Consider the following 72,089-nt stretch of genomic DNA (forward strand, 5'->3'; position numbering starts at 1 on the left):
TTACCAAGTCCAAGCTCGTACTGCTCGCCACACGACAGACCAATGAATCGGAGACAAGGTGTTGAGGCAAGGAAGAGTACTTTATTCAGAAAGCCGGCAGACCAAGAAGGTGGAGACTAGCGTCTCTGAAAAACCATCTTATCGGGCTCTGGATGCCAGTTTCCTTTATAGAATCAGAGAGGGAGAGGCGGTGAGGAAGTAAAAGGGCCATCATTCTTGCAAAACATCTGGAATGAGCAGTCTCTGTGAGGGGATGTGTTAGTTTCTTCTTTCTTGCAGCCATTCGCAGGTGTACGGGGTCAGATTGTCTCCCAGTGAGCTGAACATCAGATGCGCAGGGTTCCCTGAGGCAGGCCATTATGTACGATTAGAATAACAAAAGCAACGAAAAGCAAAGGTTAAAGTCAAAGAAACAGATCCAACGTGGAGTCCCATTTACTTCTTCCCTGTTACAGTTTCCCAGGAACACAATGGCCATGGCATTGGGGAAAGACAAGGCTATTTATAATCTGATAAACAAGCACTGATTTATGTTTCTATCTACTGTGTGGTCATTATATTTGTATCTTTGAATCCTTTATCTCTCTGTGTGCCTCTCTTTTCTTTCCTTTTCTTTTTCCAAGAAGTGATCAGTTTGCCCATTCTCCAAAGTCCATATTGGAGCCAGGGAACACATCTGCAGAAGTCAAAAGTTTGCTAGCCATAAGCCGCCTCCAAGATTACTGATATAATTACAACCTTTGTCAAAACAAAGGGATTTCTATGAACTCCATAGGATGAAATCTTTTCAGATTCAAAGCTTATTCAGCTGGCACTGGTTAAAATTCAGAATTACAGTAAGTATGTAAAGGTATTGTGATAGTTCATTACGTGTCAACTTGACTAGATCATGGGATGCCCAGATATCTGGTTAAACATTATTTCTGGATGTGTCTGAGAAGGTGTTTCTGGAAGAGATTAGCATTTGAATCCATAGACTGAGTAAAGCAGATGGTCCTTCCCAATGTGGGTGGGCCTCATCCAATTCACTGAGGGCCTGAATAGAACTAAAAGGCAGAGGAAGGATTCAACCTTTGAGCTGGGACATCAATAATCTTCTGCCCTTGGCACTGCTGGTTCTCAGGGCCTCAGACTCAGACTGGAATCTATACCATCAGCAATCTGGCTTTCAGGACTTTGAACTACACCACTGGCTTTCCTGGATCTCTAGCTTGCAGATGGCAAATGTGGTACTTCTCAGCCTCCATAATTGTGTGAGCCAGTACCTTATAATAAATCTATCTATCTATACATATATACTCTATTGGTTCTGTTTCTCTGGAGAACCCTAACTAATACATACTTCTTGATAGAACACCTAAATTCATCAGTCCTGTCACCAATATATGTCTTAACAGACTCATTTTTAAATTTGCATATAAACATTCCCTTTCCAATAGTGAGGCTCTGTTCCTAAAAACCTAGGTTTTGAAACTTTTAAAATTGAGGCTCTCAAGACCTTAAAGACTTTAGGATTAAAAACAAACTTACCTGTAATTATACTTTAAAAGAAATGTATTGGTCCAGCCAAATTTCTTAGACTAGTCCTTATGGTCTCTTTACCATCTATTGTCAGCCTCGGTTTCTAACCTTGTCCCTGGCTATTGCTCATTACAGACGTTATTCTGTTAAACAGAGTCCCTCAGTCTCCCATCTTCCCCAAGCATGCTGACACTTCCTGTCTCTGAGCCTTAGTTTAAGGGCAAATTGATCACCAAGGAACTTTTACAACAGATGCTAGAATGCATCCTGGCAATGTCTTCAGCAATAAAAATATATAGCTCCATCTGCCTGGAACAGGACCACCCTTCTTTTGAGAAATGCCATTGTTATGGGCTGAATGCTTGTGTTCTCCTATCAAAATTCATATGTTGAAGCCCTAACCCCTAATGTGATGGTATTTGGATATGAGGCCTTTGGGTGGTAATTAGGTCATGAGTGTGGGCCCTTATGAATGGGATTACTGTCCTTAAAAGAAGAGGCCAGGGCTTCCCTGGTGGTGCAGTGGTTGAGAGTCCGCCTGCCGATGCAGGGGACATGGGTTCGTGCCCCGGTCCGGGAAGATCCCACATGCCGCGGAGCAGCTAGGCCCGTGAGCCATGGCCGCTGAGCCTGTGTGTCCAGAGCCTGTACTCCGAAACAGGAGAGGCCACAACAGTGAGAGGTCTGCGTACTGCAAAAAAAAAAAAAAAAAAAAAGAAGAGGCCAGAGAGCTAGTTCACTCTCTCTCCGCTGTGTGAGGATACAAGATGTTGGCAGTCCGCAACCTGGAACAGGGCTGTCACCAGAACGTCGACCATGCTGGCACCCTGGTATGGGACTTGCAGCCTCCAGGACTGTGAGGAACAAATATCTGTTGTTTATAAGCCATCTAGTCTATGGGACTTTGTTATGTACTATAGCAGCCATTTCCCCAACTCCAACCCCATGGAACTGGGGAGGTATAGGGGATGCCAATCACAAGACCTCACACATCTGGCCATGGTGACTGGTCCCTGATCCAGCCAGGCCAATCAGAATCCTTCTCTAGAACTTTCCTAACTGGAGATTGCAGGGAAAAGACTTTCCTCTCTTGTCAGGAAGCCGTGATAATGTATGCATGGAGCTGCATGAGGCCATGGCAGGGAAGTGCAAGGCGAAACAGAAGTGGAGACAGAATCAGCCATTCTTGGCCACATCTAACTAAGTTCTCTCGGGCCAGATCAGACCACGCTTCCTGTTCTTCGGTGATGTGTGCCAGTACATTTCCTTCTTGCTTGGTTACTTCAGGCTGGGTTGCTGGATTGCTGGTGTGGACTGACACAGGCAGTTTTACAGAAGATGCAAATTCTTCACATGATCATTTTTTTGTATCATTCCTCAATAAAAGTCGAGGGCACACTAAACTTAAAAGTGCTTGTGGCAATAAAATTTATCTTTATCAGTTTTCTGGTTGCGAAAGTTAAACATACACATTTTAAATATGTTTATGAAAACTAGGACAGTGTAGAAAGTGAATATTTCAGAATTTTGTCTGTATGTATATAAATACATATAATGGTATTTTTGTAAAAAATTGGATCAGACTATGCATTTAATCAATCCTATAGCTTACATCTTTCACTTAAGAATGTATTTTGGATATCATGATATATCAATTCATATAGATCTGCTTGGTGCTCGGTGGTGTTTTAAATGTTTATGGTCAAAGTGTGTCCTCCTAAATGACTACCACTTGTAATAGTGGTCAGTAAGAGTGTGTGTTATCTCAATGATGGAATTCTAGCTTAGAGCCAGGAGACTTGTGCAATTGACTTTTTGTGTGCAGACAGGTTTTGCAAAAAGTTGAATGGCTCATTTCTTTCTTTTCTTTTTATTTTTTGGCTGCGTTGGGTCATCGTTGCTGCGCACGGGCTTTCTCTAGCTGTGGCAAGTGGGGGCTACTCTTCGTTGCAGTGCACGGGCTTCTCATTGCAGTGGCTTCTCTTGTTGCGGAGCACGGGTTCTATGTGCGTGGGCTTTAGTAGTGGTGGCACGCAGGCTCAGTAGTTGTGGCTCGTGGCCTCTAGAGCACAGGCTCAGTAGTTGTGGCGCACAGGCTTAGCTGCTTCGTGGCACGTGGGATCTTCCCAAACCAGGGCACAAACCTGTGTCCCCTGCATTGGCAGCTGGATTCTTAACTACTGTGCCACCAAGGAAGTCCCTGAATGGCTCATTTCTTACCTCCATGTCAGGCTATTGGCAGTATTTCAAGTACTCTTTGAATCAGGGTTGAACCATGGGAGAGAGGTATCAGGTATTTGCCGGGCAATATGCAAGGTGACCTTATAATGTGGACAGTACAGGGAAAACAGCAAAACCTTCTCACTCTGGACTCAGCTTCATAATCAAGAGTCATGGAAATAATAACAAGAACTAACACAACAGCAACTTTTACTGAGTACTTAATAGGTACCAGGGACATTGGCTAAGCATTTGACAACAGATGCATTATTTAATGCTCACAGTAACTCTAAAATTATCACTATTTTCAGTAACTAAATTGAAGCTCTTGCCTATGGTCAGACAGGTAGAAAGTGGCAGTGCTGGTATTTGAACTCAAGCTAAATAACTCTAAAGCCTGTGTTCCTCACCACCATTTATCCTGTTCTGTTCTCCAGTTCCCCAGCCCCTTCCCCTGCCACCACTGACTTGGGACATTTATCTATCCTTACCTCAAAACTCAGATTTTGAGATGTAAACATTTTTATTGTTGGGAAAGTTTGTGGAAATTTTACTAATGCTTTTGTTGTTGGTTTTAAAATAAATTTAGAGGAGGATATTACAGTATCCTTTTGGTTGACACAACCTGATGCAAGTAAGGGTTGGAGGTTTATTGACTGAGGTTCTGCTCCCTGACCACTTCAACATTTGTTAGGTCAGACTTATGGAAATAATATACATTAGAAGAAATATAGTTATGTGCAGTAACAAAATTAAAACTAATTATAAATAGCACCAAGTAATTCATAAGGAAACTCAGTATAAAATACGACTTTAGGAAACAGGTGAAGTATTAGTTTCCTATTGCTAATGTAACAAATTATCACAAACCTAGTGGCTTAAAACAACACAAATGTATCATCTTATATTTTGAAAGACACAAGTCCAAAATGGGTCTTATGCGGCTAAAATCAAGGTATCAGTAGAGTGGTGGTCCTTTGGGAGGCTCTAGGGGAGAATCTGTTTCCTTGCCTTTGCTTGTTTCTAGAGGCTGCCTGCATTCCTGGCTCGTGGCCCAACATCACTCCCATCTCTGCTTCCATCTTTACATCTACTTCTCTGACTCTGACTCTCCTACCTCCCTTTCCTTTCTTTCCTTTGTTTTCTTTCTTTTCTTTCCCTTCCTTCCTTCCTTCCTTCCCTTCTTCCTTTCTTTCTTTCTTTGTTGTTAGAAAACCTAGTTTATTTTTTTAATGGTGGTAAAATGCACATAACATTTATCGTCTTAACCATTTTTAAAGGTAAAGTTCAGTATTATTAAATACATTCATATTGTTGTGCAACCAATTTCCAGAACTTTTTCAACCTGCAAAACTGAAACTGTACACTCCTTAAACAACAACTTCTCATATCCTCTTCCCCCTAACCTCTGGCAACCACAATGCTACATTCTGTTTCTATGAATCGACTACACTAGATACCTCATATAAATGGAATCATACAATGTTTGTCCTTCTGTGTTTGGTTTATTTCACTTAGCTTAATGTCTTGAAGGTTCATCCATGTCATAGCATGTGTCAGAATTTCTTTTCTTTTTAAAACTGAATTATTTCCACTGTATGGGGAGACACATTTTGTTTAAACATTAAATTGTTGGACACTCACGTTACTTCCGCCTTTTGGCTATTGTGAATAATGCTGCTATGAACGTGGGTATACAAACATCTCTTCAAGACCATACTTTCAGTTCTTTGGGGTATATACCCAGAAGTGGAATTGTTCTATTTTTTGCTTTTTGAGGAAACTCCATACTGTTTTCCATAGAAGCTGTACCATTTTATATTCCCCGAAACAGAGCACCAGGCTTCCAATTTCTCCACATTCTTGCCAACACTTTTTGTTTTCTGTTTTGTTTGGTTTTTGTTTTTTTAGGAGTAGCAATCCTGATGGGTATGAAGTGATATCTCATTGTGGTTTTGATTTACATTTATCTAATGATTAGTGATATTGAGCATCTTTTCATATGATTGTTGGCCATCCTATCTCCCTTTTATAAAGACCCTTGTCATTATATTGGGCCCACCTGAAAAATCCAGAATAATCTCCCCATTTTAAGATCTTAACTTAATCCCATCTGCAACGTCCCTTTTGCTATGTAAGGTAACGTACACAGGTTCCACACATTAGAACACAGATAACTCCGTGGGACAAAAGGTGTCATTATTCTGTCTACCACAGGTGACTACTTTACTGCCAAAGCCAAAAGAATAAAAATTCTGAAGAATGGATGTTTGGCTGATGATTTCAAATACAAAAAAGAAGAATTTTATGATCAGTGACATTTGAGACAGCTTTTAGTAAAGTGGCAGGACTGTAACTCAGAATAAGTTATATTTTTTATGTTAACTACTAATCTGAAATTGTATTTACATATATCTGTTTCTTCCCAAAGGAGCTATTTTGTTTAAATTACCCAGAGTTCTCATAAGTTTAGGTTAAAGTGAAAACCATACAGTCCTAGGCTAGTATGTCAGCTCTACGCTACACAGCATTCAGGATCCAGGTTCCTTTCCCTAGGATGGAATCCTGGTCCTTGTGGTCCACGCAACTTTGCAGGAAGCAGGATGGCGAGGGCGGGGTGGGCGGCAAATCCATGTCATGTCAATATAAAGCAAGGGAAAAGATAAAGGGGTTATTGTAAGAAGTTACATGGGTCTAAACTATAGTGTTAGGTGTGAGGACAGGTCACTTGTATGTAGAGTCCAAAGAATACTTGCAGCAATTGACGAAGTCGTGAGGGATTGGGGGATTGTGGTCCATTAACAGACACGAGAAGGGAGTGACAATCCTAGGCCTAAGGAAATTGTTGTTTGTCTCTGCTGTTGAGAGAGGAAATGTGGGTTCTGGTTAGAACAAACTGAGCTTCAAGATTCAGAGTTTTATCCAGGTATAGGTGTCCATCAGACCCTGGAAAAGAAGAAAGATTGTTTTTCATCCAACACAGGAGAAAGTGCCAAGAAAATAGGTGATGTAGGAAAAAACATCAAGTAGAGAAACTTTGAAGTAGCTCATTTCCAACAGTCTTCATCTGACTTTAAATTATGAGACATGAGTATCTGCAGAGTGAGACAGGTGGGTGGAGGCCCACATGTTTCAAGCTTGGGAAGCAAGGAGGTTTCATAGGCCATGGGAAGTGTGGGGAGGCTCATAGCTGATTGCGCATGAAGCACACACTTGAAAGGTGGTCTTACCTCTAAAGCAGCAGTGCCAGTGTGAGTCCTTTAAAGCAAGAGAAGGCACACAGAGGAGGGGTCCAAGGAAACAGCAACAGAAGGGCATTCTGAAAGCCTGACCCGGGGTTTGTAGTTATATCGAATCACCCATCTGCGGGGATATCAGACAGTTTAGGCCAGAAAGTATAATCAGCAACCAGTATAAAACACCATGGTATGTTGGTGTATGTTGGTATATTCCTGTTTCTTATTTTATGGACTTGAAGAATGTCAGAGTTAGCATATGTCAAGTGATGAAGGAACTTTTATTCAAGAAATGTAAATATGGTTTAATGTTGGAGATGGGTTATTGTAATACATCACATAAAGGAATAAGGGGGGAAATGTTTATCTCAAAAGACACTAAAAAGGTATTTGATACCCATTTTAAAAAATTGCATACCCATTTTAAAAAAAGAAACTTTGCAAACTATCGATAACTTCTAGGAATTTGTTTGACAGAAATATTCACACATGTACTCAAAGATATATGTACAAGGATATTTAAACAGAAATAAGAGGCAAAATGACTAGAAAGACGTAGGCAAAATTATGATCATTTGCAGGCAGAGGAATTTTCTATCCAGAAAATTCAGGAAAGTTATCTTTCCTACAAAATAACAAACAACCAGTTAGAGTTACATGATAGGAGAAGTTTCTATTCACAGTAACCCCCTGTATTAGTTTGCTAGGGCTGCCACAATGAAATACCACAGACTGTGTGGCTTAAGTAACAGAAATTGATTTCTCACAGTTCTGGAGGCTGGAATTCCAAGATCAAGGAGTCAGCAGGTTTGGTTTCTAGCGAGGCCTCTCTCCTTGGTTTGCAGGTGGCCATCTTCTCTCTGTGCACACACATCCCTTGTATATCCCAGTCTCCTCTTTTTACAAAGATGCCAGTCAGATTGTTCTAGGGCCCAACCCTAAGAACCTCATTTCAATTTAATCACCTCTTTAAAATCCTTATCTCAATATACAGCCACATTCTGAGATACTGGGACTTAGGACTGCAACATACGAATCAGGGGGGCATAATTCAGTCCATAATATCCCCAGAAAATATACAATCCCTAAATATAACTCTAAGAAGATAGAAACAACCTAAAGGAAGACAGATATATCATGACATTTCACTGGAAGACATAAAAGAACACTTGAATAAATGGAGAAACATACCATCTTCTTGGTGGGAAAGTCTCAATATTATAAAGTGCAAATTTATTCCAAATTAAATTAATAGGTATAACACAAATCAAACAAGATAAAATATCAAATCTCTCAAACTTTCTTTTTATTTCTCTTCCATATTTGTTGTATTATCTTCAACAGTAAATTCTTTATTTCTAATGGGCATGCCACCATCATCCCAGACCCATCAGCTTTCACCCCAAATCAACTTTCTCAACCACCCTATACCTAGCAATAGGAAGTCATCACCCTACCAGTCACCTAGGATAAAACCTCTGGTTTATCTTTGAAAATTCTCTCTTCTTAGTCCACCTACATACAATCAGTCAGTTCTGTATAGCCATTCTTGTTAATGTTAAACCTACCCCTTCCATTCCATTCCTATCTGCCCACCTTTCCTCATATGTGGATCCTAGCTCTGCACAACACCAACACCTAGATTTATCTTTCTAAAATATGGTTTTAATCATTCTTTTACAAGTTTACAAATGTTGTATTCAATACCTCTATTGGGTGATCTTGGACAAGTTAGTTAATCAATATGCCTCTGTTTATTTAGCTGTAAAATGGGAATTATAGCAGTACTTACCTCATTGGGTTATTATGAAAAGTGAGTTAATAATTTTAAAGCACTTGGAACAGTAAGTGCTTTATATGTATGAATATAATGAATAAATTATAAATGAATAAATCTCTTTTCCATTGTTTTTTGCTGGTACTTAAAGTGTTCACTTTGAGAAAAACTCATTCCTTGGGGTTTAGGCATTGTATACCCTTTTCAAACGATTATATTCAGAAATATTTGACCAATATTTTATCAACGAATACAAGTTTCTAAAAAATATATTTTTAATAGCAAAACATTGAAGGCAACCTCATGTCTGTTAGTAGAAAAAGTAATGTTTAATAAAAAATGAAGTCCTATTATAAAAAACTGTGGAGACAAAGGTAAATTTGTAGATAAAAGATATATTTGACATGGAAGGATGGCCATAACATATTGAGTGAAAAAAGCAAATTGAGGAATAAGAGATGCACATTCCTTTCAGGAAGAATAGGAAAAAACACATGAAGCTGTTAAGCAGAGGACAGTCTCTGTTATGAAATGAGACTGTATGACCTTCCTACAATGAACATGTGTTGATTTTGTAATTAAAACTAAGTAAAAACAAATGAATAATGAGAAAAAAAACTTTTAAAAAGTTTTAAATGTCCTCATCTCTTGGAAAACTCACTTATCAAAAGATAATCCAGGTTTTTATCTGCCCTGAATGAAAATACTGGTGAGTTTGGGGTTGGTGAGGAGTCAAATGCTACGATTTGCTCCGAAACCTCTATCCCACTAAAGACAGCTTTAAGCACCTTGCAGGTTAGTCTCAAATGTTAGTCTTTATTTTTTACCTGAGAAAGAGGCATCGTCAAACATTTCTACTTTATCGTCAAACATTTCTACTTTATCCATTAATCCAAAGACCATTAATGTAATTACCTGGGAAATTCTAATTTAATGAGACACAAAATCTTCCATTTTAAGCGTTGATGAGGATTAAGGGAATAGCTACCCTTTTCAACAAACAAATCTCAGACTCTCTGAGGCAAAAAAATCTTCATGTAGAAGACTCTGAGTTTTCTCATCTTTTTGATAAACACTTCCACTACCAAGAAAGAACTCAGGCAGTTGTAAATAAAGTTCGGCCACACCTGAAAACTCCTTTCTCCAGTTGTTCCTATATGCCCAGACTCAAAGGGTTTGGGGTTTGTAAATAAAAGGTGGCCTACTGTAAGGAGGGGCAAGAGTAAACAATCTCAAAGAAATTAATTACACGGTGCATTTAAACTATCCAGGCACCTGCTTTGCCTAGAAAAACTGCCTGTTGTTTTCATCACTGGGCCTCGGGAAACTAGGCCCTAGCCACCACCTGGTGACGCTGATAACGCGCAATGTCTCTCAGCTGCAGCAATTAGAAAGGCCGGGCAGTCTCCTTTAAGAAGCTGACTCACGTGGACGCTGTGTTGTGTGCTCTCAGCTGGGAAGGGGGTGGATCTCAGGTCTCTCCACATTGGCTGCGTCTTGAGAGGGGGCAGAGTTAGCCTCTTTGATTGGCTGTCCGAGTCCCGGGCGTTGGGTCAGGGGCGGGGCGAGCTGCAGGGAGATTGCCCGGGGTCTGCGGCTTCTGGGAGGGGCGGGCCGCGACGCAAAGGGGAGCGGGAGTGGGGGAGGGTGAGCCAGAGAAGGGGCGGGGCCCAGCGGAAAGGGCAGGGTGCCGGGGAGAGGGCGGGGTCTAGAAATGATGGGCGTTCTGGGCCAACCGGGAGAGCCGACTGTTCGAGGGGCGGGGCTACGCCGGGTGATTGACGCTGAGGCCCAACCAGGGAGAGGCGGGGCCAAGGCCAGGGCCTGACTAAACCTGGAGACTCCGCTGTTTGAGGGGGCTTCATTTCAGCTGAGGACCGAAGAGCCGCTGGCGGCCGTGGATCTTACAGCCGCTCGGGGTGAGTGCGGCGGTCGGGGGCTGGATTCGGGGCTCGAGGGGGGCTGAGGTGCCCCTCCGAGCCAGCGGCTTCGAAATACTCGGGGTCGGCCCGGGGCGGGAGGCCCAGGCAGGAAGTGCCTTTTCCTCCCCGCATCCCTCCGGGGTCCCAGCGCGGCCGACCCCCGCCCCTGTGGGCGGGCTCCGGTGCCGGGGCTGCGGGCTGACGAGCTGGCCTGTTTCCTCTTTGTGAGGCCCAGGCGCGGCGGCCGCCGTCAGCCCGCCCCCGCCGCGCAACCGGGGCAACCGGCGCAACCGCAACAGACGCGACCTCCATCTCGGCGCCCGCGCCCTCCCGCCCCGGCGCAAGCCTCTAAGTCCCTGCACGTCGCGGCCGGGGCTTCCGGCGCCCCTCTGCGGGCAGTTTGGCCGGCGACCCCGTCGCCTGGGCTGCCCCGCCCCCACGGGCCGCGTCCCCGCCGCAGTGTCGGAGGCGCGCCCCGAACTCCGCGCCGCCGCGGTCTCCGCCGGGGCCTGCGCTCACGGCCCCGAGGTGAAGTCCGAACTCGACTCCGAGATGTGCGGCGTTAATAACGCCACGGCGTGGCCTGTCCTTCAAAGGGGCCACATCCCCTTTCGGTTGGCACTGCCTATGGGCGAGGGTCGGCGTTGGCTTTTGTTTGCTGCCCCCCAAAGGCTGGTTGCCCGCCACCCTGCCCTCCTGCACCCCAGGAGATCCCCGGGCCGAGGGAGGGGTACGCTTGACGGAGGGCGTGGCGCAACTGCTGGGCGGCCGTCGGGCGGCCGGGCCCGCGGGCCCGCCCGCTCAGCTGTTTCCGGCCCGTGTTTGTTGTGCCGGAGGAGGCCCGGCCGCGCCGCGCTCGGGCCCCGGCCCCTCCCGATTGGCCCGTGGCGTCACGTGCCCGCAATCAGCTGGGGCCAGCCTGGGCTGCGGGGCGTGGGTGGCTGAGGCGGTGCTCACCGGCGCGGGGTGTCGCGCGGCCGCCTGCTGCCCCACGGCGAACGGCATCCTTGCTTTCCTTGTCGGTGGGGCGTGTGCGCGCCCTGGCCACCCCTTTATTCGGCACTCGTAGGTAGGACAATGAGTATTCCGGACAGCGGGAGTTGGAAAATTGGAATACTACAAAGATCTGTTTAATCCCGACACCGATTAATCTCCCCTTGCGCGGAGAGTCTGGGAAGGTGTACAGCTCATTTATTTTTAAATTTTTTCTGTTTACAGAGCCCTGTTGGTAATCTGAGGATTTTTATTTCAGATCTCCTTGACAGATGGAAAACCTGAAGTAACCTCAGGCTAACCTTGTGTTTTGGGGAAATTAGACTTGCTGCTGAAGTAACTGGGGGTAATAGGGTATTAGCTAATCTTGCACAGTTGCATATGCAGTGTTGCAGCTGTGTTCCAACAAAAGACGAACCAAAATGCATGAAGTGTGTCCAGGGTACATATTTGTGCCAGATGTGAAGTGTCTTGGTGGAATCTTTCCCTAAAAGTTTATTGCATACTCGCACTATGTTAGGTAAGAAGGAAATTGCAAAGAATTTACGATCTTTTCTCTAGAAACGCACAGTTTTTAGTAAAAAGGCATAGGCAAATGAAATTGGGTAACAGTACGCAGTTAAATATTAGTTAAGTTATGAGATGACGTTATAGAAGTTCAAAAATGGGGCAGTGAGAAGAGTGAAGCAGCCTAGAGTGGATTGATATTAATTAGACCTAGAAAATGAAGAGGCTTTGGGATGCTATTGGGCAAACAGAGGCCTAGGAGGAAAAAAAGAGGCCCAGAGCCTTTATAGATAGTGAGAAGGTAGAGCTTGTGGAATTTGGCACACAACTTATTTTCCACATATGCCATTATCTTTCTGGCTTTGTACTGGAATACCAGGTAAAATGTCATGCTCCTTGGAAAGAACCAATGTCTGCCTTTATCACATTCTCACCCAGCTCAGTGCCCAATACAGGCTTACTGTTTGGCTTTTTTTTTTTTCTTTTTTAAGTTTATTTCTGGCAGCCATCTTATCTATAGGAGAGGGTGTTGATGAAATGTGCTTAAGTAAGTTATTTAACTCTGTACAGGGACACTAAATTGGGTTTTAACATGTAAAATACATGTTGCTGCTTCTAAAATAATCTGGCTGGATCATTGAGGACCTTTCCCTAGACTTAGTTGCCTTTTCTTTTGCTCTATTTAAGTGGTAGGAAAGAAAAAAGCGTTTAGAAAATTAAAAAGGAAGGGAAATAAGGCCAAAATTAAGTCTAAAAATGAGATTAAATTAGCTACTACCTTCCAAAAAAACAGTCCATGAGACATGAGGCTAATCCTAAATATCAAGATGTGAAGATAGTCCTACTAAGTATAATCCTACCGAGATTATCACTTTAGGTTTCATAGTGCCTAAATGGCTATATAAACCAATATCAGTTTCTCTGATAATCCTGTGTAGTAATGTCTTGGTGGTGTAGGAACTGAACCTTAGCTGTGACATGAAACTTGCTACTTGACGCCTGAGTCAGGAAACCAGAGAGTTAAATTGTACTCCAGTCCATCCAATTAGAGGCTTTTTTGACTCATGGTATTGCATCACAGCAAATGAGAGATCCTGAATTTGTCTTGCCAAAAGCTGTTTTGGGGAGATTACCAACTCAGATTGTTTAGCTGACTCACTGAGTTACACGACTAGTCTTATTTTCTAGAGATGACTGAACAATAAGAATTATAGAAACATAGTGAACTTGGAAAACGTTTAACAACAACGAAGGCATTATTTGCAGGCAAGAACAAAAATATAAAAGTTACTGTCAAATGAAGATCTGAGGGCTTCCCTGGTGGCGCGCAGTGGTTGAGAGTCCACCTGCCGATGCAGGGGACACAGGTTCATGCCCCGGTCCGGGAAGATCCCACGTGCTGCAGAGCGGCTGGGCCCGTGAGCCATGGCTGCTGAGCCTGCGCGTCCAGAGCCTGTGCTCCCGCAACGGGAGAGGCTGCAACAATGAGAGGCCCGCTTACTGCAAAAAAAAAAAAAAAAAAATGAAGACCTGATTCCACAACCAGGACATCATTTGAAACAGCAAAGTAAACTGGTCAGGTATTGCAAGAGAACAAGAGGAAAGCATAGCTTTCTTGTGTCACCGAAACCTTGGCTTGGTGAACATTTTGTAAAAAAAAAAAAAAAAAAAAAAAAAAATTGGAAAATTGGTTTTGTGGATCAAACTCAATTTATTATTTTCTCTTGTAGGTTTTCAATAGAACTTCATCACAAATTGGTATGAAATAGTTGATGAGATAACAGTAGAGTTAGATGTTAATTATAGTAATCAGCCCAGCACTGTTAAAAGTCCTTTGAGTTTTGTTCCTTCCCTTTTTGGAGAGGGAAGAGACTGAAAACCAGATATACAAGCTTGCTCCCGCATGTTTCCATTTTATCCAAACCATTGCAAAACACAGCCTTTCCTGGAAGGGCAGATTCCTTTAACCCTTTCTGCACTAGGCTCCTGCACACTCAGTTCCCTGCAGGAGAGAGTTTTGGTGTCTTGCATTTGCCCACCACCTCCTAGTGCAGTGGAAAAACCCCTCTTACCTGTCCAATGATAGATAGAGTTGGGTGGAGTGTGTGTTTTGTGGTCTGTGGAAATGCCCTGAGGAAATAATTCTTTTACAAAGGAAAAGTCTATCTGTGGATTGGGTGTTTTCCCACCAGAGGGTTCTTAGAGATGCCTCCCTGGTATTTTTAGGGCTGGGAAGTGTGATTCCTCCTCCTGTGAATTCTACTTGCCAGGGTTGAGTCCAAACTGGATTATTAGTTACAGGGAGGGCAAGTGCCTATTTTAAGACCTAGAATTATGATACTGAGAATTTGAGATGCTTCACAAGGTTTCTAACTTTCCTCCTGCATGTAATTTCTGTCACCTGGTCACTTAGCTTTGCAGTGATTAACAGGAAATGAAGCCAGTTGATTATTATTGTTTGTTTCATATCCTTTCTGAGCCTTGCTTTCTTCTTCTGTAGTTGGAGGGGGAAGTTCAGGTGGAGAATGTTGAAGAAGATAATCTAATTTTACTAGATTTATCTTTATTTAGCATTTATTGTGTGCCAGGCACTGTTCTCAAAATGTATTATCGCCATTTAATTTTCACAACTCAGAGATGGGTACTGCTGTCACCGTTTTATAGATGAAGAAACTGAGGTGAGGATACCTTACCCAAAGTTTATGCAACTTTTAAGCGGCAGAGCTGAGATTTGAACCCCGAGTTCAAGTATTTGAGCTACATTATTTAAATCCTAGGGGTGGAGAGAGAAGGAGGCAGCAGCTGGGTATACTACCTATTTTTATAATCTTTGTATTGTTGATCTTCAACATGCTGAATTTACTACAGAAAGTTAAGAACTTTAGTTAGAAAATCCATGAAGAAAAGGGGAGTGGGATTAAATTGATTTTGTTGGATACTCCTGTTGATCCTTAAACCTGAATGCCAATCAAGTTTCCTTTTTTTCTGAGAAAGACTGTCTGCTTTTTAAATGAAAAGCTCTTCTGCTCTCCAAACAATTTTTTCAGCAAGGGTCAGCACACTTTCTGTCAAGGGCCAGATAGTGAATATTGTGAACTTTGCAGATAAGGTTTAGGTAGCAAATACTCAAATTCTGCCATTGTAGTGAGAGAGCAGCTAAATATAAACAAATGGGTATGGCTCTGTCCCAATAAAACTTAATTTATGGTCACTGAGATTTGAATTTCATGTAATTTTCATGTCACAAAATATTCTTTCAGTGTTTTTTTCCCGACCATTTTAAAGTGTAAAAAGCATTCTTAGTTTTTGGGTCATACAAAAATAGGTGGTGAGCTGAATTTTGTCCGTAGGTCTTCGTTTGCTGACCCCTGCTTTTAAAGAATATATTCAGCAATGAACCAGACTAATGAACAGGATATTTGTTAGTGTGTATGTGTGTGTGGTGTGTATAAATCAGTACCAGTGGTGAACAAGTGGAATTTGAAATTAACACAGTACCATTTACATTAGCACGCCTGCCCCCCGCCCCAAAGAAATACTTAGGTACAAATCTAACAATGTGTATACGATGTATATGAGGAAAAATACAAAACTCTGATGAATGAAATCAACAAGAACCAAATGAATGGAGAGAGATTCCCTGTTCATGGATAGGAAGACTCAATGTTGTCAAGATGTCAGTTCTTCTCAGCTTGTTCTGTAGATTCAATGCAGTCTCAGTCAAAATTCCAACAAGTTACTTTGTGAATATTAACAAATTTTTTCTAAAGTTTCTATAAAGAGGCAAAAGACCCAGAATAGCCAACACAGTATTGAAGGAGGAGAATAAAGTCAGAAGACTGACACTACCCAACTTCAAGACTTAATATATATCTACAGTAATCAAGACAGTATGGTATTGGTGAAAGAGTAGACAAATAGATCAGTGGAATAGAATAGAGAGCCCAGAAATAGGTCCACATTAATGTGGTCAACTGATCTTTAACAGAGGACCAAAGGCAGTACAGTGGAGCAAAGATAATCTTAAATGTGCTGGAACAACTGGACATTCACATGCAAAAAAGTGAATCTAGACACAGACTTTACACCCCCACTCACAAAAATTAACTCAGAAGTGGATCACAGACCTAAATGTAAAATGTACAACTATAGAACTCTTAGAAGATAATATAGGAGAAAACCTAGATGACCTTGAGAATGGCAGTGACTTTTTAAATACAACACCAAAGGCATGACCCATGAAAATAGATAATTGATAAGCTGGACTTCATTAATATGAAAAAGTCGGCTCTGTGGAAGGCAGTATTAAGAGAATGAAAAGACAAGCCACAGACTGAAAGAAATATTTGCAAAAGATATCTGATAAAGGACTGTTACCCAAAATGTACAAAGGACTGTTAAAACTCAACAATAACAAAACAACCCAATTAAAAACTGGGCCAAGGGCTTCCCTGGTGGCGCAGTGGTTGAGAGTCCACCTGCCGATGCAGGGGACACCGGTTTGTGCCCCGGTCCAGGAAGATCCCACATGCCGCGGAGCGGCTGGTCCCATGAGCCATGGTCGCTGAGCCTGCGTGTCCGGAGCCTGTGCTCTGCAACGGGAGAGGCCACAACAGTGAGAGGCCCGGGTACAGCAAAAAAAAAAAAAAAAAAAAAAAACTGGGCCAAGGACCTTAACAGATGCTTCACCAAAGAACATACACAGGTGGCAAATAGCACATGAAAAGATGCTCCACATCATATGTCATCAGGGAAATGTAAGTTAAAACAGTGGGATGCCACTACACACCTATTAGAATGGCCAAAATCCAGAATACTGACAACACAAAATGCTGGTGAGGTTGTAGAACTCATTCATTCCTAGTGGGAATGCAAAATGGTACAGCCACTTTGGGAGATAGTGTGGTGGTTTCTTAAAAAGCTAAACATACCATATAATCCAGCAGTGACACTCTTCGGCGTTTACCCAATGGAAAACTTATGTCCACACAAAAACCTGCATGGGGATATATATAGCAGCTTTAGTCATAATTGTCAAAACTTTGAAGTAACCATAGTGTCCTTCAGTAGGTGAATGGATAAATACGCTGGTACATCCAGACCGTTGAATAGTATTCAACACTGAAAAGAAATGAGCCATCAAGCCATGGAAAGACTTGGAGGAACCTTAAATACGTATTAGTAAGAAAAAGAAGCCAATCTGAAAAGACTGTATACTGTATGATTCCAACTGTATGACATTCTGGAAAAGGAAGAACTATGGAGAGAGTAAGAAGATCAGGGGTTGGTGGTAGAGGGAGGGATGAATAGAGCCCAGAGAATTTTTAAAGCAGTGATAACATAATGATGGATATATATCATTATACATTTGTTTAAACCCGTAAGATGTACAACACTAAGAGTGATCCCTAAAAAACTATGGACTTTGGGTGGTTATGATGTGTCATTATAGGTTCATTAGTTGTCACAAATGTACCACTCTGGTGAAGGATGTTGATAATGAGAGAGGGTATGCATTTGTTGGGGCAGGGAGCATGTGGAAAATCTCTGCCTTATTTTGCTGCTGTGGACCTAAAACTGCTCTAAAAGACTAAATCTCAAAAAACCTTTTTTTAGAAAATTGTTTTATTGACCTGGAAATTATATAGTCCATAATGTCTTAATTTTTAAAATAATACATTCCTGGAGACTGTCTTTCATGGATTTCTGAAAGAGAAAAACCATTTTTTCTCTTAGATTCTATAAATCCTATAAATTAAAAAAAAATCTGTAAAAAGGTAAAGGTCTTAATGTATTGCTTCACTGGAGTCTCCTATTAAAAGAGAAATTGAAAATTCTAGGTAGCTAAATGCTATTTATTGAAGAGGGAGGAAATTGAAATCAATTACTAAAGTATCAACATACCATGTGTGAATTTCACTTATATTTTCAACCTGACACCTTACTGTTTCCAGTAATTTCAAATGAACTGATGTTAGGCTTCCAGTTAAACACTCAAATTTGATAATTTTCTTACTTCCACCTTTTAAGGGTTTTAATAACCTACAGCAAAGAAAATCTAGTACCCAAGAGACCTTATTTATTAAATTATTTGGGGAATGGCACTTATAAGAATTAAGATTATTAGATTCTTTTTTGCTTGAAATGCTAAAAAGGAAGAGAGCGTCTTAAAGCTTTAATTAATGATGAGTTTAGTGCTAATTTTGGTTATAAACTTGAACTTCAACACTGATACCATAACACACATTTTATTACTTAGGGACACAGTAAGTGCCCCCAGAATCAATACAGAGAACATTAGTCATCTGTGAAAGCAATTCATTCTTAAGGTATTTTAGAGATATGTGACTGAAGATATTTGGTACTCTTCTAAATCCAAGCAAGGTGATTAGCATACCTGGGAAATAATCTAGATGTAAAAACAGAAGGTAGATCATTGGTTGCCTGTGGCTGGAGATTGACTGAAGAAGGGTTTGTGGGGATTTGGGGGAGGTGATGGAAATATTCTAAAGCTAAAGGGTTTGTGGTGATGGTAGCACAACTTTGTAAATTTACTAAAAGTCATTCATTTGTACACTTACAGTGGCCACATTTTATGTTATGTAAATTATTCCTTTAAGAAAATTGTTTTTAAAGAATCAGCTATATTCTATCCTGTCAGATAAAAAGTTTCAAAGTTTGTAGAGGAGTGGTCTGTATAAGCTCTTAGAAAGGGGTGGCTGAACTCCATGTCTTTTGTAAGTAAGGCTGAAGTACCTTTTGTAGCACTATCTGATTTAGCATAAATGTAGTGGCACCTGTGAATGTATATTGCATTTACTAATGCACACTCCCTGACCACAAGAGGTTTATCTAGAAGTGATGAGAATTTGAACTAAGTCATTGATGAGGGAGGGGGAGGAAAGACCTCGAAAAGTGATTGCGGAGGTATTGTCAATTTTGCAGTTTCTTAAAGAAGTTGCCAGGGTTTCTAGTTTAGGAGAGTGATTGGAGTTGCCATCAACAAAGTTAGGGAATATAGCAGGTTCAGCATGGAGACAGGAGGGGTGCATGATAAATCTGAGGGAGAAGGACTGAATCTGGCTGTCTCTTCTGGTCATTAAAGAGTAAGTGGGGTGAAAAGAACTGGAGCAGAATTTAGTTCACATCCCAGTTTGGGTGGTTTCATAAAGTCACAGTCTTTATTTCTTCCTCTACAAAATTAGGGTAATATCTACTTTAGAAATTGTCAAGATTAAATGTGATATGTAAAGTACCAAACGCAGTGTCCCATATTATTAAGTCTAAGGCAGAGTTCAATATATTGTCCAGGTCCAGAGAAACCTGATTCAGGTGTTATGTTTTAGCTTTTTAATGACCTTCCCCCTTCTGTAATGAAGTGGCAGTCTGCTTGACATCAGTCGTCCCGAATGTGCACAGGGGAAGTGAGCACTAGGTTGCATTCCTAGCCCAGTGAAGCTAAAGCCTAACACCTGGGACCCAATGGCCTGCGGAGGTTTTTCTATGTCCCAGAGACCTTCAACAGCAAGTGGTGTTTTGCTTGCTTCTGCTGGATTCCATGGCATTCAGGCTTCTCTCTTTTGGCAAATTAGAACTACATTTTACAGTTTTATATACATATATAGAACTCTCCAAATGGCAACTGCAACTGGGAATAGTGATTCTGTACAGATATTTTTAGTCTTGGTAATGAATCATGTAACTGAATCCAGTAAAAAATAGCTGGGTAAAAGTTAAAAATAGTCTGAATTTTAAGCAGGGAAGAGAAGGCATGTTAAATCTATTTACCCCATTTAGAAATAGTTTGCCTGTATCCAGTAGCAAGCAGATGGCCACAGCTATGTTGTAATACTGAACCAAAGATAGAGATGTAGGTAGAAGGTATCGGAAGAGTTCATTTTGAAGTTCTGAACATTTTCCTCAATAGTATTGTATCTGTCACAGTCAATTCAAAAATATCTAGTTATTCTTGCATTATGGTTGAAATAACTTACAAGATGAATATTGTATTTAAAAGTTTGAAGGAAAATTGGCTTGAAAGTAACAGTTCCCAGAAGCCCAAGCTGGAGGCTAAATTACTTACTGCACAAATACTAGTTTTCAGAGAAATATAGATTCTGAGGACTATGTCTTCAGAGGTGAGACTATGAAACCCTGCTGTTGATTCCTTTCTCTAAATGACCAGTATTAAGAAAGATGACCAAAATCAACTACTCACAGGGTCGTTGAATGCTTAATTTATATCAAGAGTCATAAACTCAAATGTCTTAACAGGTGAAGTAATTTTGTGGCCCAGAATGGGCACAAAGCAAATGAAATGGCCTAGCTGGGGGAGTCGCAGCCACCACTCAGCTCTAGCCAGTTGTTGCCCTATGAGAATATATGCCCTGTGTTGCCAGCTCTCCCCATTGTTTTTTGTTTTTTTTAAAGGCCCAATACAGGCTCTTAATGAAATCTCTCAAATTTTAAGTGATTCTCAGCGGTTTTTTATTAAAAGTAAAAAACTGGGCGCCAGATTAAACATGTCCACTAATGTTTTGTGAGGGAAGGGTTGTTTTGTTCACTGCTGTATCCCTCTGCCACCAAATGAATTCAGCCAGCAGGCCTCAGATTTGCAGCCTTTGACCTTTGCATAACAAATAATGTGTTCTTAGGCATCTGGGAAAAGTAATGCTATCCTAGAGACTGAAACAATAGGCAGCAAGTCTTACCTTTTGTTGTCGTTTTGCAGAAATACAATCAGAAAGCTAAATGTCATTTCATAAGTCTTGTGTTTTTACCCAGGGTTTACTCATTGACACTTTTGTTAGTGCACTGGCTTTCCTTTTACAAGCTATACATTGTAATTATAGTCACTATTTGTTTTTCATTCTTTATTAAACTTCCATATCATAATGTGTAATGGGAGTCATAATTATCTTTGTGATAATGACATTTCTGATGACATTAGAACTGCCTAATGGCTGAGGAAGTTGACAGATGTTAGAAGGAATGGAATTTTTAATTTGTAATGGAATTTCCCCAAGTTCAAGATGACAGTGGATTACACATGGCTTCTAGATTTTTCTTTTCCATAGTGGTAGCTGTGTTAGCTCTGCGTGCCATTTTAAAGACATATAATGTTAAATATTTAAAACATAGGAGCTGATCACTACACGCAGGAATAAATGCTTTTTAAAATGAAAAGCTATAGTGTATTCTTGACTATGTCTAGATCTTAAAAATACTGTTTTAGGGGATTAATTGCAGTGAATTTAAGGAGTTGCATATATTAACTCTCCTAAGTTTTAAAATATTGGAGTGCGATTATCCTTGTTTCAGAAGTTGGATTCAGAGATTTTTTGCAATGTTTCAGAACTTCTGTGATTTGTTGAATTGGAAGGATTTCTTAAAAATAGTAAGCTGTATAACGACGGCTCATCTTTCCCTTCTTCTCTGTTCTTGTTTTCCTAGCCTTATGCCAGCCTAGACCATCTTGTGTGTCCTCTTCTTGTGTTAGAGTAATGGAAAAATTTTGGCTTTGACTTGGGTGAGCCGTATTCCCATCATGATTTTCTGTACTTGAAAGCTGTGTAACCTTTGACCAGTTAGTAACCTTGGGTAATCTTTGAAATGGGGGCGATAACTTCACAGAGTTGTCGTGATGATTTTGAAATAAGTAAAGCATCCTAGTACAGTGCTCCACAGACTCAAACTTAACTACTGTTAGTGCCATCACCCCTTCGTGGTTGTTGACGCACCTGATGACCAGAGAGCCAGGCCCCCCATGCTCTCGAACCAGCCTACCCTCTTCTTGTTTTCTGATCGCCCCTTTTTCTACTCTTATCTGATCATCCCACTCTCGTCCCACAAGTCTTTTCTCAAATTACACATACTCAGAATGTATACTTAACCCTGTGCTAAACCTCTTTTCTCACCTCTCTGCTTGTGCTTCTCATCATTCAGTTTGATATTCCACTGTCTTCCTGTTTTTTTCATACCGATCAAGAGAGATGTGATACCATTCTTTGGCCTTCCTAAGCATGTTTACTTCCTTGACTTACTGCTTCTAAAATGTTCTTAGTTTGGGTATGCCTATTTGTTTCCTCAGTGTGTGAACTTTGGATCCTTTTGTTCAGAGTCAGCTATTTCACGTATTAAGTACTATAAAGAGATCACATATGTGTATATAAATGGTTCTCTATGACACCACCAAGTAGGTACTAACAAATTTTTTCAAAAAATCATAATGTGTTTCTTGTCCTTTTCCATTTGTTCCTAGGTTTTTAGAACTTCAGCTATAAAAATGGGCAGGATTTTCCTTGATCATATTGGTGGTACCCGTCTGTTTTCCTGTGCAAACTGCGATACGATCCTGACCAACCGCTCAGAACTCATCTCCACTCGATTCACAGGCGCCACTGGCAGAGCATTTCTTTTTAACAAGGTTGGTGGGGAAAACCAGTTTCATTTCCTAAGTGGGTTCAGTGGATATATTTGATAGCAGTACCAGAATACCCCTCAGAGCATGGAGATGCCAGGAAGAGTCAGAATGAGAGCTGTGCTCTATAGAACTGATTGTTGAGAGTTTAAAGATTGTATTATAATAAGAAGGATGGTCTCCGTTGCTTCAGAAGACATTCAGTGTAAGAATTTGGTAGTTACTTCACAGACTACTGAAGGGGCCAAGACACCCCCATATCACGGATTTATCCTTATAGGGAGGTAGCTGCATTAAGCTGTCATAATTTTACATTGCAAGTGAATAAGGATCATCTAACCAACTTCCCTTGCTTTAACTTATGCCTACCAGTCATCCTTCTGATTATGATTTGGCTAAGAGGTTTGCTAACAGGAAGAGCACTTCCTGACTTACACATTAGTGTATAGTCTGCCTCCTTCTCTAATTTCTGGCTGGCTTTGAAATTGGTTGATGTGATTCTGCCTCCTGGAATCTAATGTGTACCAGCAAACTTGAATTTCCAAATACTTTACGCTAAGGAACAGAACTAGTCCAAGGTCCTGTTCTTAGAAGTTCAACTTAAACCTCTCCAGTGGACACTCCCCTGTTCCACTTAGAAACAAGTTTTTTCTCTCAAAGAATTGATAGCGTATATACCCCTTGCTCTTTATTTCGGTATAGAGCAGGGGTTGGCACACCATGGCAGGCCAGCTGCCTGTTTTTGTAAGTAAAGTTTAATGAAGCACAACCATATTTATTCTTCTATGTATTATCTATGGTTGCTTTTGTGCTACAACAGCAGAGCTAAATAGCTATAACAAAGACCATATAGCCCGCAAAGCCAAAAATATTTACTATCTGGTTCTTTACAGAAAAGTAAAGTGTAGAAGATTATTGGGTGTTAAGAATCATTGGAAATTCTTCACAGATTCTCTGAACCCACTTGAAAACTATGTATTGCAATCTACCCCAGTCTCTTTATAGATAAAATGTAATTTCAGAAACAAATCTGCCAAATTTCTTTTTATGGGGTACCTGTTGCGTACTAGGTTCTTTTGCATTGGTAACCATAGTTGTACTCATCATTGAGTGGTGAATTATAACAGTTGGACCCAGACCTACGTTTTATGACTCCAAGTTAAGGACTCTTCACTATAACACAGAAGTGTAACTAACGTGTATAATAGTGTGACTTAGACTAATACAATAATGCATGATTACATTAGATGTCCAGTTGAGTACAGATGCTTACCTGTCCCAGCAGTTTGTAAAAATAGCTCTTGGGAAGTGTATTGCAGGTTTGACTAAAGTAACAACTGCTATTCGTTTTTCTGAAGTTGCTGTTCTTGCACCAACAAAAATATTGTGTACCATTTTTGGCACATAACTTAACATGGCTTTGCAATTTTGTTTTCACATGTTTCTTAGGTAGTTAACCTGCAGTACAGTGAAGTTCAAGACCGGGTCATGCTCACTGGCCGCCACATGGTTCGAGATGTGAGCTGCAAAAACTGCAATAGCAAACTGGGATGGATCTATGAGTTTGCCACTGAAGACAGCCAGCGTTATAAGGAAGGCCGTGTGATCCTAGAACGTGCGCTAGTTCGAGAAAGTGAGGGCTTTGAGGAGCATGTACCATCTGATAACTCTTGAAGAAAAAGAGATAAATCCATCTTTTTCCCAGGTCTTCTTCACTGAAAACAAAAATCTACTTACATACACTGTCACCTTAGCATCAGAGTCGGATTCATGAACTGTGGAACAAGAGGTTGTGAGAATCTATGATGGAACCTTTCTTTCCTTCTTTCTTTTTTTTTTTTAATTTTCTATTTTCCATCCATCCAACAGCAGTGTGTAGAGAGAATATTATGCGGATGCCGTTAATTTTTTTTTCCCCTATGTTTACATCTTGAGGCAGAATAGTCTATCTGCAGCTACATGGTGGGCTATGTGAGGGAAAATATCTGGACCATTAGAGTGAAAAAGTGTTTTATGTAAATTTTGAAAGGAAAATGTGTCAAGAGCATGGTTCTTAAATTTATTTGGGCTTCATTTTAAAACTTTTTTTTAAACCCAGTTATTTCACTTGATTTGCTAGCTTCAGAGAAGAGATCCGAATTTGTGACCAGCGCTAAAGGTTCAGTGTTAGTATGGCTTGTGCTGGCCATTGTGCCATATTCTTGTTGGAGATGAACCGTAGCATCAGAGCCCATTCTTCCTTGTCAGTCTTGACCCAAAGATGTCACCATTCCTAGTTACTTGTCACCACATAATTGGTGTTGATTGGAAACTTTTCCTGATATGGGGCAGAACTGCTTGGTTGTCTTTTCCATGTAACTTAAGCATAGTAATATAAATAAAGTAATAGTTGGATGTTTTTGGTCCTGTGTTGCTTTTAAAATCACCTTTTAAAAGAGCAGAGTATTTGATAAGTAATTTTCATAGTAGTGTTTCTTTTCATCTCTTAAGCTAAATTGTGTATAAGATTCTACTTTGTTTAAATTAAAGCATACTGTTTAAATCCACAGTATTGCATTTAGAAAACAGTTGAACAGAATGTCAGTGTGCATTCATGCAGAAAGCATTTCATCTGCATCTGTTTTAAAAGGAGGGAAGTGAAGCAGCCTATCTAAAACTACTGCTTTGCAAAGTGTTTCAACCTATCCTCCTCAGTTTTGCATTGATTTTGACAAGTCTGTGGAGCCTGATAGTTACATCAAAGGACTAGATCTTCTAGCATTATTTTCTCAGATCTTCCCTCAGAAGTTTAGCTGTTGAAATTGAAATTCTACTTGGCCCCTTCAAATAGAAAGGGATCAAATTTGACTCGGGGTTATTTTAGCCCAAAATTTACAACATTATGAAGTATTAAAATGTAAATGTTTCTCTATCCAAACTATTTTTAGATATTCGAGTATTTCTGGTGGAATAAATGGTGTTAAAATTGGCTAAATACTTAAATGAATGAATGGATGTTTGCTCAATTTCTAGGTCTTTGTCTAGAGATGAAATTTGCCTCAAATGAGCAAAATCTTTCTGTTATTGATACTACATGTGATTTCTGAGTACAGTTAGGATTAAGTTTCTCTTATTTGCCTTTGGGCTCTTGGTTAGAGGCATAGGCCTCTGATTTGGTAGGTGTATAATATTGCATTTGAGATATGTGGACACAAATTCTTCTCTTTCTTTCACCATGGACTAAATCTTCATGCATTAAGACACAACACTGATTCCCATTCATTTCCATACCAGCCTTTGATTATATGCAGATTCCTAGTAGCATGCCTTACCTATAGCACTATGTGCATTTGCTGTCACAATAAAGTATATTTTGTCTTGCATTGGTGCAAAACTGCTACTTATTTTCCACTATCCTTGTCTAGTAATCATCTTAGTTTTTATCTATGAACACATACATCTTACCTTTGAGTAGCTGTAGCTTTTTCAGTTGGCAGTGATAAAGTGACATTCTGGTTTAGGTAACTCTACCTAATTTCCACATGGAGATACTGAATTTACAAATATTAACTTCTCTGAGATGACTTTTGCCTCAGACACTGACACCTATAATTCAGTATATATGAACAAATAAAATGTCATAGCACTAGGTTAACTTTTAGGTGGCTGCACCAAGTACCATAGCAGCAAGTTCCTCTACACCCCCCTCCTTTTAAAAACTTCCATTTGCAAAAAAAAAAACAAATAGCAATATGGAGGATCCAGTCAGATCGGATTGTTTACAGAAAAGCAAACACACTGTGCACTTGAGATGGGAAACCACTAGTGGGAATGATTTTGCTGTGGGAAGGAAAAGTTAACCAAATACAGGTGAATATACTGTATAATGAGTGGCTTACTGAAATGTGTACAGAGACTGTCCTAAAGTGAATATTCTGAGTTAAATATCTGTTAGTAATTATGTAATGATTTAAGTTACAATTGTGAGTGGCTACTTTGGGATTGGAGGAGAAAAATAGCAATACCATAACTGTTTTCTATTTTCAGTTTTCATTATCTATTCATAAAAGTCATATATGGGGTGTTTAAATGTAGAGTCTGGGCCCTAGCCCAGGCCTAAATCAGTCCACAGGTAATTTTTTTTTTTTTTTGCGGTACGCGGGCCTCTCACTGTTGTGGCCTCTCCCGTTGCGGAGTACAGGCTCCGGACGCGCAGGCTCAGCAACCATGGCTCACGGGCCTAGCCGCTCCGCGGCATGTGGGATCTTCCTGGACCGGGGCTTGAACCCGTGTCCCCTGCATCGGCAGGCGGACCCTCAACCTCTGCACCACCAGGGAAGCCCCACAGGTAATTTTTGATCAGGCAGGATTTGGAAACTACCAACTGTACAATATTCAGAGACAGGTTTATGGGTTTCATTTTTACAACAGTTAAAAATACGTCACAGTTCAAACAGATCCACTAATTAATTGCATGTCTCTTTTTAACACTAGTTTCCCACCAGGAGCCATATAAAAGCAAAACTTAATCTAGGAAAGGTGTGAATTGGGAATAGAGCAAGATTAAACTGAAAAACTCCTTTTAAGGTAGCACATTGCAATGATAAGAAGATATCTGTTATAGAAATAAAGCACAACTAAGAGGAGAAATTAGCATGGATACTCATCCTAAATTGGATATGAATTGTATGGCTTCTTTATTTTAAAATATTGGTACTTCCCAAATTGAAACTTTTCTACATTAAGGCAAAAAAATATACATTTCAAAGCACCATTAAGGGTTTTGTGATCCTGGGCATTGCTTTACTTATTTATTATTTATTTTAATTAATTAATTTATTTTTGGCTGCGTTGCGTCTTCGTTGCTGCACGCGGGCTTTCTCTAGTTGCGACGAGCGGGGGCTGCTCTTCATCGTGGTGCACGGGCTTCTCATTGCGGTGGCTTCTGTTGTGGAGCACGGGCTCTAGGCATGCAGGCTTCAGTAGTTCTGGCACACGGGTTCAGTAGTTGTGGCTCGCAGGCTCAGTAGTTGTGGCGCACGGGCTTAGTTGCTCTGCGGCGTGTGGGATCTTCCTGGACCAGGGCTCGAACCCGTGTCCCCAGCATTGGCAGGCGGATTCTTAACCACTGCGCCACCAGGGAAGGCCCATATTTATGTTCTTTAAAATCATCTGCAATTTGACCATTTTGGGAGGCTTGTTAACAGTGAATTATGTCTCCATTCCCTCCCACTATACTGGATTGGTCCCTGAGGTGGAGCCAAGAAATCAGATTTTTTACAAAACTGCAAAGATAACCTATCGCTAAGATGTGAGAATCACTATTCAAAGGGTTGTTCAAACAAAATTATGTATAGTTTTGGTGTGTTACCACCTGGTAAACGCAGGTGTTTATCACAGGAGGTCCACAGGCTTAGAAGTATGACTAAGAAAAAGCAGATTAATTTCCACCTGCTTCTTAAAAACAGTGGCTCTTTTAAACAGTTAAGTACAATAGTCAGATAAACTGATGTTTAAAGAGAGGAGAAGTTTCGGGAAGAGTTTCTAGAACGATCACTAGACTTTATAAAGACCTGTCTTCAATGCTGTGATTTATCAGCTGTGTGACTGGGAAGTATGTGACTTAACCTCTGAACCTTAGTTTTCTCAAGTATGAATTATGAAAACAAGCCCTATCTTAAATGATTCTGGTGAGAATGTAGTGAAATATATGGCCTAAAAACCTGTTAAGTATCATGCAAATGTTTGAAATAACTACTGTTTTTTTTTCAATAATCCTGAACAACACTTCACAACTTAATTTTGCGCTAAATTAAAGAATGACCAGAATGCTTTCAAAGTTTTATAAATCCTTCCTGTTCTTGATATGTACTGCTAAATCTTTAAGGGAATTAGGGCATGAAATCTGCTGTTTATTGAATGTTACTGTCTTGACCTTTGACCATAAGAAAGCTTTCATCATCTGCTACAATAGACATTTTACTTTGCTTTCAGAAATTGTCAGAGCTTCTATTTTTGTTCTAACATGGAGCAGAAGGAAGGGAAGGTTAAAAGTTCATTAAATACAACCTCAGTGATAAAGAAAAAAGCATACAAGTTTTCTCCCCAGTCAGACAAATTTACTTTTTGAAAGGAATCCTGCAAGAATTTCCACTAAAATTCCACTACTTTTCACATCCAATTTTCTTTCTCCCGTGTTTGCCTCAGCCTATTTCACACTACTGCTATAATAGTGTTAGTTCAATTTTTAAAGAACCCTAAAATTATGAGAAACCATTTATATACCAGATCATCTTATTTTAATCCTACTCTGGTAATTTGCCCTAAAGATGAACAAGTCATCTCTCAGCCCTGGATTTCTAGTAAAGTACATAGACAGATTTTGTGTAATAATTTTAAAAACTTGTATCCAGAGCAAAGCCCAGCTTTGAAAAAAGGTATTGACCAGAGGTTTTCAGGGATTGGTGCAGTTTGAGAAACTTCACTGGTGTGCCCCTGAGTCAGGACGTTGGCTTCAGTTGTCCCCCAGAATTTCATTCCTCTTCCACTAACTGTTGGGGTGCCATGGAGTAAGCTGTCAGTCAGCATCTGGCACACTACCTTCTCAGCTGACCCGCTCTCTAACTGTAGCCCTCCCAGAGAATACTGGGCAAAGTGGAGGCAATACTACGAAAGCGTGAAATCCGTGAGTATTCTCTGTCCCTAGCTAAGCCACCTCCCTTCCTCCAGCCTCTAAGCCAACTGGAAGGTGCTCATAAGACATTTCTGAAACCTGCCAGTATGCCAAAAGGAGTCAGAAGTATTTCCACCCCTTTCCTAAGAAAGTCTTAGGTCCTGTTTCAGAGTAGCCTCCTTAGAAATTGAGTTTCAAAGATGGGGGGCAGCGGGGTCTTTTTAAGGACTTGAGTAATAAGGAGTAAAAGAGTCGAGTGGTCCCACTGAAGAAAAATTGTTTGTTAATATAAAATTAGCTGAAACCCATGCTACCAGAAAAGCACCAGTAGGTGGCAGGAGTATGCAGGATATTCAGTTCTTAAGTGCCAGTCTGGCCTGCCTTGGAAAAGAGTTAATATCTGGGGCAGTCTGTTACTGTTGTTAATGGTCAGCTAACCTGAAGCGAGAGGAGATTTCACCCCACTGGAGTAGAATTGCGGGGGGTCAGATGAAATCATCCGTGAGAAAACGCCCTAGAAACTCTGAATTACTATACAAGTAATAGTACTATTTCCAGATTTTTATGGTAAGTGATTTTTTTCCGCCATGTTTGTTTTAGTATCTAAAGCTTTAGCTTGCACAACTTCAAAATTTTTTTTCAACAACTATTTTTTGATATTGTCTTTTGACAATGACAGCCTGAGGTCACAGGAACATCACAGTGTGACTTTGAAGTTAGTTAACCTCTTGAAGCCTCATTTCCTGAACTTTTAAAAAATATGGAAACTAATTTCTAGAGAACATGTGTGAAAACTATAAGCCATACAGTATTCTAAAAATAAAACATTTCTATAAATTGAGTGAGGTTCAATGAGTTATTTACTCAGCTTAGGCTCCAGTTGCTAGAAAGTATTTGCTCATTCATTTATCCATATTCAGCAATATTTGAGTGCCTATTACGTGTGTCAGGCAATATGCTAGTCATTAGTCAGCAACACCTGGCACCTACTTCCCAGCAGCCTTACGAAGGATGTTTGCAAAGCCCAGTACAAATCCTCAAAGCCACTGTATCAATACTGACTGTATTCCTGCTACAGGAAATGAAGACATTCAACACAGGGGTACACAAGCTCATAAAGCAGAATAAAAGGCCTTTGTTCTTCCAGCAATTAAGTTCTAAGTTTGAAAAGAGGAAACCTACCAGTTTAAATGGAAATAACAGAAATCATCTTTCCATATGCAATGGACTCTGAAATTGGATTAACCTTCCATTCTAAAATGAGCTTCCTCTGTCTCCCTTCCAGAAGCAAATGTAAATCAGCATTTTCAGGGCACATGGAGAAAAGAAGGAACACCAGCTCACCTCCAACAGACATGCCAAGTAGAGGACTTCCGTAACAGTGAAAGGCAGGGGCCAAGGCTCAGAGCCTTTGCACAAGAAACGGCCCAGGTAAAGTGTTCTTTAAGTTGGATTGGGGGAGAAGAAAGGCGAAGGTGAAAGAATTGTAAACTTGTAGATTTAGGCATTGTCGGATTAGTGATCTCAAACTCAGATGCCTTTGGATGCCAGACAGTTCATTAAAATAAGGAAAGTGGGCCTGGTGTAAGACTACTGAAAGGGGTGGTTATAGAGTGAAGAGGGGGAGCATATACCAATTAAAGACAGATGCTTGGTTTAAGTCAAATAAACAAAACAGCTTATTCTTTACACCTTAGGGGCTCCTGCTTACATCCCTCACCTAGTCCAACCTCTCATTTTAAACATTTGGAAACTAAGACCAGGAGAGGTGAAGTGACTAAGGCACGTTCTCTGTAAGTAGCAGAGAGAAGACTTTTAGGTCAGGCATTTCAACACAACAGAGAGCACCACAGAGTATGCTAGAGGTCGGATGCGTTATTCATATTTCAGAGGAGACTTTGGAGGCAGACTGCCTAAGAGCATGGACTCCGTGGCCAGAGGGCCTGTGCCTGAATCTCAGCCGTAATGCTTAAGAACTGTGTGCCCTCGAGCAAGTTTCTTAACCTTTCTGTGCCTTGGCTTCCTTGTCTCTAAAATGGGGATAATAATTGTACTAACTCCATAGGGCTGTGGTGAGGATAAAATGCATCAATATGTGGAAAGTACTTAGACCTGTGACTGGCCCATAGGTATTATCAATTCCGTTTCCAGATGAGGAAACACATACTTAGAGGTCAAGGTCACACAGCTTTACTAGAGGTCAAAAATCTGCATAGGCACACACACACACACACATACACACAGCTGGCATGGAACTCCCTCTCAGGCATACTGACTTCAAAGCCTGACCTCCTGAGCCTCACATCTGCAGTGACCAATAAGAAGGAAAGGGGGGGCCAGAGCAGAGGCCGGAGCTCTGTGGCCGGTTCGATTGTTCTACTTTTTAGGAGTAATGTAGGTTTCCAGAAAAGCAAGCACAGGGATGAGGCAGTTACATCAGTGTTTCTCAAACTTCAGCATGTATTAGAACTAACTGCAGGGTGTGTGAAAACACAGAGTGCTGGCATCTTGCACAGGGTTTCTGAGTCAGCAGGTCTGGGATGGGGCCCAAGAATTTGCATTTCTAACAAGTTCTCAGCGATGCTGAGGCTGATGGTCCAAGGACCATACTGTGAAAAACACTGATGAATTTCTTCTGATCCTCAGTGTCATCTCATGAGCTTGGCATTTTCTCCATTTTATAGTGGAGAAAACCAAGATCAGAGAACATGGCTGAGTCACCCAGTATCATACCGCTGGAGCTGGGTCTTGAATCAAGTTGGTCTGACACCGAAGTCTATGCTTTCTCTACCTCACCATGTGACATGAGGTGTGGGCAGTTATTCTCTGCCAGGCACAGAGCTACGGGCCAGAGGCATAAGGAAGGTTAGGGCTCTGTCGTGGGCTGGAGTGTGCAGGTGGAGAAGATGTGAGGGAGACTTCCCTGGAGAAGTTCACCAAGTGCCCTACCTGCCCTGCCACTGAGTCTGACTAGGTCACATCCCTGACACTGACACTGCCTTCATTAGCTCTCCAGTTCCTGCTCCCTGTAAGGCCCCATCAGCCTCCACAAGCTCACTGCCCGCAAAGCTTCAGTCACCTTAAATTCTTGTCCACCCCCAAAAGTGACATGCTTTCTCCAGCTTGCTGTGCTGTGTTCAGGTTTCCATCCGACTGGGATGCCCACCCCCTTCTTGTCCTGGAAGACTCGGCAGCCCTGACCACCATCCCTCAGTCCCACCACTGTGGGTTATGTGCTCCTCCTGTACCTTCCCGAGAATACCTGGCTTACCTCTTTCATAGCACTTGTGTACATTGTTGGGTAATTATATATTTACCAATCTATTTCTCCTTTTACACTAAATTTCTAGTCTAAACCAACTTTTTATCTCTAAGTCCTCAGGGGCTATTACAGTATATGGTACAGAGTGGTGGGGCAGTGGTCCCAAAACTGAGCTGCACATTGGAATCACCTGGGGATCTTTTTAAAATTCTGAAGCCCAGGTCACACTCCAGACCAATTAAATCACAGTCTCTGAAGATGAGATAGGATATCAGCATTTTTTTCAACTCTCCCCAGGTGATTGCAACGTGCAGACAAGCTTAGGAAGCACTGAAGTAGAGTTTCAGGATGCAGGATGGATGGATGGATGGATGGATGGATGGATGGATGGATGAATGGGTGGATAATCAAGTTGAAGTTTGAATAGGAGAGTACCAGGCAGAGAGAGGTAGAAGATTTTCAATAAAAAGTAACAGCATAAGCAAAAGTTGAGGAATTTGAATTTTATGCCATAGGTAGATGGAAATCATTGCAAGATTGTAAGTGGAAGGGTGAAACAAACAGATACGTTTTTTAGGCCAGTTGGCAACTGTGAGATCTTATTGGAGTAGGGGAGGCAGAAAAAAAGTGAGTTTTCTGCTTCATCCTCCTTCTAGAGACTGGCCTCTGGGAGGCTGCTGAACTTTCCAGAGAGGCAGCTCAAGTGAAGCTTGATTGTGGGAGCACTCGTGGCTACTGGGGCGGCGGTGGCGGCTTGTCATCTCCAGCTGCTGTGAAACTAGGACTCAAATCCAGGTTTTTCTGCTTCTGAGTCTCATAACTCTTTATACTTCAGATTATCAGCCCCTCCAGGTGGCTTCTGACTCCATAACCTGCTGTGAAAGTAAAACTTGACAAACTCAAATGCAAAAGCGAGCAGACATTAGATCATCAGCGGCCACTAATAAAGCTGAACCTGCCAGTTAAACAATTAGCTCTGGAGATCAAACTGCAAAGAAAAGCAATGATGAAGCCATCAATTATACTCTCCAGTTTTATCTTCTAGTTAATCGATCCATCCATCAGCTCTCTGATACTCTAGTGGTTATCCTCTGCATTGGGTTTCCCTGGGTACCCCAGGAGGCTGCCCACCCTGCTGCACCCCATTTTACCTGAAACCAGGTTGTCCTCTGGCCAGTGTCTTTCCTTCTCCCCATTCCCCAGACTAGTGATGGAGGTGGGGAGGAATGTGTGAACTGGAGTCGAAGGACTTCACACACTTGGTCTTCTGCTTTCCCAGCCACACGTCGAGAAGGTCCCAAGCATTCACCTGGAGGAGTAATCAGGCCCCATGCACCTGGTCTGTTTTTTATCTTTTTTCCCTGTTCTTCCCCTCCTCATAAAATTTTCTCTCTCCCTTCTCCTTTTTTATTATTCCTCCCATCCCCTTTCCTTTTCCCCTGCCACTACCCTCTTAAGCTTATGACCACTTCTCTCCCATTTGTCTACCTGTTAGCTTCCTACCCCAGGGATACCACACTCAGATTTTGCCCTGGGCAGGAGCACCTAGCCCAGGAGGAAAGTAAGGACTGAGCTTGCTAAGCCCAGCGCCTGCAGAACTACAGCCTCCCAGAGGGTGTGTCTTCTGATAGATACAAAGGCACTGGATGGGCTGGCTACCTCAAAGTTCTTTGTATTCTTTCTGTATCTTTCTCCTGTGTTCTGGAGCAGTGCAGTGGGGTGGACAGAGCATGGGCTCTGGTGTCACCTCTGTTCAAATCCTGGCTCTGCCGTTGACTGGTTCTGTAAACTTGACTATGTTATTTGACCTCTCTGAGCTTCAGTTTCCTCATCTGTGCCCACCTCCTTGGTTGTTAGCTCTAAATGCCTAGAAAGGCATTCAGCATAGTGAACACAGAACAAAGTCTTGAATGTTGACTCAACCACTTATCAGCCGTGTGACCTCACTATCTAACCTCCCTAAGTCCCAATTTCCTAACCTCTTCCATGGGTGATAACAGGACCAAACTGGTAGGGTTGTGAAGATAAACGAGATAACTCAGGGAAAGTACTTAGCACCTGGACACATAGTAAACATGCAATAATTGCAAATTGTATGCTCTGTTTGATGTTATATATTATTCGCACACTACCTAGTACATGGTAGGTGCTTGCTGTAGCCAGCCTCCAAGATGGCACCAGGGATCCTTACCTTCTGGAATTCATATCCTCGTGTAGTTTACTCCCACACTGAATCACAGCTACTTCGTGTGAATATCGTGCAAGTGACAGTGTGTGACTTCCAGGGCCAAGTGGTAAAAACCATCTGAGCTTCCACTTCACCTTCTTGAATCACTTGCTCCAGGGAATGTCAGTCTCCAATGCCATGAGATCAGGCAAGCAGCTGTGGAGAGGCCCCCATGGAGAGGCCCTGAGGCCCCTTGCGAACAGCCAGCACAAACTTGCCAGCCATTTTAATGCACCACCTCTGAAGTGAGTCCCTGAGATGGCTGCAGGCCTGGCTGACGTCTCATGGCCACGTGATGGGAGACCTGGAGCCAAAACTGCCCAGCCACACCAAATTCCTGACCCATACAAACAGTATTGTTTTTTTAAGCCACTCATTTTTTCTGCAGCAATAGTTACCTAATATAGTGCTTTTAAAAAAGTCAGTCTCCTCTCCCAAGTGAGAAACAACAGGTTGGCATGTCTGTCTGCAAAGCCACGCAGTCTAGCATATGACCAGCAGGGAGCGCCATTGGACCATTTTCTTATCTGGCATTTTTTTTCCCTCAAGCAGTGGGCGCACCTGGGTCTGGCCAGAGGAAATGCCGGACCTCCCAGGAAATAGGCCAGCCACTTCAGGCCCCTGCTCCCCGTGGACAGAGCTGATGGCAGTCCCTGGGGAACAGCCAGGCCCAAGAATCGGCTCAGAGTAGATCCCTTGCCCATGTAGCTAGGAAGCCCAGAGAATGGCTCAGAACCCTGCTTCTCCCGCTTCACAGCTTTAAAACAAGTTCTGGGCAGGCTTGAATACAACTCCCCAGTGGCCAGAGAAGCTCCCATTCTTGGGCTTGAGCAAAGACCCTGATCACGGGTGCTGTGGCCATGAGGCACCACTGGGGGAGGGTTTGTATGTCTTGTCCAAGTGACTCATTCGCCCCTGAGAAGAAAGGGCCAAAGAGAGCCTAGCCCGGGTGACAGGCCTTGCTCCCTCTGCTGTGCTGGTGCACCGGAGCCCCCCACCCTGCCAGTGAGCACACCTCATGGTCAGCCTATGAGAAAGTTCTGCTGCAGGAGGGCAGTTGACACTGTCCTTCTTGTGCCCAAGGTTTTGGGACCCCTCATCACATATTTGCAGACCCAGGCCCAGCCTCAAGGAGTGCAGGCCTGTCAGCTGGGTCTGCCCCAGCCGTAGAAGAGTTGGAAACCAGGGACCAGCTAGCTAGCCAGCCAGCCTGAGAGAGGGCCCGCAAGCTGGAGACAGCTGGGGTCAGAATGCAGCACCCTAGTTCCTGCTGGGAGGTGAGAGATGGGTCGGACAGCTAAGCACCCCTCCTTGCTCTCCTTATCCTTCAGAAAGAACAGAGAGCCCTGATGGCCCTCATCTCCTCTGAGGCTGAGACTCGGGGTATCAAAGGCCTTCCTGGTTCTTTTGCTTACATCTCCCTTGCCCTGGAGAGGCAGAGCTTTGTGGGGGAGGGTAGAAAGGGCTAGAACATATCCTGGATGCTTTGCCTCATTCCTTGTTGGTGATGGGGTCAAGGTAGGGGCCGGGGGTGAGAGGGTGAAGATTAATGTACCAGGAGTTGACTGATCCCTGATACCTACTCCCCCTGCCCTTAGAACTGGGTAGGAGGCAGAACCACGTGGGCTCCAGGGGGCTTGTGAAAATGTCAGGAAGGCACCTTTTTTCTTCTGATGTAGTGTGCTTAAGCATTTACACATTGAGCTACATACATATAAGTAATATTATACATTGCTTTTATTTCTCCTTTTTATTGTAGGGTGTTATTTTTAAATCTTTGAAATTATGCACATAGGTGTTAATAATTATGAGCTTCAACACTGTAAAGGGGCACATGATGGTTAATTTTATGTGTCAACTTGACAGGGCTAAGGGATGCCTAGATAGCTGGTTTCTGGTTGTGTCCGTGAGGGTGTTTCTGGAAGAGATTAGCATTTGACTCAGTAGACCAGTAGTAGACTGAGTAAAGAAGATCCTTCGCCGGTGTGGGTGGGCATCATCCAATCCCTTGTGGGCCTGAATAGAACAAAAAAGGCGAAGGAAGGGCAATTCCCTTTCTCTCCTTGAGCTGGAACATCCATCTTCTGTCCTCAGACATCAGAGCTCCTGGTTCTCAGACCTTTAGACTTGGACTGAATGATACCACCAGCTGCCCTGGCTCTCCAGCTTGCAGATGGCATATCTCAGCCTCCATAATCACATGATCCAATTCCCATAACAAATCTCTTGTATATCTACATATATCCTATTGTTTCTGTTTCTCTGGTGAACCTTGACTAATACAAAGCATTAAAATGGTTATAAAAGAGAGGCATTGGGTTTGATTGTGTTGAGAAGCACTGCTGTAGAGGGATTGATTATTGCCTCAGCTCATCCCTTGACAATTCAGTTCTATAAGAGGCACTCATTTCTTAGGCTCCAGAATTATGCTATCAGTTAGCCTTATGCAGCTCTGATTAGAAAAGGTAGAGATAGTACTTTAACCTTTAGCCAGATACACATTTTGAGCCTATCCTTGTATCGGCCCCATTGTCAAGACACTGTGATAGCTATTCCTTATTAGGTGTCTACTAGGTTTAGGTGCCTTCATTCTGCAGGTGAAATAGCTACAGCTCAGAGAGGTGAAACAGCTTGCCCTAGGAAGCTCAGCTAGCAAGTAATGGAGGAGATCATCCTGCTTGATCTGAAGGCTGTGTTTATCACACCAAGCCCTGGTACTTCTGAGAACAAACTTGCACTTGACAGGTGCTATAGGTTGCATATTTGTACCCCTCCAAAATTCGTATATGAAACCTAATCCCCAATATGATGGTATTAGGAGGTAAGGCCTTTGGGATGAGCATAGGTCATGAGGGTGGAGTCCACACAAATGGGATTAGTGCCTTATAAAAGAGATCCCAGAGAGCTCCTTTGCCCCTTCCACCTTGTGAGGACACAGCAAGAAGACAGCCATCTATGAGCCAGAAGCAGGCTCTCGCCAGACCCCAGACCTGCCGGCTCCTTGATCTTGGACTTTCCAGCTTCCAGAAGTGTGAGAAATAAAATTTTATTATTTAAGCTACCCACTCTGTGGTATTCTTGTTATAGGAGCCCAAATGGACTAAGAAGACACCAGGTTCCAACTTGTTTGGGGAAGCCCCCAGTTGACAAGAAGTGTGGTTCCGTAGTTATTGTCACAAACCATCCCAAAGCTGATCTTCTCCATCCTGGATGTTGCACTGGGACCCTCACCCTCACCAGATCTCAGTCCCAGCAGTGAGAGAAACTCCAGTCCCTGCGAAGATCTGTGGTTAGATGACTGAACCCGCTCTCGCCCAGTAAGTTGCTTTCCCTCTCTAGATATGCCACATTGTTATTGTACAAGAGCATATGTTGTAATATTTGATAGAGTTAATCATGTTCGTTCCTTTCGTTTTCAGAATTTTCCTGTTGCACAGCAGGCACTCAATAAATTAAAAAAATTATTTTATATTTAAGTATAGTTGATTTACAATGTGTTAGTTTCAATTGTACAGCAAAGTGATTCAGTTACACATATACATATTGTATATCTATTCTTTTTCAGATTATTTTCCTCTGTAGATTATTGCAGAGTATTGAGAAGAATTCCCTGTGCTATATAGTAGGTCCTTATTAGTTATCTATTTTATATATAGTGGTGTGTATATGTTAATCCCAACCTCCTAATTTACCCCTCCCCCGCACCTTTCCCCTTTGATAACCATAAGTTTGTTTTCTAAGTCTGTGAGTCTGTTTCTGTTTTGTAAATAAGTTCATTCGTAACACTTTTTAGATTCCATATATAAGCGATATCATATGATATTTGTCTTCCTCTGACTTCACTTAGTATGATAAGCTCTAGGCCCATCCATGTTCCTGCAAATGGTACTATTTCATTCCTTTTTTATGGCTGAGTAATATTCCATTGTATATATGTACCACATCTTCTGTCAGTGGACATTTAGGTTGCTTCCATGTCTTGGCCATTGTAAATAGTGCTACAGTGAGCATAGGGGTGCATGTCTCTTTTCGAATTATGGTCTTCTCCGGGTATATGCCGAGGAGTGGGATTGCTGGATCATATGGTAGTTCTATTTTCACTTTTTTAAGGAACCTCCATACTGTTCTCCATAGTGGCTGTACCAGTTTACATTCCCACCAACAGTGTAGAAGTGTTCCCTTTTCTCCACACACTCTCCAGCGTTTATTGTTTATAGACTTTTTTCCCCCTTTTTTTTGCGGTATGCGGGTCTCTCACCGCTGCGGCCTCTCCTGTCACAGAGCACAGGCTCCGGACGCGCAGGCTCAGCGGCCATGGCTCACAGGCCCAGCCGCTCCGTGGCATGTGGGATCCTCCTGGACCGGGGCACGAACCCGCGTCCCCTTCATTGGCATCTCAACTACTGTGCCACCAGGGAAGCCCTGTTTATAGACTTTTTGTTGATGGCCATTCTGACCAGTATGAGGTGATAAATCATTGTAGTTTTTTTTTTTAATAAATATATATATATTTATTCATTTATGGCTGTGTTGGGTCTTCATTGCTGTGCACAGGCTTTCTCTAGTTGCGGCGAGTGAAGGCTACTCTTCGTTGCAGTGCGAGGGTTTCTCATTGCAGTGGCTTCTCTTGTTGCGGAGCACGGGTTCTAGGCATGCAGGCTTCAGTAGTTGTGGCACTTGGGCTCAGTAGTTGCGGCTTGTGGGCTCTAGAGCACAGGCTCAGTAGTTGTGGCACACGGGCTTAGTTGCTCCGCGGCATGTGGGATCTTCCTGGATCAGGGCTCGAACCCGTGTCCCCTGCATTGGCAGGCAGATTCTTAACCACTGCGCCACCAAGGAAGTCCCTCATTGTAGTTTTGATTTGCATTTCTCTAATAATTAGCGATGTTGAGCATCTTTTCATGTGAATATATATTTTTTCAATTTATTTATTTTTGCTGCATTGGGTCTTCATTGCTGCGTGCGGGCTTTCTCTAGTTGCGGTGAGCGGGGGCTACTCTTCGTTTTTGTGCGCGGGCTTCTCATTGAGGTGGCTTCTCTTGTTGCAGAGCACGGGCTCTAGGCACGCGGGCTTCAGTAGTTGTGGCTCGCGGGGTCTAGAGCGCAGGCTCAGTAGTTGTGGTGCACAGGTTTATTTGCTCCGCGGCATGTGGGATCTTCCCGGACCAGGGCTCGAACCCATGTCCCCTGCGTTGGCAGGCAGGTTCTTAACTACTGTGCCACCAGGGAAGCCCCAATGTGAATATTTTTATAAATGAATGCTTCAAGGGTGTTATGGTCTTGGTGGCATGATAAAACTAAATAGATAAAAACAAATGGTGCTATAGGAATATATTCATTCAACAAATAATGACTGAGCACCTGCTACATGTAAGGCATTGTGCTAAGTGCTGTGGAAGATCCTAAAGTAAATGAGCAACAGATACCCTCCCCGGGTATCAAATGTAGAGTACTTTATAAAACAACCCTTGTCTTTATCTCCACTTTCAAGGCACACAGAATGAAGTAGAGACCTGCGTCGACCAGCTGGACGAGGCATATAGAAACTGAAGCTCAATACAATTCTAGGTTGTTATTCAGGTAGAAATGCACAGCAGCATGCAAAATGGAGAGTGTTCTGAAACCATGGAGACGTTGGGGTGCTTCATTCTGTCCTATGGAAGAAAGTGGGGAGCTGTGAGAATCATAGTGGTAGGCTTTGAGGAGAAGCTGGACACATGTTTTTAGGAAAATGACCCAAAAAGGAGCCCCCAAGATTATCCACATGAGGTTGATGAATGCCTCCACCCCAGGGACACTCACCTTTCCAATCCCTAGTCTCGTCAGGGTGCTCTTACCTGCAGTAGGTAAGAGCAAAGGCAATCAGCGGAGGCTCCATCAGCCCACGATGAAGAGGACCCCCAAAGAAAAATGTTTAGAAAACCATATGGGCCCCCTCTATGTGAACAGTCTGTCAGAAATGTCTGCCTCCTTACAAAGAAACAAACTAGTCCCAACGTATCTTAATAGCTTCATGAGCTTCTGCGCAGTCAGGAAATTGATTTTCTGTTCTCTCCTGACTCCTTCTGGACAGTGGAACTCAGTTATCAAGCTTTACTTCCTGGTCTCCCAGTAACCCTATTTGGTGAAATTAGAGTTAGGAGTTTAATTCAATGTAGTACAAAGCCCATGAGATTGGCTTTATGGTTTCAAGACCTCTGCTAGGAAACAGAATCCTGCGATCTCTATTCCTCTTCCAAAAATTGACGGAAAGGTGGCACGGGGCGGTGGAGTGGGCTGGGGGTCAGCACAGCTCTCCTGAGTTCTGTGCCCCCTGCACCCTGAACTGCTATGCTCTGAGCCCTTTCAGGGCTAGATATCTATCAGCCTATTCTGTGAAGCTTGACTGGCACCTATCTTAAAAAAAAAAAAAGAGGGACTATTAGATTTCTTTTCCACGCTGTATAAAAATAAAGTGACGAACTGAGCCAAAACACAAATAGCTGACATTCTTCAGGCACCTCCCAAGTGGGATGCAGTTTACATGCGGCATTTAATATAATCCTACCCTCGGCCAGCTGCATGGGTACATGACCCACATAGTTCACAGGGGCCCACTCTTAGGAGGGCCCCTGCACTTGGCTTACTGCTCTGCTGTTGTTGTCATCTTGAGATTCTTAATGTCTTCTGAGCAAGGAATTTTTGTTTTGCACTGTACCCTGCAAATTATATACCCAGTTCTATCCTCACCATAACTCTGTTGTTTGGTAGGTATTGTTGATCCTAGGGAAACCAATGTTCAGAGTGGGTTCAGAACCTCACCCAAGTTCATACAGATGGAAAGTGGCAGAGCTGGGATTTGAAACCAGGTCCCTGCTGCCAACCCCAAATCCATGCTCTGTTGATTCAGTGGTGCTGCCCTCCTGACTTGGTTGTCTAATTCAAGTCAGCCCATCTCTCTGAATTAGGATATTAATTCTGGACACTACAGGTTAAAGTGCATTAGCAGGTGGGTTTTTCCCCGTAATCATCAAGATAATTACTTTAGAACTCTAAATAGTTCTGAATGTGTAGTATTTATTTTCCGACAAAATGTTTTCCAGCTAAATCTGCCAAATTTTGTTTTTGAAACCTAGGCAATCTTTTTATCCTCATACACTTTTTTGTTTTGTTTTGTTTTGTTTTTGTTTTTGCGGTACGTGGGCCTCTCACTCTTGTGGCCTCTCCCGTTGCAGAGCACAGGCTCTGGACGCGCAGGCTCAGCGGCCATGGCTCACGGGCCCAGCCGCTCCACAGCATGTGGGATCTTCCCAGACCGGGGCACAAACCCGTGTCCCCTGCATCGGCAGGCAGACTCTCAACCACTGCTCCACCAGGGAAGCCCTATCCTCATATACTTTTAAAATGGCATTACAGATGTCAACATGAAGAACACTTGCTCTATAACAAAATTACATTTCTTTCCAAGATGTAGTGATTTAATAATTAAAACAATATCCATGAAATATAAATACAAGGTATTCATAAATAAATTAAATTGGATTGTGGTTTCTAAGAGCCAATTATCATGTAAAATATCTCTGTTGGTTGAAATAATATGAGAGCAGAATATCAATTCTGACATTCTCTATAGGCCATTGTTATAAATTGCTAGAATGGTCTAATAGGCTATGGAGTTTTATTGAGGTTTGAGATGGTCCTTAAAATATTCATTATGTGTTAGAAATTAGTTGTCTTGATTGATTTTAGTTATAATTCAATTATATGTTTACAGCATGGGAGAAGGAGGGGTGCTGTAGAACTGAGAAGAAAAGTCTGTTCTACTTATGAAATAATAGGAACTAAGACAGCGGCACCATGATTAAGAAGTTCAGACAAACCTAGATTTGAATCCCAGTTTCACCACTTTCTAACTGTGTGACCTTGAACAATTTACATAAATTCTCAAAGGTCTTCATCTATAGAAAAGGGTTGTAATGAGGAATAAATTAGATAACGCATAAAGCACAGAGCACAAAGCACTCAGCAAGCCCTAAAATAAATGCTAGTTCTTATGATTTCTGCTGCCACAAAGGGGGGATTGAAGGGTTTGGGAATACAGCCCTTTCCTACCTCAGTTATTTTGCATCAACTGAAATCTTAAGGGCCATAACAATTTCTACAGCAATAACTTGAAACATTAGTGCGATAACTCAGTGGTGTGTTGGTAGGTGGCAGGGAGAGTCAGGGAGCCCGGATTTCTAGTGCTTCCTGTTTCCATGGTGTAAATACTCCATCAAGCTACCAAAGCGTTGCTGCTGAACGTGGAGCTGGGAAGGGATGCATGCACTCACTTCTCAAGAACTGTTGTGACCTGGTTCCATGCCCACTGGGAAACCATGGGTTCCAGTTCTGGCTCTGCAGCAATCAAATTGCATGACCCTGGGCAATTCCCACCATCCCTGGGCCTCAGCTTCTTCATCTGTAGTAGTACCTATCTGGCATGCCTCATAGGGTGGATGTGACAATGAAATAAAGGACATGAAAAACTATTGAACCTGTGAAACAGTGGAGAGTAAATTGGCAGTAGTGTTGATGCACAGACTCCTGTAATTACAGAGGGAGCTTTGTCTGATTTTAAGGTCCCAAGACCGGCAATTCCTTTGTCTTTTGATCTGCTGCTCAGCTGGGCACTCCGAGCTCCTGGTTTATTTACCTTAATCTTTCTTTTTTTCCTTCTCTCTGACCATTTAGCTTATAATGGTTATCTGCACAATTAACATAATAAAGCAAGTTAGATAGGCTCTTTCAAGCCTTAGGGAACAAAGACTGGCTCCAGTTTCTTGAGGCCTAATGTGATCTGAGAAGGAGATTGAGAAACAGCAAAGCGTGCCCCACCCACCCTTGGAGCTCAGGAACAAGGGTTCCTTGTCCTTCAGGACCAATGGCTGTCCTGGTGACCTGATCACCTTGTTTTCCCCTTAGTTCCCCACTCTAGTCCCCCTGACAGTCAAGAAATTCTCTCTCGGACTTTCCTGGTGGCGCAGTGGTTAAGAATCCACCTGCCAATGCGGGGGACACGGGTTCGAGCCCTGGTCTGCGAAGATCCCACATGACACAGAGCAGCTAAGCCAGTGCGCCACAACTACTGAAGCCTGCACGCCTAGAGCCCGTGCTCCACAACAAAAGAAGCCACCACAATGAGAATCCTGTGCACTGCAACGAAGAGTAGCCCCCGCTTGCCCCAAGTAGAGAAAGCCCATGGGCAGCAACGAAGACCCAATGCAGCCAAAAATAAATAAGTAAATTTATAAAATAATATCTTTTAAAAAACCTCTCTCTCTGTTTTATCTACTCTTTTTATCTACTCTTTATCACTGAAAATCAGTGAGTGTCATGGTAGGAGCATGAGTCAGGCTGCGGGGCCCAGATCTCAGTGTCACTGGGGACTTCCGTTGAGCTGGTTGTGTAACATTTCTGAGCTTCATTCTCTTTGAAACAGGAGGGAAGGGGGCAGGGCACAACCTTTAAAAGAATGACATAGCCCGAGGACATGACATAAACTGATTAGGCCCAAGATGGCAGAAGGTTGACTTTTACTAGACCTTGAGCCTGAGTATGCACTCACTGTAACACATCAGCAAGCTAAATGACACACCCACAGGTGCCATGACAGTTCCAAGGCTGACCATAAAGGTCAAAAATTAGGCAGTGGCCCAATTCCTGGAAGTCCCGTCCCTTCGCAAAATAGCTAGAATACTCCTCCCACTCATTAGCCTATGAAATTACCCACCCCTATAAAAACTGACAACCCCATATCCTGGTGCGCTCTCACCTTCTGAGATGGCCCACAGTCTGTCTGTGGAGTGTGTTTCTCTCTAAATAAATCCACTTCTTACCTATCACTTTGTCTTTCACTGAATTCTTTCTGTGACGAGCAATCAAGAACCCGAGCTTCATTAAGTCCTGAGACTATGTGTCTGATCTAAATTAAAAGACCATGGGTTCCTGGTGGCACAGTGGTTGGGAGTCCACCTGCCGATGCAGGGGTCATGGGTTCGTGCCCCAGTCCGGGAAGATCCCACAGGCCGCGGAGCGGCTGGGCCCGTGAGCCGTGGCCGCTGAGCCTGCGCGTCCGGAGCCTGTGCTCCGCAACGGGAGAGGCCACAGCGGTGAGAGGCCCGTGTAAAGACCATGGGTTCAAGTCCCAATCTGGGTTTTGGCTGGGTTCGAGTCCCAGCGCATGGGTTCAGTTCCCGATCTGAGTTGCACAGTCTCATCTTCATCGGCAGAATGGCGATCGTAGCGCCCACCTCATAGGGCTAGCATGACATTGAACGAGTCAGAACATGTAAAGCGTTTAGAGGAGTGTCTGGCGCATCAGTCCTTGCTGACAGACTTCCTGCTTCTATACCATCTACCTGTGGTCTCCCCATCAAGCCTGGGCTCTGATTAGGTCTCTTTGCCACAGTCCAGTGTAGTGTTTCTCATGGATGGAGAGCTCTCACAGGCCTTCTCTCTTGTCTGCCTAAATGTGGCTGCCATTGGCTACGAAGCACTTTCACAAGACACAAAACAGGGCACATTGCTGGTGAGGAGCCTCCCGTCATCTGAGGGGGGCTGTGGCTGTGCAGACACCCTGAGTCTCTTGGCTTCTCTCCTATATAGCAAGCAGGCCTTTCTGAACATCTAAGAGGAAGAGACATCACCCATAAGCATATTCAAGAAGACATATTCTCTGGCTGGGTAAAAGAAGGTCCTGAGGATTATAATCAGAAGAAAATACAAGGAAGTTTGGTTACTTTTTCATCAGTGGATCTTTCAGAGGTTTGTCCTTGATTTGAATATTTAGTCTTCAAAGGCTGTGCTGGTTGTCAACCTTTTCTGGCTCCAACACCCTGAGTGGCCCACTCCTATCGGTAACAACCTCTAAGGCTGCCAGTGAATCTCAGGCTGGGGTATAATAATCTCCAAGGGCTTGGTTAGCTTGATAAGAAACAGTCAGTTTCTTCATTTTCCTCAGAGGGAAAGCATTTAAGAGTGTGTTTCCAAGGTTCAGCTGCTCGTTTAATAACAATAATAATTACCTTAATGTTCTTCAATAGGGGATTAGTTAAACAAATTATGGTACATCCATGGTACATGATGCAGCCATTAAATTAAATGAAGTAGAACAATACACTATTTCATTAATGGTTACACAGCTCTAAAACTGTACCATGTGGGTGGCTTTGTGAGTGTTACAACTTCGGGTGGAGATTGCTGTTAAGAATTTTGGAATTAAGGAGCAGGCCAGCTGCATCTTAAATTAAAATCAGATCCCTGGATGTGAACCGAAATTGCATTTGTATCCTGGCCTCCTGAAAGGGGGAGAGAGAGAAGAACCCGGCATGAACAAGTTTCCTGGAACACCACTGGAAAGCAAAAGGGACGTTGTAAAGATGAGGATGAGACTGGAATTACAATTTCTGGGAGACAGCATGGTTCAGAACTGGCTGTTCCAAGTAGAGAATGATTGTGTGAGTCACTAAATGGAGGAAATCTCTGAGACTCCCTTGCGGAATCGGAATTGGCTGGTCAGGCTAGTTCAGGGCCAGCAACCTGCTTGCCCACCAGCCACTGACTTGGGGACCAAATATCTGGGAAGCACAGGGTTGAACTGCTTTCCACTGGGAAGATGCACAGGGAGCCCTATGCTGGGGGGAAGAGGAAATGTTTAAGAAGGGGTTGGAACGTGCTACAGAAAGAGGACGAGGATAAACAGACACCAGAGCAGGAAGATGCCACCACCCACCCAAGTGAGCGTTTCCAAGGCCCCACCCAGAGCAGTGTTGGCAAGAGAGCATTTCTGGGCAGACGGGTCACCTTCACTTCTCTGAAATAAGCATATGGCAGGGTAGATAGCAACTGGGATGGGTACATCAAATTCATAACCTTACAGCTGGGACTTGCGGAACATTGACATCTCCCCAAATGATTGCAGTATGCTTTCTGTCTGGGACCCAAAGAGCAAGGCACAAGGGTTCATGTACACCCTCCCTGAGTTCCTGGGCCAATGATATGCAGCCAAAAACGAGTAAACCACAGGGTATTGGCCCTCAGTGTTACTCTGAGGTACCACTGAATGTGAGTGCCCGTGAGCTGAGGAAGAAAGAAAAGACACTCCAGCAGCCAGCAAGAAGCAGGACTGAAAAGTGGTGCTGAGGTCTGATGTCCAGGCTGGTGTGGCTCCACCCTTTGAGGACAGATCCCTGATGTTCCAGGTCTCAGCGGGTGTGGATAAGCAGGTTCCCCTGCCCAGGGCTCTCAAGTACTGAGTATAAGTCTCTAATTTGCTTTCCATGTGGCAAGGTAAGGAGTGAGAACAATGTACTCCCATCATTCACCTTCAGACATTTCACCATGAGATTGGAAATGGCTTTGCATTAGTTGTCTATCGCTGTGTAACAATGTGGCCCAATACTTAGTAGCTTAAGACAATAATGATTTATTGTCTCTTGTGGGTACCAGGGCTCAGATATTCAGGCCAAGCACTGTGAGGAGGGCTTGTCTCTGCTCCACCAACTCTGGGGCTTTAGCTGGAAGGAGCGAAGGCTGGGGCTGGAATATGGGAAGGCTCATCCACTCACACAGGTGACTGTTGAGGCTGACCACAGGCTGAAGGCCTAGCTGGGCTGTTGGCCAGAAAACCAACATGTAGCCTCTTCATGTACTTTGGGCTTCCTCAGAATATGGTGTCCGGGTCCAAGAACAAGGGTTCCAAGAGAGCCAGGCAGATGCTGTATCCTCTTTATGCCCTAACCTTGGAAATCACATAGTATCACTTGTGTCACATTTGTTGTTGTTGTTGTTAGATTTTGTTGTTGTTGTTAGAATTGAGTCACTAAGTCTAACCTGTACTTAAGGGGAGGTTTAAATTCCCTCTTTTGGAGAGAGGAGTTTCAAAGAATTTGTGGACCTATTTAAAAACCCACATAGGCCTCGTAGTTACATAGATTATGACGAATAGGGATTGAAAGGCTGCTTGCTCCCCACAGTTCCTTTTCCTTACCATAACTAAGGTGTTGAAGCTTGAGGGGACTAGGAATTGAAAGGTATCATTAAGACTTTTGCTGTCCAATCCCAGTACTGGGCATATACCCTGAGAAAACCATAATTCAAAAAGAATCATGTACCACAATATTCACTGTAGCTCTATTTACAATAGCCAGGACATGGAAGCAACCTAAGTGTCCATCGACAGATGAATGGATAAAGAAGATGTGGCACATATATACAATGGAATATTACTCAGCCATAAAAAGAAATGAAATTGAGTTATTTGCAGTGAGGTGGATGGACCTAGAGTCTGTCATACAGAGTGAAGTAAGTCAGAAAGAGAAAAACAAATACCGTATGCTAGCATATATATATGGAATCTAAAAAAAAAAAAAAAAGTTCTGAAAAACCTAGGGGCAGGACGGGAATAAACATGCCGATGTATAGAATGGACTTGAGGTCATGGGGAGGGGGGTGTTAATAGGAGGTATTATTAGACATTGGACATCCCCTTGGGAAGGTCCACAAAAGAAATCAGCAGAGGGGAAGGGGAACTGGACAAAACCTATTAGCATGTGAGTAGGAATCTCTCTAATGTCGTGGGTTTGACCCTGGCCTCTGCAACACGCTAGCTATTTAAATTACAACTGCCTTAACCTAGCTACTTAGCTTGTATGAGCTTTGGTTTCCTCAGCTGTAAAATGTGAATGAGAGCAGCACCCATCTCGTAGGGTTTGCGTGAGAATTAAATACAGGTAACCTACAGTGCCTGGCACCTGGCACATCACTGTCATGTTGTTGTTGTCCTGTCTCCAGCCTTTCCCCTCCCACCTCTAAAGAAGACTCAGTTTCTTCCTCTTTCTGAAGCTGAGGGGTGTTGTCTTGCCAGGGAAGTTTCTGTGAGCTTTTCCTATGTGAGAGGAGGGAAGGACCATGAGGAAGGGAAGAGGAACCGGGACTCAACGCTGAGGGACAAGTTTTTCATGGAATTTTGAAGAATGAAATGCAGGATAGTTCAGGGGTGTGAGCCAAGAGAATAGGAGAGAGAAAAAAAAACAGGTTTTCTAAGACAAATCCTTCATGTGGTTCAAAAAATATGAATATGAACTTGAGTTCGTTTTTAATTACCTTTTGGTTGTTGTGGCTATTTCTTTGATCAGGACATTGCTCAGAATCTAGACCGTGTGGAGACAGTTTTGTAGGTGTTTGTTACACACTTTGAACTAAAACTAAGGCTCAGAACTATAGATATAGCTTGATTCTATTTGTGTATGCTTTTGCATAGAAAACTTCTGGAAGAAATACAAGCCACCATTAACAGTAGTTTTCTTTGGGCTGAGAGAGAGACTATTACTTATTTTGTACTCTTTGGTTCTACTAACTTTTACTTTAACATGGGCAGATATCACTTTCTGGATCTACTTGACACAAATTAGGTGTTTGTTTTTGTTTTTATAAATAACCATTTATTAAATACCCATTAAATATCTGTGTTAGAAATTTTATATGTGTTATATCTGATCTTCATAACAACTTTACAAGATTGATTCCATTATTTCCTGTTTTATAGATGAGAAAATTAAAGCTTGAAAGATGAAGTGAATGTTTTAGTTAGGAGATACACACACACACACACACACACACACACACACACACGTATATGTATATATATAGAGAGAGAGAGAGCCAGAGAGAGAGAATTTTTGGCTCACATGATTGTGGGGCTGGCAAGTCCAAAGTCCATAGGGCAGGCCAGCAGCCTGTCAGCGTGGGTAAGAGTTCATGCTGCAATCTTGAGTCTGAATTCAGCAGGGCAGCAGACTGGAAACTCAGGCAGGGTTTCTATGTTGCAGTTTTGGGGATAATTTCTTCTGGAAACCTCAGTCTTTGCACTTGAGGCCTTCAACTAATTGGATGATATGTTTATATTAAGTTAAGTAGTGATAACACAGGTATATTCATAAGCAAAAATTCACTAAGATTTTTATATTTTACTGTATGTATGTTATAACTCAAGAAAAGGAAAAACAATATTGAGCAAAATTCACTTTTTTTTAAAACAAAAGCAAGGAGGTGATTCTCATGAGAGTTGGGACACTGCTGCCTTTAGGAAGGAGTGAAGAATTGTTACCAGAAAGGACAGGAGGGGGTAATATTCTGAAGTGCAGGTAATATTGTTTCTTGACCTAGAGGTGGTCACACAGATGGTCATTTATTCATGAAAGTCTTCATAACATTTTTGTTTCATATACTCTTATGTACATGGCTATGCTTTACAACTTTAAAAAAGTTTTCAACAATCAACTTAGTTGTTGCTCTCTTTTATTTATTTATTTATTTATTTAATTTATTTTTGGCTGCGTTGGGTCTTCGTTGCTGCGCACGAGCTTTCTCTAGTTGCAGCGAGCGGGGGCTGCTCTTCGTTGCATTGCACAGGCTTCTCATTGCGGTGGCTTCTCTTGTTGCAGAGCATGGGCTCTAGGCACGCAGGCTTCAGTAGTTGTGGCACGTGGGCTCAGTAGTTGTGGCTTGCAGGCTCTAGAACGTGGGCTCAGCAGTTGTGGCGCACGGGCTTAGTTGCTCCACGGCGTGTGGGATCATCCTGGACCAGGGCTTGAACCCGTGTCCCCTGCATTGGCAGGCAGATTCTTAAACATTGCACCACCAGGGAAGCCCCAGTTGTTGCTCTCTTGATGCAACTGAAGACTGGAGATGCTGGGAAGGACCCCACCACCACCACCAGGCAGAGTGCTTCAGCTTGGAGGGCCAGCTCCTGGGTCAGGCTCTGCTGCCCCTCCCTGCAAGGACCACCTCCTTCACCTGTCTCTCAGCCCATTTAGGGCTCCTGGAAATTGCCCCTCCCGCATTTCAGGGCTCCTGATCAAGAGGAGACACATCTCATTGTGGAAAATTTGTTCTGTTTCACTTAAGAAACAGCATTTTCTTCCCGTGTCTGATGTGTTGATTAGATTTCAGACAGGATTAGCAGGGTTGATGGCATTAAGTAAAAAGTCATCTCCTTTGGAAACAGCCCAGGAAGTTTGGATTCCATTTTTAAAAGCCTTGGATCCCATTAAGATGAAATATTGAGAACCGTGTGGATTCCGATTCGATGGGACAAGTCAGAACTCCAAGTACCAGCAGGCCCGTGTGGACACCTCTGGGGCAGAGGGAGGAGGGTGGGAAATGAGGATAACATAATTTGTCAGTAAGATCAGAGAATTTTCGGCAACTCTCTTCCTCAAGAACAAGTGATCAACAAATCAAATATGGCCCATCTGCCATCTGCTGAATGAATTACAGTACACCTGTACCATGAAATAATGTGCATTCACTTAAAATTTCAAATTAGAGTTATACCAATGGACTTGGATAGAGTTCCACCAGGTATTATTATTAAATGAGAAAAGCAAAATATTTTAGCTTTTAAAGCACCTAAAATATGATCCTATCATATAAAACCATGACAAACAACCTTCCCATTTATGACATGAGTACTTATGTACATGAATATGTGCCTCTATATGAGTCTACATATATGGAGAAAAATATGGAAAGAAACATACAAGATTGTTAATATCATTTACCCCTGGCAGGATTTGGGTTTGTGGTAGGTGCTGAAGAGGGTGGGGGAGAGAGGAAAGTTGGAACCAAACAAAAGGGAACAATAACAAAAAAGAGCCAACAAGTCTGATGTGATCACATTTATGTGTTTATGTAAAAATGAATAAGGGAGAGGGTGTTAAACTATGTGGTGCATCTCTACTGCCTCTAGCCCTGCCCTGGGCATGGTAAATAACAGAGGAAGGCTCTGTCCACTAGAAGCTTACACTCCCTTTGGGGAAACAAGGCATAAACACTTGCAGCACTTGGTGTCAACATAATCTGACACTCTAATCTCTGTCTCCTGTGTTCTTGTTTATTTAACAAGCATTTCCTGAGCCCACACTAGGCGCTAGTCATGGTCACTGCCCTAGGGAACATATCTAGTTGTGGAAAATGCAATATAATTAGAGATGGATACATAGAGGTGCTGAGTAAATATTTATTGCATTGGGTTAAAATAACTCTAATTTGGACATAGGTGCTATATAAGATTTTTGTCATTATAGTCAAATCAAGATCTAAAGGGACCTTACTACCTATCCAGTCTGACTTCCTTATAATTACATATGTGGAAACCGAGGCAAGTAGATGAGAATAGTCACTTGTAATGTACAGCAGAGCTGGGATGCCAACCCACAGCTCAAGGACCACTCATTTCTTTCTGCCATAGTGTGAAGTCTTCAAGCAGAACTGAGAACAAATAATGCCTGAACGAAGCATTTGACATTTTAGTCGTGTTTCAGATGAGGCAGCTGATATAATGGGGAAAACATTGTGCTATAGGTTGAATTCTGTCCCCCCAAAAGATATGTTCAAGTCTTAACCTCTGAAACCTGCAAACATGACCTTATTTGGAAATAGGGTCTTCAGATGTAATCAAGTTACATCTGATGAGGTCATACAGGATTAGGGTGGTCCCTAAGTCCAAAGTGACTGGTATCCTTATAAGTAGAGGGAAAAGACATAAAGGAAGTTTAAATACCTATTACAGAGTGAAAGAAGTCAATCTGGAAAGCCTACATACTGTATGAGATTCTGGAAAAGGCAAAATGATGGAGACAGTGAAAAGATCAGTGGTTGCCAAGGGTTAGAGGGGAGGGATGAATAGTCAGAGCACAGAGGATTTTAGGGCAGTGAAAATACTCTGTGTGATATCATAATGATGGTTACATGTCTATACAGTTTTTCCGAACCCACAGAGTGTACAACACTGGGACTTCCCTGGTGGTCCAGTGATTAAGACTCTGTGCTTCTACTGCAGGGAGTGCGGGTTCGATCCCTGGTCGGGGAACTAAGATCCTGCATGCTGCATGGTGCAGCCAAAAAGACCCCCAAAAAACAAACAAAAAAAAACACAGAGTGTACAACACCAAGAGTGAACCCTAATGTAAACTGTGGACTCTGGGTGAACATGAGGTGTCAGTGCAGGTTCGTTGATTGTAACAAATATATCACACTGGTGGGGTATGTTGATATGGGGGAATTTTGTGTATGTGGGGAGCCATAGGGTATACAGGAACCCACTGTACTTTCCACTTAATTTTGCTAAAACTGCTCTAAAATGTATAGTGAACCTAAAACTGTTCTAAAACGTATTGTCTATTTAAGAAAAAAAAAAGAGACACCAGTGCTCATCTCTTGATAGATTGAAAAATGCCTCTCACAGATCTCCTGCCTCTGGTCACCACCGTTTCCTGGTAGCAGTGGCCAGTGGGTGGGATTACAGTGAGGCCGGGTGTAGGAAAAGAAACATGCTGGCTGCCTTCAGCACTTGTTAGCTTGCAAACAAAGAGCTTTCCCTCCTTGTTTGACCAGGGGCCAGGAGGGGGCGCTCCTTAGCAGGCTCATACACCACTGCAGTTCTCCCGTTGAAATAGGAGCGTGATCTTATTTTTAGCAGATCTGTGTGTCAATGTCACCCTGAAATGAAAGTGCCTGGATGGTGGCAGGACATCATGCTGGGGGCTAAGGGGTCAGTAATTCCAGGGCTGTGGCTGTGGGACTGGATGACAAAGTATGACCCAGAGTTGAGGGAGGGGAAATGTCACAGTGCGTTCCATCCCCTGCCCCCACAATAGCCTGTGTCTTGAAGGTGGTGAAACCAGGAGGAGGGAGGCAGCTGTGGCAGAGAGGGGGTTGCCTCCCCCCTCCTTTCCCTCCTCCTTATCATTTTGGAGCTGTGCTAAGCACTTCACATGCATTTCTTTCTTTCTTTCTTTTTTTTTTGTCTTGCTATTTTCTTTCTTTAAAATTTATTTTATTGAAGTATAGTTGATTTACAATTCTATGTTAATTTCTACTGTACAGCAAAGTCAGTTACACATATACATTTATGTATGCATTCTTTTATTCTTTTTCATATTCTTTCCCATTATGGTTTATCACAGGATACTGAATATAGTTCCCTGTGCTATACAGTAGGACCTTGTTTTTTAATCCATTCTGTATATAATAGTTTGCATTTGCTAATCCCAAACTCCCAATCCATCCCTCCCCCACCCCCCTCCTCCTTGGCAATCTCCAGTCTGTTCTCTATTTCTGCTTCACATGCATTTCTTTGTCTCTGATTTAGTGTCTAAAGGTGACCCCTCTCCTTTTATGAGCTGTGGGCCCCTGAGCCTATCACTTAACTCTCTGAAGCTCAGTTCCCACGTTTGAAGTGGGGACATTAGCACCTGCGGGGGTTACTGAGGGTGTGGGGTAGTGGAGACAACCCAGGCTTTGAGTCAGGCGGTCCGGGGGCAGTTCCTGAAGTTCTGCTCACCAGGTCCCTTCTTCTCCTTGCACTAACAAACAGAGATGATCATACCCCCTGCTTAGGATTTAGGGGAGAATTTAAGGGACTTAATGAAAACCTACCACTTGAATGTCTGCCCTGTACCAGCCATTACACCAGGGCTCCAACACACACTCATTTAGCATGACACCTGATGATAGCATATGAGAGATTAAGCTGTTCCCATTTCACAGATGAGGACAACGAGGGCAGAGAGGTTATGTCTCAGAGCTCGGACCTAAAGCCAGGCCTGGGGTGCACTTTCTAAGATAAGTGTCTGTACAGCAGGCACTGACCCTTAGCTCACAGGGCTGACGCAGGAATCAAATAACAAGGCATTTGTAAACAACGCAATGAAAACAGTGCTTTGTAAATATAGGCAGCTTAAAACAAAAAAGTACTTCTATTTTTTAACTTGACATTTAAAACTTGGAGAACATCACAAATGTTATAATCTTGTGGATAGTCTTATTTAGACTAAAATTACAAAAAGTGTTCACCAACTGAAAATATTTTTACAGCTCCCCCAAACTGTTTACTAACAAGCATCCACAGGTTTGTTTTTATGGTACTGATGTAGTTTTGAATGTCAAATGACAGTCTGCTGGGATGGAAAATCAAAATAGGGCTTTTTGTTAAAAAAAAAAAATAGGACATCATTTAGCCCAAGTGGAAGATACTCAGTAAAAAATTTTAAAATACACTTTTTTTCCCTGGTGGTTGTCACATAGTCTTTCTCTCTCTCCCTTCCTCTCTCTCTGTCTGTACTGCATTCCCTCAACTTTGCCTCCTCTGAGCTTCTGCGCTGACTCTGGGTTTCATTTCTTCTGTTCTCTCTTCACTGGGTGTCGACTGCTGTTAGTGACTAGTTGTGCTGCGGACGGAGCTCCCTAGGATGGACGCGAGGGCTGCAGGCGAGGTCCCCTGGGCAGGGCCAGATTTATAGACATGTGGCCAGTGCAGTCACACAAGGCCCCGCACTCCTAAAGGGTCCCTCCGCTCTTGGTTTAATGCTCTGCAGTTGCTGTCTTGAAATTCTTAATAATTCTGTCTTTGAATTTGTGTTTTTGAGTGAAGACTGATGGGACAGTGGAGCCTGGTCTCATTCATGGTACCTCCCCTTGCTGCCTCCCAGGGACCCTCTTCCCTGCCCTCTGGAGCTCCAGGCCCTGGCTGCCCCTCCCCGCCCCTCTCCTGCAGCCACTGCCATTCTCTGCCCAGGGGGTGACCAGGTCTCACTGGAGGGACAGACCCATGGACCTGATTACAGGTATGGGGAAGGTCATGGTCAGGCACATGCCCCGCTCCCACCCCGCCACATCTCAGGGTGGGGTTGCCAGCAGCTGTCCTCCTTCAGGGCTGGCATAGGTGGCCTGGCTAGAACCTCCTGCCGACCCCTGATGGAGGTACAAGTGCATCTGGGTGTGAGGATTGCAATCCCTTGAGGTCACCTGGCCTCTGTGGCTTGAGGTGGTAGCCCTTCAGCTGTGGGAGGGGAGAATGACTTTCCTAACCCAGCAGGGACACTGAACTTTTATTTTGCATGGGGTCCCCAAATTGTGCAGCTGACCCTTCCTCGGGGGTCTCTCTTCCAGTACTTCAGTGGGCACCAAGGTCCCAGGTCTTGTTTCATTCTTTTCCTGCCTCCTGGATTCCTCCTCCCCACTGTCCTTCACCTGTTTCCTCCCGTTCTTTCAGAACTCAATTTAGATGCCATCTCGGCGGGCCCCCCCGCCCCGCCATTCCCAGCCCTCGTTGGTGTCGCTTTCCTTTCTCTGCCTGTGGCACCCAGTGCAGCCTCTGCCATCAACTCTGGCTCTAGTCCTTGTACTCTTGACCTCTTTGGACCTCAGTTTCCTCTTTATAATGGGGGAGGGAGGGTTGGCGAGCTCTTGGAGGCCCCTTCCAGTCCGTGATTCCACACGTGTGGGTCTCGACCCCCAGCAGGAGTGTGAGCAACATGCAGAATGAGACCTACTCTTCCCCTTGTCTGTGCCTCAGTTCCCACCCCTGTGCTCAGCACATTGCAAACACCTGACAAATGTGCTTTGAACTGGATTGTGAAAGTCTGTAAAACACTCAGTTCCTTGGAACAAAGGCTCAGCAGGCCTTTCAGACTCTCCTGCAAAGGGATCTCTTCAGGCATGTGACCTGGTGTGGCTTCAGGCTTTCAGATCCATCTCATGTCCATCCAGCTGCTCCCAGTGTGCTGAGGCCATCATAGTGCAAAGCCTGGGTCAACCTAGAGGTGGCCTTTCCTGGCTGTGTGTCCAGCAGAGGCCACTGCTGCCCCAACGTGGGTGCCCTGTGTGAGCTTCCCTGATGGGCTGGTAACTGTCTACTCAAGCAGGGTGCACCCTTGACCTTTTGCCCCAGCCTGAGAGTCAGCTGCCCTTTGCCCCTGGCAGCCAACTGACAGCCACTTGGCCAGAGACTAAGGGGGACGATAGCTTGAAGGCAGGCAGCTGGCCTGGGAGTCCAGCCTTCAGATGTCAGCCCATTCCATGGGGAGGAGCACAGGTGATGGGAAAAAAAGCAAGAGAAAGCCACCTCCTCCAAAGGGCATCGATGTCAGAGATATAGTACAGATTTGAACACATAGGGTGGGGAAAGGAAGACCAACTCTGCTCCCTCGGACTTCTCAAACTTTAGAGTGCAGAGGAAACACTTGGACAGAGTATTTAAAATTCAGATTCCCAACCTCACACATGAGAGAGTCTGACTCAGTAGGTCTGGGGTGGGCCCTGGAATCTGCATTTGTATACTGTCATGGAAGAAGGTGGGCTTTGGAGAGTCTTGGGATCAAAGCCCAGCTCTGGGCTTTATCTTGGTGTCCCTGCACCCCTCACTTTATCCACTGGAGTTTGATCAGAGAGGCAGAGCCACGATGAGTGATATCAACTCAAGACATTTGGGGGAGAATTGGGCATCACACAGTTGTGGATCTGGTTAAGCAGGCTACATAAAGTCATTGTTTCTGCATCCAGTGTTGGGCCTGAAGTCCCCCGAGCCAGCAGTTGGGAAGGAAAGATAGATGTGAAGTAGGGGAGAAAAGGACAAACTGGAACCCACAAAAATGAACTGGGCCCCTCAGGGAGAAACTGCAACTTGCATTTGTCTTGCTTCCTTTCAGTGACGCAGGTGACTTACAGGATTAGTTGGTGACCCACAGAGCCACACACACAGCTGGCCCAGGATTTGGAGAAGCAGATGGAGAAGACTGGGCTGGAGCAAGAGGGACAGTGGACTCAACAGCTGCCACACACCAACGAGGTGAGCCAGGAGCCCAGCATCAGCCTGCGTGGCAGGTACTGGTTGGATGGGGTTTAAGGAGTGCCCTTTATACAAACAGATTTCCCTCCCCTAAAGTATATTTTTAAAATTTGACAAGAAAACCTGAAAATATAGAAAGGATTAAACAAGGAAATAAATAAATAAACCCATAATTAAATAATCCACAGCTATTGTTAACATGTAGGGTTTTGTCTTTTACATATTTTTCTATTATATATTATACACACACATCTGTATTGCATATAGTTTCACAATTATAATTAATTTGTGTATACAGTTCTGAATCCCTCTTTTTTCTCTTAACATGATTCTTGTATTTGCCCAGTGATTAAAGTTCTTGGAAAACATCACTTTTATTTATTTTTTTTAAGATTTTTTTTTTGATGTGGACCATTTTTAAACTTTTATTGAATTTGTCACAATATTGCTTCTGCTTTATGTTTTGGTTTTTTGGCCACGAGGCATGTGGGATTTTAGCTCCCCGACCAGGGATCGAACCTGCACTCCCTGCATTGGAAGGCGAAGTCTTAACCACTGGACCGCCAGGGAAGTCCCCTGAAAACATCACTTTTAATGGATATCATTGTCCATCATAAAGCTGTAGCATAATTGTTCAACAATTTCCCTATTGTTGAACATTTATGCTATTTTCCATATCTTTAGTGGCAATGTCATGAATATCTATATACACCTTAGTTCCTATCCCAGAATATGTCCTCAGGAAGATGGAATTACTGGTTAAAGAGCACCAACATTTAATGCTTTACCCCCCAAAGAAACCATAACCCAAACATATAGAAAAAATATACAAAGAAGGTGTTTCTTCCTACTCTCAACCCTCAAGCCAGGAATGCATCCAATTTTGACCGTTTGCCTAGTACTCAGTCAGGAATGAAGAGTGGTTCAGTGATACCCAGCTCTGATTCTTGAGTGATTAAGGCATGAGCCCAGGCAGCAATGAGCACCCTGTTCAGGGTGCCAGGGGACTCTGGCTCGGGGCCCCTCAGTACTGAATCGCTGGACTGACGTGTTCTCCCCACCGTGGAGAGGAGATGCAGGGTGGAGAGGGGACACAGGGTGGAGAGGGGACGCAGGGTGGAGAGGGGATGCGAAGCAGAGGAACCATTCTAGCCCTGGCCCCCCAGCACCCTCCCTCATTGGAGCCCTTCAGGCTGGGAGTGCCGGCAGGAGGCCCAAGAATCGATGGTCCTGAGGCCAGTGTATCTGAGGTTTGCTCTTGGCCAGAATTCAGAGTAGGGAAAAGAAAACTGCATCTGGGTCAAGGTGAGCCTGTCTGGTTGGAGGTCCCAAGGCTACACAGAGGACAAGAGTGATCAGAGCATTGAGCCAGGTATGGCAATGAAGGAGAGCAAAGATGCTGGTTCACACAGGAACCCCGCCAGAGGAGCCCTTCCATCTGAGATAGTAGCCCTCCCTGCGGGTGGTCAGCCACACAGTCTTAAACCTCCACGACTTACATCTTAATGCCAAGGCCATCCCTTCATTTTAAAAGGAAGAAGGAAGAAAACTAGTACCCACTGGGGATTTGCCGAGTGCAAGGGAGGCCTATTAATCCCCATTGTTACAAATGAGCACACCAAGGCCAAGAGAAACAAAAGGCCTTGCTTAAGGTTATGGGGCCAATTAATTAAGGGCTAGAGCCAGAACTGGGTGCTTTTCAATCCCTGGGTACAGAGGTAGGTACAGTAGGGAGAAGACCACTGAGCTTGGGTACTCATCCAAGCTCTGCTGTGTATTAATTCTTTGAACATAGGGATGGTACTCATGCCTTCTGAGCTTCAGCTTTCCTCTTCTGTAAAATGGGGGACTACTTGCTTTGTAGGGTTCCTGTTCAGAGTAACAGGGATGATGCTTGAAAAGGACCTGGTATCATGCTTGGCCCACAGGAGGAGCTCACTTAAGCCAGTTGTAACATTCACTACTTTTGCTTCTGTCCCACCTATTCTGGGAGCCCTGATGGGGAAGCCCATCCAGGTATGGATGGATCACAGGGATTTCTGGGAGACTTAAGTCTCTGTAACGAATCCCCTCACTCCCTGACCACCCCACTGGCCCCCATCATGTTCGACCTCAGCCCAGAATGCTGGCAGCTTGATTACTTTGCAACACTCTGGCTTTTCTCTCAGAGCAGAAAGAAGGCTCCGGACCCTACATCACTTTCATGCTCCCCAGATAGACCTGGTCCCCAGATAGAGGAAGGACAAGGTTCAGAGCTGGGGGTGGGGGTGGGGAGGAGGTAACTGGAGCATTACCTGTACGAAGTGTCCAATGTCCAGGTTATATTTTATCCTGCTCCTTGTGAGGGTCTCCAGTGAGCAGAGGACTGTTAGTGGCCTACGCTCTTGGTGCCTAGGCCTTTGCAGACCCACCTCAAGTTTTCCTGGGAGTTTGGCTAAGCGCTCCCACCTCAGCCCTTTAAAGGCTCTGGGCTGAACTCAGCCACCTCCAACAGGACCACGAAGGACCAGCCAAGCACTCGATGGCTGCTTCCCAGCCCGCCTGGGAAACATTTCATTTTCTATTTGCAGAATCACAGATGTTGACTTTTGATCTCTTCCTCTCTCCCTCTGGGCCTCAAATCAGTAATGACAACTATTTCATTTCTTTTTAATTTTTTTTTCTTTTCTGTATAAAGAGAAAATGTCATGAGGGCTCAGAAAGGCTGTTAAAATATTGTAAGAGTTTATTACACACTAGCTACTGGGGTGAGAAAGAAAAGATCTAGCCCTCTCCACGTAAAGCCAGTGGCAATCATCAGAAGGGGGCTGAGTGGGGCACCTTTAAAGGCAATGTTTTTAACCTTCCGTGTATTTGTACACCATCCAGGGATCTCGTTATGGTGCAGATTCAGATTCAGTAGCTCTAACGAGCTCCTGGATGAGGGAGGTCCACACTGCTGGTTCCGGACCATACTCAGAGGAAGACGTTGAGGTTCTGCCTGTCTCTACCCTGCTCCAGTCCTGGAGTGCTGTGATCTATAAAACCCTCCCTGCCATCTCCATGCAGCTGGGGCTGTGTAGGTAGTGCTGGCCAAGCTTCTCTCAGCAGACACTTTAATATAATTGAAACCCACACTAGATTCTTATCACTTCTGCTCTGTTTAAACAGAGGATATTCAGATATATACACATTTCCAGAGGTGTCTTTGTTTTTTGGGTTGTTTTTTTTTTGCCACACCGTGAGGCATATGGAATCTTAGTTCCCCGACCAGGGATCGAACCTTCGTCCCCTGCAATGGAAGTGCGGAGTCCTAACCACTGGACCGCCAGGGAAGTCCCCAAAGAAGGTATCTTTGGACCAGAATCTGTCCCAATAGGTCACACAAAGACTCTTATTGGGGGTGGGGGTCTTCCTTCTCTCACTCCTTTCCATCCTTTGGGTTATTTGTCATTTTTTCAAATGAAATTCAGCTCAACCATTATGATATCATGCTGAACCTTTTGCCACTCCACAAATGGGCAAGTCTCTGAATACCCAGTGAAAATTACCTTTTTTCCTTCTATATTTGCTAGTTACTTATTTAAAAATTCATGTTCTATGTATTTAGAGCACATAGGCTCAACTTTAAGAAAATGTATTATATGACTGAAACATAATCAGTGGATAATTAGGGTGCATTAGAAAGTGACCTCAGTTTCATAAAAGGATTCACTGCAGCATGCCTTCAGGTGATGAGCTCTTTTCTGGTCATTTAACTATGAAAATCTTGCTCTCAGAGATTCTGATTTAACTGGTCTAGGGAGGGACTAGGGCTCTAATTTTTTTTTTAAAGCTCCCAGGGTGATTCTAATGCACATCCAGGTTTGAGAGCTACTAGACTAAATGATGTCAAGCTTCCAACTTTAAACTGTTCAGATGACTTGCTGTTCATTTAAATTCAACACACATTTTTGTACACCTGTCGTGTGCCAGGCACTATGTGAGGCTTCAGACACATGAAGTCCTGGTTCCTACATTCAAGGCTCCCACAGACTAGCAGGGGAGATAAAGCATACAGAATTAATTTTTTCTGGAGACCCCACAAATAGTGAATCAGGGAAACGGTGTCTGTAATGTACAAATAAAAGGCAAGGAAGGAATGGGCAAACCTGCCGGTATCTCCTCCACATCATCACTATCCCTCTCCCTTCCCTCCAAAGGGAATAGAAGATGGATTAAGTAGGAGAACAATGAGCTGCAGGGCAGACGCTTGGCAATCAGATTTGGGTTCTGGGGAGAATGGGAGGGCTCTGGGAGGCTGAGGTGTGTAGCCATCCAGACTGAGTGATTTCTTTTTTTTTTTTAATTTTTTGGCTGCATGGGTGTTCGTTGCTGCGCGTGGGCTTTCTCTAGTTGCGGCGAGCAGGGGCTACTCTTCGTTGTGGTGCGTGGGCTTCTCATTGCGGTGGCTTCTCTTGTTGAGGAGCACGGGCTCTAGGCACACTGGCTTCAGTAGTTGTGGCATGCGGCTCAGTAGTTGTGGCTCACGGGCTCTAGAGCGCAGGCTCAGTAGTTGTGGCGCACAGGCTTGGTTGCTCTGAGGCATGTGGGATCTTCCCGGACCAGAGCTCGAACCCATGTCCCCTGCATTGGCAGGTGGATTCTTAACCACTGCGCCACCAGGGAAGTCCCCAGACTGGGTGATTTCTTAATGCAGGAATGCAAAACCTGCCCGCAAGTGGCAAAGAGTATGAGATGATTCTCAGCAGCTCCTCTGCCAAAACTGTCAAGATATTCAAGTTGCCTTCTCCACCTCCTTTTCCGAACATGTCCCCAGCCTCCCGGTTTGGGTGCTGTTCTCCCCAGATGGCCTTCCCTGGTCCCCTCACTGCTCTAGGTCCCTCACCTCATCCAGGCTTACCTGTCCCCAAATAACCTCTCACCAATGGTAGTTCTGACCCCTGTGCTGCAGGCATCAGTGAGTGGGGCTGGCTTCCACATGGAGCTACGAATGGCCAAAAGACCCACTCAAAAACACTTGCATTGTAAGGTAGAGACTCTGTTCTTCCAAATGTCACTCCAACGTGGGAGAATTCAAGAATGAGATGTTTTAATAAAGGCAGAACCAGGCAGCCCCCAGCTTACACTAATCCACCAAAGAGCAGAGCAAATGCATTTTGGCAGAAAGTACCATATGCCCCAAGCATTCCCCTTGACCTTACTTCTGGGCCTCACTTCTGGGTCAAGTGAGATGCTCTCCCACAAGGGAGAGAGAACTTGCTCCCAGGCCAAGTTGGCCAAAGGGGAAATGGGCTGCTTCTTAAGACGCTCAGCTTCCGCATTTTGTGAGGATATGGGGTGAGGTTTGGGGGCAGGACTATTTGAACAATGAATAGGGTATTGGCTACTTTTAATGTGCGTTACAGGGAGCCTCTAAAAACCACTTTGTGACCTGCCTTTAGCTGCCTTCCAGCTCTATGATTCTTTGAAATATTTGAACTGAATTTAGGAGGTCTCCTGCAAGTGGAGGAGTCCTGGAAATCCTGCAAAGCCATGAGTATGAACAAATATTAACTGGGACTATCCTCAGACCCCACTCTGTGACCCTCAAGTATTTCCTATCACTCAATCCTCACGGTCATTCCAAGGGGTAGATATTATACCCATTTTACAAATAAGGAAACTGAGGCTCAAAGAAGCTGAAAGATTTGCCCAATATCCCACAAAAAACAAGCAGTTTCGAGCCCAGGTTTCCTAACTTTTAGTCTGATGCTCATTGTATGATATTATTATTTGTATTCTGTTCAGACACAGTAAGAGCTGGAAAAATCCCAGAGTATTTATTCAAGAAAGAAAGTGATCTCAAAGAAGAAGAAATGGATTTGGTGGAATTGAATGGATGGGTTAGCTCAGGGCAATCTCGTGAGTTGCCAGCAGAGGGCAGAAGCCTGCCATTCTATATAGGTGCTTACATCCTTTAAAGCCCACGGAGGTCTGGGCGTAAGTGTAGTAAGAATTTTTCACGGAGAGGGAACCCAAAGAAAGAGTAGGAAAGCGCCGGTGTGGACCGCTGTGGTTTCAGGTGGCATGCATCTGGGAGCCAGGGGCATGGAAAGAAAAGCATTCTCCTCTTCTGGGTCCCCTGCACCCAGAAGGCAAGAGGCCTACAGCAGCACAAGACACTGAAACGTGCACGGATTCGAATACAAACAATCCAAGATTTGGGTCCTCAATCCCCCAGTGTCTATCTTCTGTCACTCTCCCTGTTTGTGCCTGCGTCTGCATCCATGGAAAGAAGGTAATAACAACCGCCTCGTAGGATGATCAGCTAAAGTACTCTGCAAATTATAAAATGTGCTGGCAGGTTAGCGGAGCAGGGTTTGAATGAAGGCTGCTCTAGTGTCTCTCACTAGCACGTGAGCTGTTGACAAGGAGGCCAGGTTGACACCTGTGCTGGGAGGCCAGGGGAGGGGGTGTGGAGCTGGGGATGTGGAGGTGGTAGGCAGAGGAGGGGATGCCACTGCCCCCATTCTCTGGTCAGGGTCACTCTGACCTCAGGACACTCCACTCCAGTTGACATGCTTCACATGGGCTGCCTGTCCTCCGGGGTCCTGTGTCCTCAGAAGAGAGCCCCGAACCTCCCCGGCAGCACCTGAGAGGCCTGAGTTTCAGTGATGTGGCCCAGCTCCCTCAGCCCCAGGGATGGTGGGCAGAGTCCCTTCCCAGCCAGACAGCTCAGAACTGAAATGCTGCTGGTGAGGCTAAGTGCGAGAGACCAAGGACCCCGTTGCTGCTCACCCCCAACCCGGCACTCGTCACAGTAACAACACTTTACAGTTCTTCCCAGGAGCGCAACTTCCCATCTCATTTGTGATTTTGTTCACCAGGCCAACAGTCCTGAGAGGGAGGTAGGACAGATACAGTTTTAACTCCAATTTTTTAAGAGAAAGAGACTCTCAGCCAGCTTAACAATTTGTCCAAAGTCAAGCAGTAGTTAAAAAACAAGAACAACACTGACAAAACCCCAACCAATTCAGAACCTGGTCTTATGGCCTTAAAGATACCACCTTGTACTAATGTTTCTATCAAGAGAGATCTTCTATCTCTCTCCATCTGCTTTCTCTCTTTTTAAACTCCCGGTATAGACATACAAGGTCATTATTCTCAACTTATGTACATTATCATCGTCAAGCTAAGCGAAGACCTTCTCTTGTTTTGTTTGATTTAATTTTATTTCCTTTTCCTATCATCCCCAACTTGTGTTCCCACTCAACACCTCTTCTTACCCCCTAAATGGGCACCCCCTCTGATTTGGTTGGTTGGTTCTTTCACTGATTGATTGATTCATTCATTTATTCATTTGTAGGCTTGAGCCAGATACATTTCTGACCAATAATGTGTTTATGATGCTATTAACAAGCATTTTTTTGTTATTGTCGTTCACAACTCATGGACCCTAATTTTGATTCCTTTTTTTCTACACTTCTAGTCATTTCCCATTTATATTTATATGCTTTACTCATCCCCTACTCCTGCATCCCTAAGTATATTACCTGCTACTTGTGCCTACTTAATTTGTTTTATTCTTATTGGCTTCTGATTTGTTTTATATTATTCTAGACTTTTTATCATCTTGGAAGTGTTCCCCTCCTCGTTTTGTATTATTTGTTTATTTACTGTACATGCTTCTGAGTCCTTCATCCAGGTTGGTGACAGTGATGTACACAATCAACACATTAGTCAGTCCTCACCGTCACCTAAAGTCCGAGTAAGCTCCTTATAAGGCTGACAGTAAATCACTGAACTCTTGCTTTGATCTTTTACAAGTTTTACATACTCTTTAATAGTTGGATGCTGAAGCAGCAGTGTCCAATAGAACTTTCCACGATAATGGAAATGTTCTATACTTTTGTACTGTCCAGTATGATAGCCGCTAGCAACATGTGGCTATTTGAGCAGCTGCAATGTGGCTTGTGTGACTGGGGAGCTAAAATTTAATTTTAATTAATTTAAATTAAAATTTAAATAGCTTCATATGGCTACCTATTGGAAAGCACAGATCTATTGCATTACTACTCAAAATGTAGTCCCTAGACCAGCAGCATTGCCATCTGGAAGCTGGGAGCTTGTTAGAGATGCAGAATTTCAGGTACACCAACTTCTACTGAATTAGATCTGCATTTTCACAAGATTCCCCATATGATTTCTATAAACACTGAAGTTTCTGCCCTCCTCCCCAGATTTACTGAGATATAATTGACATATAATCGTGTAAGTTTAAGGTGTACAATGATGTTGATTTGATATACTTGTATATTGTGAAATGATTACCACCACAGTGCTAGCTAACACCTGCATAACATCACATAATTACCATCTCTTTTTCTGTGGTGAGAACATTTAAGTTCTACTCTCGGCAACTTTCAAGTATAAATACAGTATTATTAACTATAATCACCTTACTGTATATTAGATTCCCAGAACTATTTCATCTTATAACTGGAATTCTGTACCCTTTGACAAATATTTCCCCATTTCCCCCACCTCCAGCCCCTGGCACTCACCATTATAGTCTATTTCCATGAGTCCAGCTTTTTAGATTTCACGTATAAGTGATATCATACAGTATTTGTCTTTCTCTGTCTGACTTGTTTCACTTAGCATAATGCCCTCAGGGTCCATCCATGTTGTCACAAATGGCAGGATGTCCCTCTTTCTCATGGCTGAATAACATTCATATATATATAAAACATATGAATGGATAGAGAAGATGTGAGATTATGTCTATATCTATATCTGTATCTCACATCTTCTTTACCCATTCATCCATTGGCAGACACTTAGGTTGTTTTCAATCTTGGCTATCCTGAATAAAATGCTGCAAAGAACATGGGAGTCCAGATTTCTTTTAGAAATCCTGTTTCCATTTCCTTTGGATATATATCTAGAAGTGGGGTTGCTGGACCATATGGTAGTTCTATTTTTAATTTTTTTGAGGAACTTCCATACTGTTTTCCATAGTGGCTGCACCAGTTAACATTCCCACCCACAGTGCAGAAGGGTTCCCTTTTCTTTACATCCTTGCCAGCATTTGTTATCTCTTGCCTTTTGGAGGACAGTCATTCTAACAGGTGTGAGGTAATATATCATTGTGCTTTCGATTTGAATTTGCCTGATGATTAGTGATGCTGAGTGCCTTTTTACCTGTTGGCCATTTGTATGTCTTCTCTAGAAAGATGTCTCTTTAAAAAAAAAATCAGAGCATTTGTTTGTTTGCTATTGAGTTATATGAGCTCTTTATATTTTTTGGATTTTAGCCCCTTATCAGATATATGATTTGCAAATATTTTCTCCCATTCTGTAGGTTTGATGTTTTTGTTTAATTTTTTTCTCTTTAAAGGTATTATGCTCCTTTTGTAAGAATGATACTCAAATACATCATGGCTTGTTTTGTTTTTGCTATTTTGAAGAAAACTGTATGTTTTTCATATATTTTCTATTTTAATATACTTTTTATAGGTGATATATCAATAGAAGAAAGACATTTGTGATATCTTCATTGAGCAAACGCTGAGCTTTCTTATCAGTGCTAATAATTTTTTTATTATGTTGAGTTGTCAGTGTGGTCGGTCAGAGTTCTCTCTCTTTCCTTCCTATAGCTCTTATTTATTTTTCTGATTTTTATTGCTTTAGCTAAGTCTCTAGTACTATGCTGAGCCATAGCAGTGATAACAGGCACCCTTGATTGTGGGGATGAATCTAAACTTTCTCCATGTAATATATATGTTGTAGACACTTAATATATAGCCTTCATCAAGTTGAGAAAATAAACATTTATTCTAGTTTTTTTGGAGACTTTTTTAAAAAATTCAAAAGTGTTTATTTGATACAAATGGTTTTCACAATAAAAGTTCAAATGTTTTTTAAAACATTTCTTGAGATAATCATGAAATTTTTCTTCTTCTGTTCATTAATGGTAAAAATTACTTTAATAGTTTTTTCTCACATTAAACTTTCGTGTATTCTAAAAATAAACCTTACTTGGTCATAACTTTTTAAATACACTGTTGGATACAGTTAGGTAATATTTTATGTAGAATTTCATATCAATATTCAAACATGAAATAGCCTTATAGTTTTTTGTTTCTTTTTTTTTACTATCCTTATCTGACTTTGTAATGAAGGTTAGACCAGTCTTATAACAAAGGCGAAACTGATTTCTATTTTCTGGAACAGTTTGTATATGTCAGGGTATTATCTCATCCTTATGATTAGGTGGAACTTATCTGTAAAACCATCTGAGGCTAGGGCTTTTCAGGAAGAGGGGAGGTCTTTGATTACACTGTAATTCTTTATTGAATACTTGACAATTCAGTTTGCTGTTTATTACTGTTGCAACTTTGGAATTTCATATTTTTCCAGAATTGTACCAATTTTAATGTCTCCAAATTTCAATTTTTCATAATATTGTTAGTCTAAAACTTTTTGTGCTGGTGCTTCTTTCAATATTAATTGCATGTTTACATATCTTTTTTTTTTCTTCTAACTTTGTCATATACTATTTGTATATTTTACAACCTTTTCAAGAAACCAGCTTAATGTCTTGTTTCTGCACTCTGTCTCTCTGATTTCTGACATTATGTTATGTTTTCCTTTCCTCCCCTCCTTCTGCTCCTCCTCCTTCTCCTCCTCCTCCTCCCTCCTCCTTCTCCTCTTCCTCCTTCTAGGTTTATTCTGGAGCTTTTTTCTAGCTTCCTGCACTGAAAAATTGGCTCTAAGAATGTTTCAAAAGGGGTTTGGAGTAAGCCCTCTGAAGCCTTATATACTTGATACTACTTTTATTTTACTTGCATTTAAATGATATTTTGGCTGGATATAAAATTCTAGGCTTGAAGTCCTTTTCCACCAACACTAAAAATATTACTTCATTGGTTTCTTGTATGCATTTTTGTTATTGAGGTTTCATATCATTCTGATTCTTTTTCCTTTTTCATTGATCTACTTTTTCTTTATAAATATTTTGAGAATTTTCCTTGTTGTTAATGTTCTTAACTTTTACTACAATATTTCTAGGTGTGAGTTCCATTTTTTATCTATCTTGTTTAACACTGAATCCTTTAAACAGAAGTTTTATATTTTCTTTATTTCTACAACATTCTCAATTACGATACCTTCAAATATATCCTCCTGCCTTAATTCATTTTCCCATTCTGGCTCCAGAGTCTGTGATACCAACCACTTCACAATCCTCCCGCTCTTGAAAAGAGAGTCAAGATTTCATTGCCCTCGTCTGCTTAGGCACTGCCTCCTTCCCCCATGCTAAAAGGCCATGGTAGGGGCCTATTTTGCCTCTGTATTCTTAGTGTGTCAGTGCTCACTGTGTGTTGAATGAATTAATTAAGAGAATGGAGGAGTGGCGGTGACCACAGGGCTAGAGCAGGAGGTGCTGTTGCAGCCGGGGCAGCAACCAAGCCTCATGACAGTACTGTGTGCCCACACCCAGGTGTATGACCTCTACAGGGTGGCAGCTCCTTAGCAGACCCCTCCCTGTGGGAGGAAACACCTAGGGCAGCCAGCCCAGCCCAGTCATGTTCAAAGATAATGACCTGGGGTAAGTGCCTGCCATAGCTTTGACCAGCTCTCCATTTGGCTCAAAGCTCCCTTCTGGCAGCTGTGGGGCTCCCGATGTGAGGCCGGTCTGACTCCTTCCTGTCCAGCTGTGGAACCAATGGCAAGTTGCCCTCCTCTTTGACTCTCAGTGTTCTCTTCCATATCTTGGGGAGAATGTTACTGTCCTTTCCAGCTTCCAGGGGTGTAAGGGGCAACAAAAAAATATTTAAGTGCTTGTAAACAGGGTGCTGCTCTCATCAGGGACAAACCACAGTGCATGTAAAACTGTCTGACCCTGGAGTCTGCGTTCAGAAGGGAGATCCCACATGGTGACATGTGGGCCTTGATCTAACCCTGCTTCCTTGGAGGGGGTCAAGACTCCCCACAGGTCTGTGGCTCTTCAAATCATTTGAAAGAAACCTCTGGGAGCTAGAGCCAACTCCAGGTGGGTGATTCCAACCACCCTTCACCCTCCCCTCCCACACCTTCACTCACAACGCTATACTGTATTACCTCACTCCATCCCCCCACCATTCCCTGCTCTGGTTTCACTGAGGCTGCATTCTGACCTTCCCTGCTTGTAAGAGGGTCCCAACGCCCAGAGCATTTCCCTTCCCCTCTGCCCAGCAGAACTTCTTTTGCTATGTATATAACTTATGTCCTGCTCTTAGCTAGGCCTAAGCTGAGGAATTCAATCTAAGTGTTCCTTGGATGATATGGGCTTACTCCTCATAAATTATATATATATATATATATATATATATATATATATATATATATATATATATTCTTTCAGTAGGGCACCCAAAGTCTTAACACAAAAGTAGAAGTACCAGGTCTCTTGGCAGCCTGGTGGCAGGAAGAGGGGAGGGGTTGTTCCAAGACCTTCAAATAACCCATTTAGGCAGTAATGTGGACTCTTGAGAATATGCCCTTGGTTTCCAAGGTACAGACATTTTTCTGAATGAAATTCTCTCTTTTGGACCCAGGCTATCAGCTCTTTAGAACCACCCCCCTTACTTTCAGCTTCTCTCTTTTTTTTTTTTTTTTTTTTGCGGTACGCCGGCCTCTCACTGTTGTGGCCTCTCCCGTTGTGGAGCACAGGCTCCGGACGCGCAGGCTCAGCGGCCATGGTTCACGGGCCCAGCCGCTCCGCGGCATGTGGGATCTTCCCGGACCAGGGCACAAACCCGTGTCCCCTGCATCGGCAGGCGGACTCTCAACCACTGCGCCACCAGGGAAGCCCTCAGTTTCTCTTAATGGCCACTCCCAGCAATCTTTGAAACTTTATTGATTCATACTATTTTCTACCATCTCCTCAGTTTTATTTTTTAAGTAGATCTGATACCCTTTCAATATTCTTGCTTTTCTGATCTTCTTTCATAAAAGTCCTCCTTTTCTATAGCTTTATTTTAAGAGGTTTCAAGCATGAGGTAAGAAATTAGATTTGATTTTCTTGGGCACCATCCAACCCTGAACTCAAAGATTCTGTGAAATTTGCAACATGGTTAACACTAAACTAGCACCACTGACGACCACTAATGATTAAACCTACAATAATGTGGATGGTGCCCTTCTACCTAATGAGAAGATACAACACTAACCAGTAAGTTCTTTGTCTGGTGTTAAGATTACTGAGTTACTCTGACATTATCTAGTTTGAACATTCAGACTAGCCACATTCCTGGTGTGCCATGGTAATCCTATCTTAGGAATGACAATAATAGATAACACACAATATACCAGGCACTTTACATACATTAACTTATTTTTCTCATACTAATGCTGTGAGATAATTAATATTTTTATCCCTACATTACAGAAGGGAAAACTGAGGCATAGTAAGGTTAAGTAATTTGCCCAAAATTGGAGTTGGTAAATGATAGAGCTGGGATTCATACTCAACAGAATGGCCTCTTTCCCATACTACCTCCTGAAGATCAGAAAAGATTATCGTGCGCCCCCCTGTATGTAATTATGCTGTCATATCTCCTCATAGGAGACTATTGGAACCCTTTTCTTTGCCCTTTGTCGTTATGATATGTGTCTAGGTTTTACCTTTTGCACACTGGGAAAAGTTGGAAGAATTAGGAGATCTTTGAAGGAGATAAGAAATACAAGTAAAGGGCTTCCGTGGTGGCGCAGTGGTTAAGAATCGCCTGTCAATGCAGGGGACACAGGTTTGAGCCCTGGTCCGGGAATGTCCCACATGCCGCAGAGCAGCTAAGCCTGTGTGCCACAACTACTGAGCCTGTGCTCTAGAGCCTGAGGGCCACAACTGCTGAGCCTGTGTGCCTAGAGCCCGTGCTCCACAAGAGAAGCCACTGCAATGAGAAGCCCACGCACTGCAACCAAGAGTAGCCCCCGCTCACTGCAACTAGAGAAATCCCGTGTGCAGCAACGAAGACCCAACGCAGCCAAAAATTAAAATAAATAAATAATTTTTTTAAAAAAAGAAATACAAGTAAAAATACTGAAGCTGCAATAACAAATAGGAAGTAAGCAATGCTTGAGTAAAAGTGAGAAGGGTTGGAGAGGGGAGCAGAGGAGGAAATGAGGGGTCTTATGGAGGGTTTGGAAATCATAATCACATGTCATACAATGAAATGAATAAATAGGAACATTCAAAATCATAAAGATGTCAAATTCATCTATGGAATTTTAATCGAAGTCCAACAGGGTGTTTTGTTTTGTTTGGAACTAGACAATCTGATCCCAAAAGTGATTTGGAAGAGGAAAGGGCCAAGAATAACTGAGAAGCAATTTTGAAAAAGTACAAGGTAGAAGAGCTTACCCTACCAGATATCAAGACTTATCATCAAAATATTTAGTAATGAAGACAATATCATTTGGGCAAAAGGATAGACCAATGGAGCAGAATAGAGAGCCCAGCCACTGGCCCACCTGTACTTGGAAAGAATATAAGGCAGAGATGTCACAAATCAGTGTGGATCTATTTAGTAAACGAGTCTAAGGAGCAACTGTTTTCATATGGAAAATACAAAATTAGATTTCTACCCTAAATCAACCCCAGGTAGATTAAAGAATTCTTCAATAAAAACAAAAAGCAAAAGTTTAAGATACAAGATGAAACTATAGAAAAATTCTTCATGACTTTAATATAAAGAAG

At 43.0% G+C, this 72,089-nt stretch overlaps 1 protein-coding gene and 1 long non-coding RNA gene across 2 annotated transcripts; both read left to right on the forward strand.

The window, feature by feature from the left end:
- The first annotated feature begins 10,516 nt into the window (after positions 1-10,516).
- YPEL5 (yippee like 5) lies at positions 10,517-25,958 on the forward strand. Its single transcript, XM_032653113.1, has 3 exons — positions 10,517-10,673; positions 22,438-22,602; positions 24,046-25,958. Exons 2-3 carry the CDS (start codon positions 22,462-22,464, stop codon positions 24,268-24,270), a joined length of 366 nt encoding a protein of 121 aa, XP_032509004.1. The 5' UTR covers positions 10,517-10,673; positions 22,438-22,461; the 3' UTR covers positions 24,271-25,958.
- A 4,442-nt stretch (positions 25,959-30,400) lies between these two features.
- Positions 30,401-57,490, forward strand: LOC116764462. The gene is made up of 3 exons (XR_004352890.1): positions 30,401-30,679; positions 37,825-38,054; positions 57,249-57,490. It is a non-coding gene; the product is annotated as an uncharacterized LOC116764462 (long non-coding RNA).
- The last annotated feature ends 14,599 nt before the right edge of the window (positions 57,491-72,089 follow it).

Source organism: Phocoena sinus, chromosome 13 (genome assembly GCF_008692025.1).
Source record: "Phocoena sinus isolate mPhoSin1 chromosome 13, mPhoSin1.pri, whole genome shotgun sequence".
Lineage (NCBI taxonomy): Eukaryota > Metazoa > Chordata > Mammalia > Artiodactyla > Phocoenidae > Phocoena > Phocoena sinus.

Bases quoted from the DNA above. Each gene is read 5' to 3' on its own strand.
- YPEL5 (XM_032653113.1), top strand. From the start codon at position 22,462: ATGGGCAGGATTTTCCTTGATCATATTGGTGGTACCCGTCTGTTTTCC. The intron at 22,603-24,045 runs GTTGGTGGGGAA...CATGTTTCTTAG, and splicing joins GAGCATTTCTTTTTAACAAG to GTAGTTAACCTGCAGTACAG.